Source organism: Zingiber officinale, chromosome 8A, assembly GCF_018446385.1.
Source record: "Zingiber officinale cultivar Zhangliang chromosome 8A, Zo_v1.1, whole genome shotgun sequence".
NCBI lineage: Eukaryota > Viridiplantae > Streptophyta > Magnoliopsida > Zingiberales > Zingiberaceae > Zingiber > Zingiber officinale.
This window is the reverse complement of record NC_056000.1, coordinates 62,495,088-62,567,176: the sequence shown is the minus strand read 5'-3', so window position 1 is coordinate 62,567,176 and position 72,089 is coordinate 62,495,088. Positions and strand designations below refer to the sequence as shown.

The following is a 72,089-nucleotide window of genomic DNA, read 5'->3' as shown; positions in this document are numbered from 1 at the left end:
CCCATTTTTGACACTTTTCTTTTTCCTCCCAAACAGTTGCTAAGGTTCGACCATGATGATGAATTCTGAATATCCTTGAATGCATCGTATATATACTTTGTCCCAATTAAGCTGAAACTTAACTTTCTCTGGCTGTTTAAGCAATTGCAACATGATTTTGTCTTAGAAGAAAAATGTAGAACAACTAACTAAAAAATATAAGGAAAATTTAATTAACACCATGATATAATTTCACAGTATCAAATCGATCGAATTCAACATTTTGAGTGTTATAACAACATATAGATTCCTACTATCTCTAGTCCAAACAAATTTTACAAAAAAAAAAACAGTAGCAAAAAAAAATAAAAATTGTAAACATTAAGTAAGAAAGGATCTCATGAAAAATACGATAACAAAGTATTTTCTTCGTAATCACAACTAGATCTGTAGGGGAAAAAAATCTAATTTTGTAAAGTGGGATAGAAGCACAAGTATGTAGAATTAGACAGAGATGATAGTGTCGAAGATGAAACGGACATGGACTTCCTCAATAGCATATCGAAGCTCCGTGAATCCTTACGGACTTCAAATGGTTGGCGACGCTCGAAATCGCTTGCAACCGATCCACAATTTTTTCTAACGGTTCCATCAGTTTGGACCACGTCGACTTCATCGTTCTCTCCAACTCCACCAGATCCGCATCCTGTAACATTCAGATCGTATGATCATGCTGAAAATCTTATATTAACAAATTTATAAGGATATTCATAGTCCATTTTTATTATAACATCCACCATATTCATTATAATAATATATTTCTTTCATCCATATTTTTTTTAATATTAACACTTATTATATATAAGTCATAGTTAACTCAATTTTTTTAAAATTATATCATATTAAATAAATATATTTTAAAATATTAAAATTATTATTATTATTTTTAATACTAATTTTACTATTTTTAAAATATAATATTAAAATTTATAATCGTTTTATAAATAAATTTTTTAAAAAAATAGCTGTCCCACCCCACGTTTGGAACGTATTCAGGTGAACACTCCATAATGGTATAAAAAGGTGTAATAATACCCCATTAATACATCCAGGATGCTCTAAACAGATGCCAAGCAAATAATAAAAAGGAAGCAAATGCAGGTGATACAGTCCAACGATCATTCAGGTGCGACAGATAAATTGGAGAAAGGGAAAGCGAATCTTCGAGGAGGGGATTAGAATCTAGGTTCTATGGGGGCGGCGGAGCAGCGGACGGGGATGGTAGATTTGCGGCAGCGGTTGAGAAAGAAGCGTAAGAGAGGACAAGGGAAGGATTTCGAAGCGAGGAGAGAGGAGGCGGCGCCGGTGTTAGGGAATGAAGGAAGGCGGAAGGTGGCGGAGGGGGAGGGAGCGAGTGATCGAAGCGAGGAGCATCACAGTGGATATGAAGAGGAAGCGGAACAGAGTCGCGTTCCGTAACGGCCGAGCCATGCCAAACCGGACCAGGATTCGATTTGCACGTCGATTGGGCATTTGGGCCAATACGCGTCCGTGTATGCCTCAGACTAATACCACATTTTCTTCGTCCTCCGCCGCCCTCCACCTTGGTCACCTGCTTTCGCTTACTCCTCCTCTCTTTTCTGATGCGTCATCGTTTCCTCGTAGATCGCAACCAGTTCGACTTCTTCCACCTCCGATCTATCTCAGGCAAGCAGCATTTCGATCGCTCCCTCCTTTTCATTGTTTTTCATGGATCACTTTATCTTTAGAGTGGTAAATATGGAATCGTCGCATTCTCACTGCTCGATCACATTCTTACAGTAGTTAATCTCTTATTTCAGTTTGTACATCGAGATTTCACTTTGATTTCGTAAGAATGTTAGAATATGGTTCATAATCAGAGGGGCTACTGAATTTTGTTTCCGTCTATTAAATATTGAATCTAGTAATCTAGCCCTTGGTAGTTTAGGAATAGACCCATTTTTAGTATGTGTGAAGTCATAGAGCTATTAAATTCAGTGGAAGCGGACTTGAGCTAGGTTATTAATTGCATTACACAATTAGGGAAATTCTGTTCTCACCTTAATTCATTTTTGGCATGTTGTTATAGGTCATTTGAAATCTTTTAAAATGATTTTGAGCGAGGTTCTTATTTTATCAGGTTTAATAGGTAAACACAACATAAATTAGATTGAGTCTGTTAATCTTATTGAGTCAAAATAGTCAAGGAAGTTATTATAACAATCTTTAGAATTCGTTTGTGGATTCGGTGATGCTTCGGGTTGCAAATGTAGTTGTAGTTAGAATTTGGTGGATTTTGTATTAATAATTTGATACTGATTCTTTCTTGTATTCATTTCTGATTGCTCAATCAGAGACTTAGTTGTTTGGAAATAATCAAATATCACATGAACATTATTTCATTATTATTTTAGTCCCAACTATTTGGAGTCAATTATCTGAATCTTAATCCCTCCTTTATACTCTATATAGCACTAACAATAAAACATTGGTGTGGATTCTTCCCCTCTGATTCCCTCAAAGGTAAGACAATCTTTGTATTGGAGCTTCACGCCATTGCCAAATGTCGGTTGAAATTCTATTTATCTATTGCTTTTAAGTCATGTGAAAATATTCAAAAAGTTTATCTCTCTAGTTGGACAACATGAATTTGATTAGAAATATTGATGTGCAAAAAGTTGAGGAAGATATAGCAATGTTTAATTTAAAAAAAAATGGAGTGCAAAGTGTTATTTATTTGACTAGTGATATTGATATAAGTAGAGTTCACATAAAAGATCAATGTTACCTTATCCAAATAATTGGGAAACTATTTTTTTATTGATTAGTTGTGCTTTTTATTGATTTGTTGGTCAGTTAAACATGGTAATTCTCAATCCTTTTCGAGGAAAAACTGTTATCAACTATTTAACGTAGATAGATGTTTTCTATGCTATAAGTTTGTTCAGAGCCAATTTTTTTTGTAAGAAAGATTTATAATTGAGTATCAGTAAGGAATTCTAAGGTTTGTTTGAAGAGAAAAAGTAAATCAAAAATTTCATTTCTTATTTGCAGCATCACGGGACTTCGATATATTTGATATTATATTGTAGTCCTCGTATTTATGATTTCAGAAAATTCTCAAACACAAACCTGACTGATTTATTAGGATTTTTTGTTATTCAATATTATATGAAAAATGAACTCTAATTCTCACTTGCTTTTCTATTAAACATTCTAGTATAATATTGAAAATAGAATTCTAATTCCAACTATCATGGTTTCAATTGGGACATTTGTTAGTTCATGTTTTATGTGTCAAATATTTTTTTTCGATTTTGTTAACATATATGCTTTGAGGATATGCATAACTACGTGGAAAGGTGTTGTAGTTTAGTTTATAAGGTTATCAGCCATGCAAAATGGTTATCATTTTGGGTCAAAAGGGGACCTTAGTGTTGGTAAACTTTATTAGGAACTAGAACGAAGGTAACATGTACAAACCTAAGTGGAATGATGAACCACTATAGGATAGAAAATACATAAGCAATGGACAAATAATTTAGTGTTCCTTGGCCTATATATATAGGCGTTGATGGTCGGCATGTAAGGAGTGGCACGACAATTGCGTGTATGGCGATGGCGAGCACCGAGAGGAACAAAGACGGGAGAGCATGCGATTGAGATGAACAATAGCGGAGGGGATATTAAATAAAAAATTTAGATTTAGAAAATTAAACTTACGGAAATTGATTCAATTAACTTCTAGCTTAAATTTGATAGCCGAAACAAACTTTTCTTAACCTAATTGAATTATCCTAGTAAAATATTTATAAATTCATTTTAAATTTTGAAAAATGCTATATAAATTTATTTATTTATTAATTATATGATTGTTATTTTTCTAAATAAATTCAATATTATCAAACTTTAATAATTTTAATCCTTATTATTCTCTCTCTCTATATATATACTTTATTTATTTATTTTGTATATTACATCCTCAGTCTTTGACGTTACCCAGATTCGGACCTACCCAACTCTTGTGCGAAAGGAAGTTTCGACGAGAGATTTATTACGATGACACAGACCCTTGATGAATTTGTCAGACTGGTTGTAAAATTAATTAAAGGTACTCACTATTTTTTTTTGTTGGAATATTAACGATTCCATGTTTGATTCGTCGTGAATTTCTATCTTTGGAATATTAGGTCCTTTCAATGTCATCTGGAAAGGAAAAACCCTAATGCAGTTTGATCCAATAAATGTAAAATAACTAGATGGACTTTTATCGAAGGTATGATGAATACTTTCAACGTAAAGCTATTCTAGGCTATTCTTTTGAACATATCTTAGTTTTTTTTTATATTCTTATTCTCTGAGTCTTTACTATTATGCAGGCGAACGAGTTGATTAATGTAGTTTCCAATCTAACTCCTATAGGTATGATATTAAAAAATTTAATAATAAAGAAAAGTGGAGAAATTTTTTTATATTCTGTTTGAGATAATTACACATATATATACAAACATAATAGTTAAAATATATTCTAAAATTAGAAAAGAAAATTTCTATCCGAATTGATTGTCTTAATCTCTAATATATTAGACAGTATTTTAAATAACGGTTGAGGTGAGCACCTATGTGGGAGGTGGTCATTAACCACACCGCCTTTGCATGAGGCAGTGCTTTAAGTGGTAACTCACTTTCTTTCGTCACCGTATCAGGATGGCGGAAGGAGGTGAGTTACTGCCTAAAGCGCTATCTCAAGCAAAGATAGTGCGGTTGATGTCCGCCTCTCACCTAGGCTGCCACTTTGACTGTCATTTAAAACACTGTCTAATATATTAGAGATGAAGAGAATAAATTAGGATAGAAATTTTCTTTTCTAATTTTAGAATATATTTTAACTATTATGTTTGTATATATATGTGTAATTATCTCAAATAGAATATAAAAAAATTTCTCCACTTTTCTTTATTATTAAATTTTTTAATATCATACCTATAGAAGTTAGATTGGAAACTACATTAATCAACTCGTTCGCCTGCATAATAGTAAAGACTTAGAGAATAAGAAAAAAAAAAAAGACTAAGATCTGTTCAAAAGAATAGCCTAAAATAACCTTACATTGAAAGTATTCATCATACCTTCGATAAAGTCCATCCAGTTGTTTTACATTTATTAGATCAAACTGCATTAGGGTTTCTCCTTTCCAGATTACATTGAAAGGACCTAATATTCCAAAGATAGAAATTCACGATGAATCAAACATGGAATCGTTAATATTCCAACAAAAAAAAAAATAGTGAGTACCTTTAATTAATTTTACAACCAGTCTGACAAATTCATCAAGGGTCTGTGTCATCGTAATAAATCTCTCATCAAAACTTCCTTTCGCACGAGAGTTGGGTAGGTCCGAATCTGGGTAACGTCAAAGGCTGAGGATGTAATATACAAAATAAATAAATAAAGTATATATATATATAGAGAGAGAGAATAATAAGGATTAAAATTATTAAAGTTTGATAATATTGAATTTATTTAGAAAAATAACAATCATATAATTAATAAATAAATAAATTTATATAGCATTTTTCAAAATTTAAAATGAATTTATAAATATTTTATTGGGATAATTCAATTAGGTTAAGAAAAGTTTGTTTCAGCTATCAAATTTAAGCTAGAAGTTAATTGAATCAATTTCCGTAAGTTTAATTTTCTAAATCTAAATTTTTTATTTAATATCCCCTTCGCTATTGTTCATCTCAATTGCGTGCTCTCCCGTCTTTGTTTCTCCCGGTGCTCGCCATCGCCACACGCGCAATTGTCGTGCCACTCCTTGCATGCCGACCATCGACGCCTATATATATATAGAGGCCAAGGAACACTAACTTATTTGTCCATTGCTTATGCACTTTCTATCCTATAGTGATTCATCATTCCACTTAGGTTTGTACATGTTACCTTCGTTCTAGTTTCTAATAAAGTTTACCAACACTAAGGTCCCCTTTTGACCCAAAATGATAACCGGCCATTCTGCATGGCTGATAAACTTATAAACTAAACTACAACACCTTTCTACATAGTTATGCATATCCTCAAAGCATATATGTTAACAAAACCGAAAATAAATATTTGACACATAAAACATGAACCAACAAATGTCCCAATTGAAACTATAATAGTTGGAATTAGAATTCTATTTTCAATATTATACTAGAATGTTTAATAGAAAAGCAAGTGAGAATTAGAGTTCATTTTTCATATAACATTGAATAACAAAAAATCCTAGCAATTCAGTCAGGTTTGTGTTTGAGAATTTTCTGAAATCACAAATACGAGGCCTACAATATAATATCAAATATATCCAAGTCTCGTGATGCTGCAAATAAGAAATGAAATTTTGATTTATTTTTTCTCTTCAAACAAATCCTTAGAATTCCTTACCGATACTCAATTATAAACCTTTCTTACAGAAAAAATTGGCTCTAAACAAACTTATAGCATAGAAAACATCTATCTACGTTAAGAAGTTGATAATAGTTTTTCCTCGAAAAGGATTGAGAATTACCATGTATAACTGACCGGCAAATCAATAAAAATCATAATAAATAAATAAAAAAAATAGTTTCCCAATTATTTGGATAAGGTAACATTGATCTTTTATGTGAACTCGACTTGTATTAATATCACTATTTAAATAAATAGCACTTTGTACTCCAATTTTTTTTTTAAATTAAGCATTACTATATCTTCCTCAACTTTTTTCACATCAATATTTCTAATCAAATTCATGTTGTCCAACTAGAGAGATAAACTTTTTGAACATTTTCACATGACTTAAACAACAATAGATAAATAGAATTTCAACTGACATTTGGCAATGGCGTGATGCTCCAATACAAAGATTGTCTTACTTTTGAGGGAATCAGAGGGAAATAATCCACACCAATGTTTTATTGTTAGTGCTGTATAGAGTATAAAGGAGGGATTAAGATTCAGATAATTGACTCCAAATAGTTAGGACTAAAATAATGATGAAGATAATGTTCATGTGATATTTGATTATTTCCAACTAAGACTCTGATTGAGCAATCAGAAATGAATACAAGAAAGAATCAGTATCAAATTATTAATACAAAATCCACCAAATTCTAACTACAAATACATTTGCAATCCGAAAGCATCATCGAATCCACAAACAAATTTTGAAGATTGTTATAATAATTTCTTAGGCTATTTTGACTCAATAAGATCAACAGACTCAATCTAATTTTTGTTGTGTTTATTTTTAAACCTGATAAAACAAGAACCTCTCTCAAAATCATTTTGAAAGATCTCAAATGATCTATAACAACATGTAAAAAATGAATCAAATTGAGAACAAACTTCCCCTAATTGTGTAATGTAATTAATAACCTAGCTCTTCACTCCTACTGAATTTGATAGCTCTATGACTTTGTACACACTAAAAATGGGTATATTCTTAAACTACCAAAGGTTAGATTACTAGATTTAACATCCCAAAGACGGAAACGAAATTCAGTAGCCTCTCTGACTGCGAACCATGTTCTAGTATTCTTAGACATCAAAGTGGAACCTCGATGTACAAATTGAAATAATCGATCGACTGCAGTAAGAGAACAGCGTCATCGAGCAGTGAGAATGAGACGATTCCATCACCTCCGCCTTCCGGATTCCTCCCCCTCTTCCGGCTTCCTTCATTCCCTATCACCGACGCCGCCTCCAAACCTCATCGTCCATTGAAATCCTTCCCTTGTCCTCTCTGGTAAGCTTCTTTCTCCTTCTGCCTCGACTGCCGCGGCAAATCTAACATCCCCATCCGTTGCTCCGCCACCGCCTTCGACGAGAACCTCGATTCTAATCCTCTCCTCAAAGATTTTGCGTTCCCTCTCTTCGACACCATCGAGCCAAAGCATGTCCGCCTTGGAATCCTTGAGCTCCTGAGGTGACTCGTACGATTTTTCTCCTATTTATCTGTTACACTTGGATCGATCGTAAGATTGTATCATCTGCATTTGCTTCCTTTTTGTTGTTTGTTTGGAGTCTGCTTATGGGTTTGTTAATCTAGGGTTTTCAGCATGATCAATGCTATCTGAATATGTAGATCTAGTTGTGATTACGAAGAAAATACTTTGTTATTGTGTTTTTCATGAGATCCTTTCTTACTTATTGTTTACAATTGTTTTTTTGCTACTGTTTTTTCTTCTTTTATCTCAGAGTCCTACTTGTAAAATTTGTTTGGAGAACTAGAGATAGTAGGAATCTATATGTTGTTATCACACTCAAAATGTTGAATTCGATCGCATTGATACTGTGAAAGATATCATGGTGTTAATTAAATTTTCCTTATACTTTCTAGTTGGTTGTTCTACATTTTTCTTCTAAGACAAAACCATGTTGCAATTGCCTAAACAGCCAGAGAAAGTTAAGTTTACTGTTGCTTCAATCATGTCTATCTTGTAGATCAATGGATTTTCTTGCTTGTCATAGAAATCTTCAGTTAGATACACCACTTTACTGTTGTTTTCTGTAAAATGTTCTCTTTGTTTATTTAGTCAATTTTTCTGAACTGTTGCATTATACACGAATTTCCAAGTTAGATAATGTTAGCTTCCAGATGATTCCTTCTTCCCTTTAGCATGTTCATTTCTTTTGCAGCTCAAATCAAGGAACCTGTTCTGAATGGTGTTGCTCTTGAAGATGAACTCAAAAAGAAATTTAATGAAATTGAACAAGTAACCCTTGGCCTCTGTGTGTTTCAGATTTTTTATCTACATTAAACATGGCGGTAAAATGTGACAAACATGGTGGTAAAATGTGACAAATATGGTGGTAAAAGGTGACTACGCTCGCCCCCAGCGCCCCCGTCAACCTGTTCCAGGGCCAACACGGAGGAGGTAAATCACGGGCGGCTACTAGGCTTTGGAATAATGACTAGCACACGAGGGAGGTATTTACCTCGGATATGCCGAGATTCGAACCCCAGACTTTATGGTGGCAACACCTCATGCGCTAGCTACTAGACCTTCTCGAGGAGACTTGTAAGATGCATAAACATGATGCTAGCTGACGTTTGTTTTTAAATTTTTTTATAAAGGTAGTTACATTTTAGGTTCTCAGCATTGAGATTTACCTTGGGTCGAGTAAGGCGTCTGCAAATGAATTTGTAAATGATGGTGGTGGAGTGAGTGTCTACTGTCTTAGTTGCGTCTCAACCGCCTAGGCAATATAATATATATATTAAATATTTAAAATATATATATATATATATAGTGTTTTGAATTTTTTTTATTTTTTGTTTATTTTTTTAATATGTGATTATGTCATTCAGGGGTTCGATAGCAATCTAGGTCGATTGTCAAGAGTTGATGTAGTGAAATGTCCTCAAGGTGAAGTGGACGGACGGGACCTCTAATAGTCTCAGCAGTGCTAAGTCACTTCATTGCGTCGCCTAGTCGACTCACGTCCTCGCCAGATTCTTCTCCGAGGTTTTGATCGAATAAGCCTCTCTTTTCCTTCGTCCCCTTGGTGTCTTGCTGCTTAAATTTGCATAACTCTATGTCGCTCACCTCCCCCTCTTCTTCTATTAGTCCCCTCGGAACGGACAGTTGGCTAGCACATGGTGGTGTTGTCACCATGAGGTCTGGGGGTTAAATCTCGGCTAGTAGTCGGGTGTCTGCCCTCCCTATATGCTATTTAACTGCCACAGGCTAGTAGCCACCCGTGATTTATCTTTTCCTTGTTGACTTAGGGACGGATTGACGGAGACACTAGAGCGAACGAATCACCTTTTACCATCATAATGTATTAAAATTTTGAAGATGTTTACTACACTTCAAGATGCTCTTGATCAAATGGCGTACCCGAGGAGATGGGAAGGTAGTCATTGGTGTTATTCTTGGCATACAATGATTGGTATTGGTAACTAGGTGCAAACAGGATGAGGTGGGTATCAAAGGGATGGGTCCCTCCTCTGTCTTCAAGTTCTTGAACATCATGATGTTACCCTTACATGTGATAAAAGATGATTAGTTCATCTCAGCGTCTTCGTCAGTCCGTCCTTAAGTCAACACGGAAGAAATAAATCACGAATGACTACTAGCATTGGGCAGTTGAATAGTACACACCTGACTACTATCCGTCCCTAGGGGACTATAATGTCACCCTTACAAATACGTACGGAAGGGGTAAGTGGTTGGAAATTTGTCAAGTCCATGTCCTCAACTGGCATGTCATTCTCACAAGTGTCTACTAGGGTTGGGTGAGCAAACTGCGAAGGAGCCCAAGCAAGTTGACAAATGTGGAGGCTTCGATTGATGATCAATGGACACTCGCAGACTGGGCCAAGCAAGTCGACGCGCGGGGAGCCTCCTACAGACCACTGACGAGGAGTTTAACACTTAGGAAGAGGAGACCAAGAGCTCACAGAGTCGATGCAATGATCTTCGTGATTGGGAGAAGGCAGCCGTAACAGACGGGCTCGACGAGATCTAGGGCTTATTAAAGGTAAAGTGTGGAAAATATAAATATGAGGTTTTTGTTAAATTTATGAATGCTTAAATAATAATAAAAATATAGATCCACTACATTAACGACCCCCTAGTACCGGTCTCATGGATATGGGAGGAGGTAAATGCAAGTACACAAGCGTTAGGCGCATGATGAGGTAAATCACAGGTCGTCAGTTCCTGAGAATCAACCCCTGACTATTATACCAAAGACATGCGGCCACCATTTGCGCTACTCCCTGGGGGCATGCTTAAATAATAAAGTTGGGTGGTAGAAGAGTGGACGAGTGAGTCAGGAGCCTCTATAATGCCACCACGAAGGCGAAAGCTCGTCGCCAGCCGATTGTCGCGTCCGCACCGGCAGTTGAAACAGGAGTGGATGCGGCTGTCGGTGAACTCCGCCTGGACGTCCACGAAATGTTTTCCCACTACAACACTCTCTACTTCAATGATTCCCTCAGCTGTTGTGCCGTGTCTTGATCCTCCTAGTATTCGACAAGCTCCTCTTCCTCATTGTTTGTGACGTTGACTTTAGTTATTCTAATTTCTTTACGCTTGCATCCAGTAAAAGAAAACTTTTTGTAGTCTTTTAACACTAGGGTTTATGATTGTCACTGCCAACTAGAATCACTTGCCTCTCTCCTTGATTGATAGTGCTCCTGACATAGCTTGTTCCACTTAGCTTCGTTGCTTAATTGATTTGGCCTCTTGTTTTCTTCAAAGTCTTATTTGTTTGGGACTTGAGCTGTATAATTAATTATGCTGTCTCATTTTTGTTACGTTGTTGACTTTTTTCTCTCTCTTTTTCGTGCATTTTTATTTAATTATTTTGAATCAATTTTCTTCTTTGATTCTCTACTTGTTGAGTGTTGTTCTAATATGAAGCAAAAAATGAGTGATGAAATTCATTAAGCAGATGTGAGGACACTTGGATTACGACTCCAGAATGAATTGGTGACATTGTGACCTAGTCAAATTTGTGATGGAGACATTAACTGCCATATGCAAGAAGCACAAATTACAAACATAAACAATGTCAAGACACGTATCCTTAAAATTACTAAAACTAAATATTATAAAAAGAAAAAATATTCACATGGTAGAGATCAAGGAGTGAAATGTCATTCCGTGTCGAGCGACATGGATGGTTTTTATCGTTCCCCCACATGAGCAAAACCAACACAGGATGCTCCTCAATTTCGACGTCGCGTGTGTGTGTTGCGGGTCAAGCTTTAGGTCGGGGGCGTCACCGGATGCCTCTGGTGCCGTTGGAAGCATCTCACGACGCTTCCAACGGCGTCAAAAGCGTCGTCGTGTTTGCGGGCACGAGAGTGGCATGGGCATTGTGCAAAACTGAAAGTTTGATTTATTTCATTCAAATAATTCTTAACTAAGTGTTATATTTCGAAGAGGCTTTCATAAACCCTACTTAAATTATCTCAATAAAATATGTAAAAAATATATTTAATTTTTTTAAAAATATTAATTTTATTAATTGATATTCTGAAATTATTTTTAGTTAAATTTTATTTAAAAATTCTAAAGAATTCTAAATAAATCTAAAAAATTCTAATAAATTAAATTTATATTCTAATATTTTTTTTTAATTTTTTTTAAATTTTTTTACTATTTTAATGTTTAATTGATATTCTATTTTCTTACTATTTTAAATATAGATATTATTTAAATTAATAATTAATTAAATGAATAAATAGTTTGTTTATATAATTATTATATATAAAATAACATCTTTGTATTAATTTATATAATTATGAATATTTAATCTCGACGTTGAAGAATTATAGAGTTGACCTAAGTAGAATGTTATAAGAATTAATGTCTCCTTTTGTGATTATTAAGGTAACATATTATGATGTATCAATTTTAATTGGAGTTATTGATAGCTTAATTTTCTTTTAAAAATTATATTTGATTATTTTTTTTTGAACAATATTAAGTTGTTCAATAATGGAAAACTTATATAAAATCAATATGCAACTTATTTTTAAAATATACACAATAAACATATTTATCTAATAATTGCTATATATAAATAAAAAAAATACCAAAAACCGTATCGATATGTAAGGGTGAGTATTCAGTTAAAATTGAATCAAACTAAATTAACCTAACCGAACCAATTATTTTTCGAATAAATTGAACTGACAATTTTTTTTAAAAAAAACCGAATCGATAAAATATCGGTTAATTCGGTTTTTGACCGAATTAACCGAATTTATTTAAAAATTCAGTTTATTTTAATAAAATTTGTTTTTTTAATAAAATTTAGTTTCAGTCTTAAAAACAAGGTCTAAAAATTCAGTTTGGTCTAAAAAATTGGTTAATTTAGTCTATTCAGTTTAACGGAATAAGAAATTTGAAAACTGAACCGAATTAACCAATTTTTTAGAAAAAAAAACTGAATTTCCGAATAAACCAAACCGAATTTTAAAATTTGTTTGGTTTAACCAAATTTTTCCTCACCCTCCTATCGACATGACACGATTCAATACCAAAACTGTATCGTTCCGGTTTGAGACCGAACTCTCGGCATGGATCGAGATTTTGAACCTTGGTAGAGATAAGAAGATATAAACGCAAAAAGTCATAAAGGGTGGAAAACCTGAAGAATATTTGTAAAAAATTTCTAGCTCAAAAATCTTTACAATATATGTGGTATGGAGTTTCCATGGCTTTGGAATAAGAGATTTCTGTATATGAGCAAAATAGGCAACTAGCATCCTAGAAATAACATAGAAATATTTGGTGTAGCTAACTCAACTGAAAAGCATTGTTTGAGAAATAAAAGGAAAATCCTCAGATGTTTCATTTCATTTTCCATCTTTCTCATTATTCATATTATCATCAAGGAAAGTCAAGGGGTAAAATTTTCCTTCTCACATCTTTCAGAAACTTTATCTACAAGGGAAGAGCATCATAAATTCATAATGCTTCATGGTTACATGCCAAGTATCTACCTCAGGGCATTGAATGCTGTGGGTATACTAGGCGTCACACTTGGCAAGCTCCTTGATTACACTTCCACAAATAGTTGGACATTAATTGTCAGTTTGCTATTTTTGTTGTCGCTTCAAATTCTCTAGTTTAGTGTTCTTTTCGTACTAGACATCAATTTTTTATGATTGTTCCTTCAGGCATTCCATGATTATATTTATTTTGATACCAGTTTTGATTGATAAATGCAGCTAGATCGGCTACTGTGAGTACTATAGTGGGGGCTGTGAGATATGCTTGTCTGAACCATTTTTGAGAACCCAATCTGTGTGTGATCTTAAGAATGCTCTACTACATGAGATGATACACGCATTCCTGTGGATCAAATACAATAATGGAGATCACAGGCAACATACTAGACTATCCCATGTTTAAATGCTACTTCTAAATATAGTAACTCACATCATGTGCCTAATTTGCATATATCTATAGAGCATCACGGTTCAAGTTTCCAAGCTATTATGAACTCCATAAATTCCAGTTCAGTTATGGATCCTCAGGTTTGTTAGCTCTATTATTTTAGATATTGGTGTGGCTTTGTTAAAATCATTTTTCATCCCTCTATCTACTTCAGAGACCAGCAGCAGGCTATAGCATCATGTTTGATCATGAATTACAAGAGCATCAGGATCTTAAAGATCATCAAATGAATGTAAACTAATCTTCTTTACTTTTCATGGAATCAAACTTCTTTTTGAAATTTGAAATTTGAACTCTAGATTCAGTGAACTTCATAGTTAGATAGATGTTGTCATTTTCTCTTGCAGTATGAACTTGGCAGAAATGTAATCACATCAAACAGGAACAGAACTTTAGTCAGTGACTCCTCTAAGAACTTGTTTCCAAATCAATCTCTTGACAGCTCATTCATATCTTGGTATAGGAACGGGTAGTAGAATTACAGTTGAGTTTGCATGCATTTTGAGTCCATTAATTGAGTAATGATGCTTATTTTAGGACATCTTTAACTGCATTTCCAATGATGACTAATACCTCAATAGATGCAGAACCAGAAATTTGAAGATTAGTGATTGATTTATTGAAAATATTCATGTTGATGAGATAGATAGACTGGTTCTCACTTATTTATGATCTATTAGTTAAATGCTGATTTTTTATATTTGATTACTAGCCCGTAACTTTATGTGAAATACTTGGAAGTATATTCAAGAGCCACTCTCCATTCACAAATTTACTGCTGGTAGAGTTCTATGACAAGGCACGGTTGAAGTTGAACCACTTTTGATTGTTTTGACGAAAACAAGTGACCATGGTTTGAAATCTCATACCGTGCAGTGTGAGATTGTTGAAACGTATCGTTCCAGTAAATCATTGAAACTTGATGCCACTTGACACTAAGGTTCAAAATCTCGAGTCGTGTTGTAGTTTCAGTCTTTGATCGAAAAGATATTGTTCCAGTATTGTGCTAATGCTTGGATGGTGTTGACGACATATTGGAGGTTGAAAGAGGAAGGAGATGAAACAAAAGGAGAAGAAATTGTATGTGTTGAGTGGTATCGAGTTTCAATAATTTATCAAAATGATATGTTTCTACTGTTTTGCCTAACATGGTACAAGATTTAAACTTGCTCGGCACATACACCTTTCTATGTTTCATATTCTTCTTCAACGTCAATCCATTATCGATACCATGCATTGAAACATCAATACGATACTGAAATAGTATCGTTCCCATCAAAGATCGAAACTTCAACACAACTCAAGATTTTGAACCTTGCAAGTGACAAAACGTAATTCTATAATATATCAATAACCATGGTATATCCATTTGTGCAATGTCAATGCTTGAAATTGCAGATTATGAAAAAGATCAAAAAGTGATTTAATTTAATAGATGTAATCAAGTTCCAAACAAGAACTTAGATACTAAAAATTTTAATTTGCTTTTCTCGCAATATACTTCATGAAGAAACTAGTATCGCAAGAATTTTTTTTTGATAGGTATTAGGTTCTAAACTTCAAATAGAATCCTAGAACAAATAAGTTCCAACTTCAGTAGAAATTGTTTGTACTCTTGAGAAGCTATGTGGTAATTATGCTTTCTCTTCAACACTTCCAAATATGTTTTAATTAAAGTAAAGCAATCAATTTTTCTGTATCATAATTAAAGCAATTTGAAAACTCTAGATGACAGACAAACTTAAGAGCGCAATTTAGGAACTTAGGTTCTGTTTCATGCTTTTCAATTTTTATTTTTTAATTATCAATTGTATATTGCTGATCTTGTGCTATTTTGAAGATATGACACTAACAAACAAATCAAAGATAATTGATGTCATATGGGAACATTGCAAGAAGTCCAAGTCTATGGAATTTAATATTGGTCTGTGTTATCTAAATGAAACATTATCATGCCGGAACGAGAAATAAGGTTGCAACTTGTCAAATTTCAGATATCAGAAGTTAGTTTTTGAAGATTCTCCATCGTGTGAAAAAAGATTATGATGTTGTGAGGGAATGATTTAATGAACAAGAAAGTTAAGTGCTAGTGGTAAGCAAGAAGTCAAAGAAATTGATGCTTTTGTGCTAAAGGGAATTGAATCAACTGGAAAGTCATCAAATAACAATGAAAAATTACAAAGAAAAGAGTCTTTAAATCAAATATTTGCAGGGGCATCTATGGTTATGCTTTACCATTCAATTTGATGAAGTGCATGTTGTTTATGGAAATGTTGAAATTAGTGGGAGAATACAGTCATGGTTTAAAGCTTCCTTTTCATGAAGCGCAAGTTACTTTTTAAAGAAATAGAAAGATCTTGTCGCTGAAAATCTAAAATATACAGAAGAATACATAAAGGCATGATATGCTATAAGTTTGACAGATGAATCAGTAATAGAGGTTGTTCTTTTGCATTTTTTTATTGCAAATAGTTCAACTGGTAATTTTTTTGTGATCTATAGATTCATCAGATGCAATCAAAGATGTAAAGTGGATTGTGCAATTACTTCATGATTGGCTGATAAGATAGGTGAAAAGATATTGTTCACATTGTGTCAAAAGGTGCATCTTATTTTGTAGCTGTTTGAAAGACTTGGGAGAAAAAAGAACAAAAAATATTGTGGTTAGTGTATACTCTTACAGATATTTAGTAATCTTCTTTTCTTTTATGATATCATTTTGAAGGCCAAGTGAATTTCTGTGTTTATTTATCGTTATACATTGGTACTCAATTTAATTAAGAGATTTACTTAGGGTGGTAAGCTAGCAAAATCTGTTATGACTACATTTACCGGATCATTCCATACATGAAGGACAGATTTGAAAGGGGAAAAAAAGACTCTTAGGTCAAGGTTTGCATATCAAACATTGGTTAAAACTTCTCTTGCAGCCCACTCGAAGAAAAGAATGCAAGATATTGTATTGAGTGATTTGATTTTGAAATCTATGAAGTTCTAATATATGTGACCCCACCCACTTATAAAATCCTTCAACTTGTGCACGATGATACTCAATTAACTATGGTATTTATCTATGAAGCAATAGATAGAGATAAAAGGTAAATTATATTAAACTTTAAAGGCGTCAAGGTATGATATTGATGTATTTGGGAGATCAATAATACACATGGGGATTTATAGCTTCATATGCCTCTAAATGCAGTAATATATTAGTTTGGGCTTAGGTATGATTTTATTTTTTTAATTTTACTTTCTCATTTATTATATAATTGTAATTCATGATTCTTGTAGCATTATGTGATTCAAACGGGTCTAAGGAAAAAATTCATCTTTAATTTTTTTTTTTTATAAATTGCTTGATCATTTCACATTAATTTTCTTATCTATGTTTTATATCATACCATGTCACTAATTATAAACTAGCTGTGTTTTCTTGCAATTTAGATTTATGATTAAATTATTAAATTTGTACATTATAATTTTATTGGTTTCAATGTGAAATATGAAATGCTTCATTGCTTCTATAACTTATTTGTATAATTATAACATTTTGTATGGTCGTAAACTTATTTGTTTGATTAAGGATGCACTTATTATGAATACATACATATATATATTAATATTAGTCATGTTTAATTTAATTTATTGCTCCTTTCTATTTTGATATTATTTTAATGTCGATCGTTTAGGCTCCTGCCTAGGTGCCTGTCTACTGGTTAGGCACTAGGCAATGGGCCTACTTCCTATTGCCTACTTTGTGTTCTTATATTTCAAGATGTGAATCTAACTATATAAGCATATGCTAGCTTTTTACTCGGATTGCCCCAAAATAATGTGTGAATATTTTCTATTTTCATCACATCTGGGGTTGTTTGATGAGCCACTTTAGTCTTGCCTTCTAGCTCACCCTTTACATTTGAGGTAGCATGTTGGTAATGTGCTCTTGTATTTACTGATGTTCATAGGTCTAAATATTCTGATCACACTAATATATCTTAAAGGAATCACCATTTTGATTAAACTGCCTACTGTTTACAACTTATCATGTTTCAAGGTCCAAAATCCTGAGCCTCTGCACTTTTGATTAAACAGAAAGGTAACTAGCTATATCTATCCTGCTTTTCTCAAAAAGTTCCCTTGCTACTTTTATTCCATGTTAAATTTATTAATTTTTTATAAAAAATTTCAATTCCTTTTGTTATTAGTGAACTTTGATTGTTTGTCTTTTAAATTTGAACTTAATCAATAGAATTCCTTTTTCTATGATGAAAGGAGAAGAGAGAAAGAGAAACAAATTATTAACAGCATTAATCATTTCCTTAGAGTTTCTTCTAATTATGCATCGATCTAGTTTAGTCAAGAAGGTTAAGATAATGGTGGTATTCAAGAACCATGAGTAGTATAAATTTGTAAATTTTTCGGCAATTATGTTAGTCACTTCAAATTTTTGTACCGTCTGCAGCCAACCCAACTAGGTATTGCAATTATGTTAAATTCTATGTTTGCAATGTGTGCATCTTATCAGATATTTTTGGAAAGGGCTAGTTTTGCAAAATTGCTTATAGCCAGTTGCTGAGATATTCTTTCAATTAGTAACATTTCCTCCTATAATTAGTTAAAAAGCTTTGTTCTCTTGATTTTGCAGCAATAAGGAATTGCCTTTTGGGATCTCCATCTCACCAGAACCACTTGAATCTAATTACAAAAAAATCAACTCAAATGGTGGAACATCCTAGTACCCCTTTTTCATTTCTTTCACCAAACATGTAGTACCCACATTTAAACGATTCGAATTAAACAACCCAACTTCAAAGATTATGCACTAAGAACTAGTACAACATGCCAAAAATAAATTTATGTTTGAGCATGATAATAGTAAATATTCTTCAAGAAAGCAGAAAGTGCAACCAACTAGTGAAAGGAACTTAAACCGACTATCAATCACATAACTTGACACCAACATTAGGACTCAACATCCTAACACATGTAGAAACTTAGACAAATAAAAGAGGCCCTTGAGTGTGCTCTGCTAGGTATAAGAAAGCTCATCCGTCAAGTCCTTCTGTCTCCTCATTTACCTGCACCATATGGATCTAGTGAGTTTAAAGACACAACAAGTTCAACCATTTATAGAAATAACATCTGTTCGCATATAAGAGAAATGTTCTTTTCTTTATTTTATAATGTACCATGTAAGAAACGGAAAACAATGACATTAGTTTCATAAATTTCCTCATAAATTACAAGAATTCAGTTCATCAGATGTAGTTATTTTATACTTCAACCCTTGATCGGTTGGTCAAATTTTTATCCTAGTATTAGGTTGGTAAGGTTCAATGGATCCTTGTTAAACCGGATTCCCAAACCCCTCTTCTTCAATAAGGTTCACCAAACCCTTCTTAAGCCGGATTCCCAAACCTCTTTTGTTTTGGTAAGATTCACCGAACCCTTCTTAAGTCAGATTCCCAAACCTCTTTTGTTTTAGTAAGATTCACCGGACCCTTCTTAAACCGGATTCCTCGATCCGTCACATTGTCACATACATATCACATTATTACTTTTCATGCATAGGAAGACATTGCTAAATAAATAAAATGATTTGGTTGCATGCTAAAATAGTCAACTTGCGTGCATCATCCTACTAACAATTATGATAATATGCTAAAAGAAACAGTCAACTTGCGTGCATCAACATTCTACTAGTAATTATGATAATAGAGTTCGAGGTGCTAATAGATGGGAGGTAAATAAAAATAGAAATGCCGAGAAAAGGATCCTAACCCTGCCCTCCCATCCACCCTTCTCCAGTCATTATATCTCACCTCGCAACCCCCCTCTCCGACCCCCTTCTTTCTTTACCCGAACAACCCAGAAAGAAAAACCCAAATCCCCGCCGTCTGTCCTTCTTCCCTCACCCGAACAATCCCTACCAGACAGCAGCAACTTCGAGCCCCTCTAGCATCTAGATTTTTCAACCAAAATCGGTAAAACTTCGTCAAATCTTCACAATCAATTCCAAAATTAAATGCAACACGCATCAAAATATCATACTATCATCTATATGGTACAGTAAATGCAAAAACAACGAAAGGGAACCTTGCCTTGGTGTTTTGCTTATGGAAGATAACTAGTGAGACGTAGGGAAAGCATGGCCTTAAGTGTTTATGAGGTTCTTCCTCTATCTCCTCCAAAGTTGCTAGGGTTCAGATGACGGTGTGGGGAGGCCAGCGTCTTCAAGGGTTAGGGGAGAGGGAAAAAAATATAAGGCATGTATTTAAAAGGGTGAGCCAGGTCAGGTTGCTAGCAAATCGGGTCAGATTTGTTAACCTATTAACATATTAATTACTTAAACCCATAACTCTTGATTTATTCAAGTGAACTTTGTTTTTAACACTACAAATGGTGAGTCATCTGTTGTATACTTTTCTAGTGGTTTTGCGTTTTCTTGGCTTTGGGTTATAAAACTTGTATATTATTGCTCATAATTTTATTACGACTTTGAATTCTGCCTTTGGTACTTCTAGAGGGATATTTAATGGTAATCTGGATGCTACTATGCTAATATTGAACTAATTTCACAATACATGCTAACATTTCCTTTAATTTTTCCTTGCGTCTAATAAAATTTTGTAAAACATAATTCACAAAACAATGTTCCTATGAACATTCTACTTAATATTTCAGCTGAAGAGAAGTATGACAAGGCGGAGGACATGAAAAAATGATTGCCCTCTCGGGTTGGAGCTCGCAGACAGAAATTGCCTGACAAAGGCAGAAAGCCACATATACTGAAGAAAAAAATAGTTTAAAAAAGTATTTCAAATCTTCAAGTGAAGTAGCTCAAGCTTCTCTAGATAGATCTTTCAATAGGGATGAATGTCAGGTGCAAAACAGATTTGGAGCACTGGAAACGTTGAAGCTCTAACGGGGGCCAAAAAAGTCCTGAAACGTCGAAGAACATCAAATTACAGGAAGCATGTTTCTACTCCCTCGAAAAGAAGAAAACTGGGAACCTCTGAAAATGGATGCACAATTATGATTCCAACATTAGGCTATTATGAAACTGAGGAAGATGATGGCTCAGAACCTCTGTTAAATAAAGGTCAGAAAGGAGGAAAAAGGAGAAATTACTGGATAGTCTTTTGCATCGAAGTGCACAAACTGCAGCAACTGATGGGAAGACTCTAGCTCTGATAGGTGCCAGTGGAAATGGTGGAGATCAAGATGTTGATAGTTCTGTAATTTACACGGAGGGTTGCCATAGCATGCCACCCTCTGAACTTGTGAAGGATGCGCATGAAGCACACCCTTGGCTCTTTCAAATAAAGAATATTGAAATACACGCTGAAGGTCCTTACGATGAGAAACCTCTATCTATGAAGGATGCTTTGTTGCTTTGTTACGATGTGGAGTTAGGAGCTTTTGAAGATGAATCTAGCAATGTGAGGGTGCAGAATGGTTTACGCAAGAGTAAGACTCCACCAAATTCACCAGATTTTGTGTATATCTCAGATGACTAAAGGTCATGCTCCTTTCGCCAAGCTTTGTTTTGTTTTTTATTTCCTCCGAGGCATACTAACCACAGTAGGCAATCTTAGTTGAAGCAACTTTTGGGCTTTGTTATGTTATTAGCTTTTTGTTCACCCCAAAGCGGATATAGGGAATCAAACTTCAATCCTGAAGTATATAGTTAAATGGTTACTAACTTATCTTTCATGTGCGCAATGATAGAATTACAACTCACTGTTGCATTTCTTGAATTTTCAAGCTTTTTCGTAGTATAAATTGTCATGCAACAAATATTTAGTTTTCTCACCCGGCCTTTTTATCGTCTTCAAAATGGTAACTATATGCTTCAAGTGAAATATCAACAGTGGCAACTCTGCACATATGGTTCAGGGATCCTGATTTTAAAGTAATTTTAATCAAATTAAAGAGATTTTAATTAAATTTAAATGCTCGATCCCTGTGTCCGACTTTCGTGTCCGATGAGTGTGTGGCATGTCTAGAGTGATCCGGTCGCTTGGAATTTTGAGTGTGTCATGCACAAGCAGCATATCAAGGCTTTATATATATAAAAAGTTTTGATATTATGCACATCCACGGTGCACACCATTGTGGGCAACTGAGAGGAATAGGGGGCCCAGAAGTGAGTCAGGGCGTTTGAAAATGATCCGGGCGCCCCGACTCCTCTCAGTGGCCCATGGTGTGGAAGTGATATCTTGCACACCTTTATATGAGTGATTGTGGACAACATCCTATGTGGGCACCTAACATGACTTTGAGCAAAATTTTTTAATCCCTAATTCGTTAACATGATATTTAAATCATGTAAATATGATTTGTTATCAATATTTAAATCCTATATATTGATAGGATTATCAAACAACTAGATATTTAAATCCTATATAGTGTTATCAATATTAAATATGATTCGTTAACATGATATAACTGATTTGAAGCATGATCAATAGGGACAAGCAAAAATGATATGATATGATTCAAATATGTAAATGAGTGACATATTTTGCCGAGTGAAACTAATTCTAGTATCCAATATCTTTTTATCGTCTGAAAATTGTTCGGAGGTTTAATTAATTTTAAATCATGTAAAATTATTTTAAAATACATAATCAATTGTATATTATTTTATATAGTTGTATATTGACACAAATGACATGATCACTTATGATACAATTACCGTGATTTGATCTGGATTTCCACTTCTAGTTCTATGTATTTAACATTTTCTTACTAAATAGGTTTTGACAATGCAGAACATGTTTAAGGATTAATCAAAATAATATTCCCCAAGCAATATATCTTGTGGTCAACTATTGTTTTTTTAATTTAAAATGATCAATGATTAAGCTGAGTTCAAAAGTCCCAAATTTGTTTTTGAACTAAAAAAACTGAACCTGTTTTTTAGTGTGTGAGGGAGTAAGTGCGTGATTTTGATATTGGGAAGTAGGGGCATGATTTGTTTTTAAAGAAAATTGCAGAGGTGTGATTTTGAGATCCCATGTGCGTGATCCAGAAATCTACCTATAATAAATTATTGTTATTATTATTATTATTATTATTATTATTATATATTATTATTTTGTGTGTGTCTGACTTGAATGCTTGCTTAGATTTTGATAATTACTTAACTTAAATGCCTTATTTTAATGCATGCATATCAGGAGATCTTTCTAGTTTCTCATTGGCTATGCATGTTGTCTGACTTGAAGCTACCCTCCTATTCAAGACTTTTGATTTATAGGCTATGCTTAGCTCTGTAACCCTTGAATCCTCAAGCTGGATTTGGATGATGACTGTCTTGTACCATGTTAATCATAATCTAATAGGAGTTAGCTTTTTAATCACTAAGTTGTCTGTACTGTATTCTGTGATGTCTGACGTGATAATATTCTGTAGGCTGTGCAGAAATTGATTGATGAAGAATTCCAAGGAAAAATTCATTTAAGAACTTCTAGTTTTCAAAAGAAAGTTGCATCTGCTCGACATGACTTTATAAAGCTTTCTGGTGCAGAAAATAAGCTTGAAGCTCTTCTACAGGTCACTCTCATTCCCTTCCCCAACTTTTAGATTGTGGTAATAGCTAGTTCTTTCTAATTTTCATGTGTTATTAGTTGAATCAATGAAGTGAACTATCTCTTGTTCCTTTCTTTTAAGTTTCTAATTTCCCTTGTCATATATTGGGACAACTGAAAAAAATGTAATTTATGGTTCGTTATTAAAGTCTTCCTTGAGAATTTTTTGTTAGTTGTTATGGATTATGGCCTTCAACGAGAGGCATTTGAGCTGCGGTTTTCCCCATTTATGAGTCTACAACTAGAGGGAAAGTATTTTCTATCATGCATCCCTCAAAATACAAGTTTTTTGCGACCTTCCAAATTGAGGAGAATAAGGAGGGAATTCCTTACAAGATTTCTTTTCACCCTTTTTTCTATAGGTACTTTCAAACAAGGGAATTTTTTTATTCACTCTCTTTCCTTCCTTTGTTAACCACCAAAAATTGCCCTAGATGGCAACAATTATCATTGGAGGGAATTTAGACACTTGGGTTTATTGTATGATAGGAAAGGACTAACTTCTATGGTGGACCTGCTAATAGACTGATTTTCTTGTATGCTGAAAAAGTCTAGGCTGAGTTAGATTTTTGTGCCTTGACTAAGATGTCAGCCAATAAAAGACAGTATGCCATCTTAGGTTTGTTGGACATGGGAAGGAAATGGTGTGCTATTTATTAAAAACTTTGTGAGTCTGCTATCATTTATTTATAATAACTATATTTTGTCATGTGTCTCAAGTCTTCGGGTCAATACTATGGTTTTTTGTCTTCCATTAAATGTGCATAATACAATTTGATACTTTTTAATGAGGTATATTTTCTATTAAAAACCTGATAAGTGAGTCCACTAGAAATTAAAATATTCTTCAATATCACATTTCCTTTTGAGAAATATAAACTTAGCTTAATAATTCCTCGATTAATAGCCACCCGGTTGCTTCACCGAAGAGGAAGATTAGTTTTGTATACTACTCCTGTAGCAATGTTTAGACTTTTTATTGCTGGTATGGTACGAGTTATAACTCCATCCTGCATACCAGAGATCCTGTGTGTTCCTTTTGTAATGCTATTTATAGAAGAATAGTAGATCTTTTTGACCCCTGAAAAACTGTTTTGGTGGTTTTTCCTACATTAGAAAGATGAAATGGTTGGTTATGCTCTATTCTGGAACAGTCATTCTTAACATGACTTCTTTCTACTTTGTTAGACTACAAATTTCTGAACCTTTATGATTTAAGAACCACTTAGGACATAATTCTTCATACTAATAATTTGAAGTTTGAGTTGTCTTGCCATCTTAATGCAAGAACAACAATGAACCATGAGTAGGCCCGGGGCCAATGGTGTAACGGCAGGGTGCCTTCTCAGTCTCCTAGTCATCTAAGAATTGATTCACATTTTCGGCGAATTAACGGATGAATTTCCTTTAATTGGCAATTGACCAAAGAACACTAGGTTGATGGGCCGCTTGCTTTGATAGCCAGTGGAAAAACTTCCGTCGGCTGGATCAGTCACCCCATGATTAGACGGTGTAAGCTACCTGGTGCCAACCAAAAAAAAAAAAAAAAAATGAACCATGAGTAAATTATATTGGTTTGGCTACTTAGATCTATGAAATCTAGTCAAACTTAATTGTCTTTTAGAATAAGAAAGATTATTATTTACATCCTAAGGTGAAAGTCGTACTTTAACAAAGTTGGGGTGTAAGGTCTGCCTATATGGTAAGTAGAAGGAAGGTGTATGAATGATTTATTTCTTTAACATCTCATTGCTAAGGTTCAATTTCAGCTAGCTGTTCTATGCACATGTTAAAATTAGATAACTGACATGCTATGAAAGCTAATTGAGCAATCCAAAATATGTAGTCTCTTATAAACAATATGCAGTGTTTTACGGCAGGTTCTTCAGCCAAGCTTGGTAAAGGGTAACAGGGTAATGGTATTCTGCAATACTTTGAACTCATGCTGTGCTGTTGATCATTTCCTTGGTGAGAATCAAATATTCACCTTAAATTACCATGGAGAGGTGTCAGCAGAAGAAAGGTAAATCAGTTGGTTCCATGTTTTGACTTTCTGTTACCACTGTAACATTTCAACAAATACCGTTTATATCCTGTTCGCATATTATAATATTCTTATAATTCTTGCTTCTAGTGAACTTCATCAAGCTTTCAGGTTATTCCTTCTTTCTTTTTCATTATTTGATGAATTCCTCAACTTATCTAAGCATATTCCTGTATTTCTCTACTTGTTGGAATTTTCGTGGTTTTAACATTTTGTTTTGTTTTTATCTGTATGAGCATTATATTTGGTGCTTTGAGCACTCTATTATTTTCTTACCTAAGACTTGCTAGCATATCTTCCTTGAATTTTCTTGCATTTTCTGTATTTAATTTTATGATTTGCCACAAACCCATCTTCTACCATCAGCTATGATATTGTACTAGTATTCTGTTTGCACAAATTGGCCGAATATGAGAACTGAGGATTTGAAGCCTTCCATGAACCAGTGTAATATTACTTATAGTTTTCCCTTTGGCCTGTTTTTAGATCTTTTGACCCTTTCCCCATCCTTCTCATCTTGCCCTTTTTGACTCAAATGATCACTTGTGAGAATAAAGGACCTTGTTCAGCCAGCATAAGTTCCACTTATGGGCGTTGCATTGATTTCAGCTCCTGCAGCATTTATCGAAGAGGTGAACATCGCTGAATAAGTTTCACTCAGATTCACAAAGTTAGCTTTACTTCTTTGTTGTTGGTTCTGACCATAAGAATTTCTACTAATGGTGCATGGATTGGTATCAGTGAAGCACCAATAAGGCCATCGACTCATATCCGGCATGGATGGTTCTCAAAACGTTGGGAACAGATTTTAGCAAATTGATTTACTCTTTTCACATTTCTTTGGAAACATCCGGGGAAGGAAACACCCCTATGGAATGGATGGAACTCACCTCAGAGTAATGAAAGAGGCAGGCAAGACTTTCCCCAATTTTCTCCAAACTAGCTTCTGTCCAATCAGGCAGCAAGCTCCTACTGGGGGCAAAATGCCAGAAATTTTAACAAACATATATATTTTTTATTTAATCGATTTTTGTTTATTTAAAAAACAATTTTACAAAAAAAAGTTCTTCCCCATTTTCTCTCTAAAGAAACAGGGAAGATTTCTCTCCTGGTTTACTTCCCTCAAAGGAAACAAAAATGAGATATCACTTTTCTTTCTCTCTCCACAAACTTTTTCTGTATCTCTCTTCTCTCCTACACTTCCCCCCTCAAGGAAACATTGCTAACTTTCTCACTTCTTGTAGCACAAAGACCTCTACGGTACAAATATCAAGATGAAGAATACCAATGGGCTTTATTCTTTGCATTTTGTACTCATGAAAAGCTATTGGTATTTTATATATTACAATATTTTTGAGATTCATGTTATTGTAGCAATTATTCTTTGTTTCCATATGATTGTTATTTTTAATTGATTGGTTGTTGTTTTGCTTCGTTATGTCAGAGTCGAAAATCTGAAAAAGTTTAAGAGTGACGATGGAGATTGTCCTACTTTGGTGTGTACAGATTTGGCTGCTTGAGGACTTGACCTTGCTGCGGATCATGTTATCATGTTTGGTTTTCCCAAAAACTTAGTGGGTGTTATAAGTCACAAGCTATGGTGATATAACTGTTTTGTGTTTACTTTTTTAATCATATCTACCTAGTGAGATATCGGTTAATACAACAACAACAACAACAACAACAATAACAACCAATCATTTTCCCACTAGGTGGGGTCGGCTGTATGAATCCTTTTACGCCATTGAGCTCTATCTCCTATTATATCATCATCTATATTTAAATAAATTTTATATTGTTTTATTGTTGCTAACCAAGTCTTTTTTGGTCTTCCTCTTCCTCGTTTGATATGCATGTTTATCATAGTTTCACATCGCCTAACTGGAGTATTTATTGGTCGTGTACATGTCCGTACCATCTTAAACGTGTCTCTCGGAGTTTGTCCTCAATAGATGCAACTCCGACTTTCTCTCTAATGCTCTCATTCCTTTCTCGGAGATATCGGTTAATAAGTAAAGAAAATCTCTGTATGAGTTTCTGAACTTTTATATTTCATCATTGTTATTTACAAGAAAATTCTACTTGCGATAGATAAAAATCTTGACCTGCTACTTCATGCAGGCAAAATGACTAGCCTAGTTGCAAAGAAAGATCTACCTTTAGCCATAAGAATTGAGGAAGCATTAAAGAAAAATCAGAGTTTGGAATCACTCAGTATTAACAGTGTGAAAAGAGATGCCGCTATATCAAGACAGATTAATAAGACATACAAAATGAAAGTTTTGTCCAAAGCCTTCATCCAAAGTCGTCAAAAAGGATTCTGCTTCCCCAAACTCAGTAGCTAGTAAGAAAGGAGTTGTTGCATCTCTGAGTAAAACAAAGAAGGGTATCACTCTCTCAAGGGCGAATAAATTCAGTGCTTTGAAAAGGGAATCATCTAAAGGCAACAAGCTTCGCCAGACTAAAACATCTGGTGCTAAAAAAGCTCCTACATCTAAACTTAGAGTGGTAGGCTTCAGGGGTTGTAGTTCTGCCGGCAAAAATGCTGCTAGGAGATCAACCTGAAGTCTAAAGCCATTTTGGCCCCTTTTGAGGTGAGTTGCCTTCACAATTTCATTTCACATTATTCTGTCTCTGCTCGAAGGAGAGTCTTGGCGCAATGATAAAGTTGTTATTTTGTGATCAAACGGTCACGGGTTCGAATCATGGAAACTGCCTCTTGCAAAAGCAGGGTAAGGCTACGTACAATGGATCCTTTCCCGGGACCTCGTATGACGGGAGCTTCGTGCACCAGACTGCCCTTTTTTTTTTATTATTATGTCTCTGCTTGGTCATTTGACACTAACAGAATCATAAGATTATCAATGTTGTTTCCATTCATATGTATATATATAATCTTGGTGTCTTCATTTCTGTTCAAAAATTGACTTTTGAGGAACATCAATTTGACCCAATATATTAAGAGCAGTGATTTTTTGAACACGAATGTATTTGAAAAATTTAATTCATGTTCAAAAAATCATTGCTCTTAAATATATTGAGTCAATTGACTTTTGAGGGCATGAATATAATCAGGAGAAGTAGATAAACACATAGAAGCTAGTTTCATATCAATCCGAGGTCATTTGGTTTATCAGCTGATTTTGTCCAAAATTGGATGATGGACCAAACGATCTCAGATTGACATGAAACTAACTTCTATGTGTCTGATTAGTTTTAATTATATCCATGTCCTCAAATTTCAATTTGACATATATATTGAGAGCAGTGATTTTTTGAACGACTCGTATGTGACCTCAGATTGACATGAAACTAGCTCATATGTGTTCGTCTAGTTCTTCTGATTATATCCATGCTCTCAAACATCAATTTAACCCAATATATTGAGAGCAGTAATTTTTTAAACACGAATGTATATTGAAAGCAATGATTTATCGAAAACTTTAGTTCGTGTTAAAAAAATCACTGCTCGTAATATATTGAGTCAAATTTATGTTTGAAAGCATAAATATAATCATGAGAATTAGAAGAATACATTGGAGCTAGTTTCGTATCAATTCGAGGGCATTTGGTCCAACAACCAATTTTGCCCAAAATCGGCTGATGGACTAAACAACATCGGATTGTTATAAAACTAGCTACTATGTGTTTGTCTAATTCTCCTAATTATATCCATGCTCTCAAACATCAATTTGACTCAATATATTTAGAGTAGTTTTTTTTAACACAAATTAGATTTTTCGAACACACGAGCCTTTCAAAAAATCACTGCTCCCAATATATTGGGTTAAATTGATATTTGAGGGTATGTATATTGTTGGTGCAATATCCCTTAGGTCAAGGTTGACTGGTTTGACCAAGCTTGAGTCTTGGTCATAGTTTCGATGTTTGACAATACATGTAGACACATGGACAATGCAGGTGCAGTTGTTCATATGGGAAGATTCCGATCAGGGACTGATCAGTGTGAATGAAGAAGAGTCAAGTAGGTATACCTGACTAGATGAAAATCCTGGTGAGTGAAGCCAGGTGAAAGTCCTAGTGAGTGAAGCTAGGCAGTATGAAAATCCTGGTGAGTGAAGCCAGGTGAAAGTCCTAGTGAGTGAAGCTAGGCAGATGGAAATCCTGGTGAGTGAAGCCAGGTGAAAGTCCTAGTGAGTGAAGCTAGGCAGTATGAAAATCCTGGTGAGTGAAGCTAGGCAGATTGAAAACCCTAGTGAGTGAAGCTAGGTGAAAGTCCAAGTAGGTCAAGAGAGTGACCAGATACTTGGCATGAAAGAAAAGTCCAAGTGGGTCAAAGGGATTGACCGGACACTTGGTGAGGGAGTCCTAGCAGGTCAAGGGAGTGACTAGATGTTAGGCATGACGTATCAACAGGTTAAGTTTGACCGGATGTTGGTTTGGGAGGTTTGGGACTTGGTTTTGGGCAAAAACCAAGCTATGGATCGATCAGTGGATCGATCCAGACCTTTCCTAGCGAACAGAAAGCCTCTGGATCGATCAGTGGATCCATCCAGAGGTCCCAATCGATCAGTGGATCGATTGGGACGCTGCTGCTTCGCGCGATAAGCGCTGGATCGATCCGTGGATCGATCCAGACGTTTTTCCAGAGCATAGAGGCGCTCTGGATCGATCCGTGGATCGATCCAAAGCCTCCCCGATCGATTGGGAATAATCGAATCGATTGGGATCCGACCGTTGCATCGTATTTGAGCCGCAGGCGAGCGTTGTCTTCCACAATAACTTCACAGATTCATTTCAGATCTTCACCAGCTCCTCCACAACTCTTCCCAAGCTCGAGATCGCCAGTTCTTGAAGGTTTTTGGAGACTCTTCCAAGTCAAGAGGTGGATCAAAGCAAGAAGAAGAAACTAGGGTTAGGGTTTGTGCACTCATTGTAAGCTTGTAAGCTTGTATTTCTTTACTACCCTTTCTTCTTCTTGTATTGAGTCTTGTAGGGCTTCTCCGCCTTTGGTAGTTACCATAAAGGAGAGTTTCATTAGTGGAGGGTGCGTGCGTTGTATGGATCCTTGGATTAGTCACCTCCCTTGGAGGTGGATACCAAGTAAAATCCAAGTGTTAGCGTGTTTGTATTTGTTTCTTTGTATTTCCGCTGCGCATCCTTGAAGAAACAAGCAACGCCGAGCAACGAGCACGCGAAGAGCTATTCACCCCCCCCCCCCCCCCCCCTCTAGCTACTTTTGGTCCTAACATATATAATTAGGAGAACTAGCCGAACATATAAGAGTTAGTTTCATGTCAATCCGAGATCGTTTGGTCTATCAATCGATTTTGTCTAAAATCGACTGATGGACTAAACGACATCGGATTGACATGAAACTAACTTCTATGTGTTCGTCTACTTCTCTTGATTATATTCATGCTCTCGAACGTCAATTTGACTCAATATATTAAGATCAGTGATTTTTTTAAATACGAATTAAATTTTTTGAATACATTCATGTTTAAAAAATCACTGTTCTTAATATATTAGGTTAAATTGTATTTGAGAGTATGGATATAATCAAGAGAACTAGTCGAACACATAGGAACTAGTTTCATGTCAATCCAAAGTCGTTTGATCCATCAATCGATTTTGCCCAAAATTAATTTTGATACAAAAGCAAATCAGTTGGTTGATTTGCTCGAAAATTTGAAATTTTGACACAGAGAGAAATCAATTCGACAAGTAAAAAAAATTAGTCAACTGATAGAAATCAATTCGATTGATTTTTAACACTAGTCGACTGATTAAGGGTAAAATGGGAAGTGGGTACATGATTTAGTTATTTTGAAATACCCTATGTGATTTGGTAATTTAGACCGATTATTCATCTTGCTGACCCAATCAATATAAAGGACAAAAAGTAGAATAGGGAAAAAAAAATCTCCCCGAGCAACTACTAGTAGACACTTAATTAAATGAATCGCTGGCGTGGTGAATTGAGCCAAAGTTATCTGTTTGAAAGCTTTTTTGAAATTTCATGGAATCTCTTTACTTTCAAGTTTCAATTTGCCTTGTTTTTGAAGCTTTGTTATAACAGGAAGTTTTTTGTATTTAGCTGACACAAAAAAGTCAAAATCCTACCTTGAAAGACTTCCTCAATCAACCTTGATTTTTTTACTTGCTACTGTCTCCTGAACCAAATGCCAAAGCTTTTTGATCATTCAATCTATAATTTTTAATTATGTTTCCCATGTCATTACCTAGAGGATCTATATAAATAGGTGTACGTTCATCTCCTTCAATATGCACATCACCATCTTTCAATATGTCCCTTATTTAAATTTCTTTAAATTTGTAATCTATGTCTTGTTACAGTATTTATGCAACAGAATACAGTAAGTCAGCCAGCTGTTAAGAACTGCCTCAAATCTCAATTGTTGAATTAATTCTTTTCCACAAACGCACATCGCTTCCGAATTGGCTTTACTATGATTCCTCAGATCAGTTCATGTTCACACATGTCTTCTACCTAATGATCGGGTGTGCTACTGGATAATTTTCCCACCTTATTTCTTTACAGATTGAGCTTACATGATACCATCAATAGGTTTTAATTTGAGCTATATTGGGGCATAACATACCTCCAGACATGACACACATGTAAATCTACCATATCATAGAGAAACAATTTTCAAATATTTAGCAGTTTTCTGCTAATCTGAATATCTTCAGTTTTTGATGCAACACTTGAAATCATTCTACAGATTTAAATAGCATTATGATCTTTTGTTGCAATTTTTCTTCCTTTATCTTGAAGGGGAGCAACAATCTACACAAGAGAGAACCATGTCAATATCTACCAGCCCATCATCAGTTTTGACTCCAAAATTGCACTATGATAATGATGGGGATGCTGCTTTACTCACTGCTGTTAATGATGAGCACGGGGGTGTCATTGTTGAAATGAAGGATCCCATGAATTCTACAGATTTCAGTATTTCATTAAAAGCATCCTTAACAAATTGGAAGAAGCAGGTATTATGTCTATCACTAAATTGTTAGGTTAAATCATTCATTTCCCATCTGCTTGGAAAACAGTTCTAGTATGTAAACTGGCTAGCGCATACTCTGTGATAACAAGTGTTTCATATGCCAAGTTTATTAATAGTTTAACATAGCTGTTAAATGTGGACAGATATATGGTTACTCATAATTATCAACACATAAAGTTCAAACCTTTCTCCTTGTTTTAGAAAATATGGTATAATCCAGTTCATAAGTTTATAGATAAGGATTAGGCAGTTCCATAGCACAATTCTGATGTGATTCCATGTAAACTGCTATGCAACTGACCTTGCGAGGGATTTACACTAATTGTAAAATGTATAGTAACTTTAATCAAGGATTCAAACTTTGTCTTACATTTTTTGAACTGGCAAATGTGAAAAATGATATCAAAAGATAATAGTTGAGCCTACATAGTATGACACTAGAACAAAAGCTACAGTTGAAAACTTGAATGCCTCACTATTTTCTCCAGGAAACTGAGAAGTGCTAAATAGGAAGATAAAGTCGAGTATATATGGTAGACAGCTTAAATTTGAGTTAAAGTCACTTTAATTTAGGCACCTCCTTGGTGGCATAGACATCTTCCTTATATGGCTGTATCACCAATATCACCTCTATGTTTGTAGATTGTTTTTGGAACTTCAACTATGCATTTATCTCAATTTTTGCACCTTCACTTGGAAATTTTTTACACGGATTAGGTTTTTGGAGTAAAACAAAAACTATTTTTCTAAAACTTGAATTTCACATGACAATAAATATATCTCTACCTTGAAGGAAATGGAATCATTTTACCTATTATTTATTTATTTTTGTACATTGAGGCTTGAGCAACCTTGCTTTCTTTTCTTTTCTTATGTTTAGAAGGCCAGTATACACAAAATTTATACAAGCTTCTGTTTTGAAGTATAACAAGGATTAGGGAATATCCAATGAGTACTTGGCTTCTTGTTTCTTGGGTTTTGTTAACTACACTTTTATTGGGAAACATTTCTTGGAGGTTAATGGTTGGCATTACTTTTTCAATTCCTTTTTCAGGGTATAAAAGGTGGTTGGATTAAGCTTCCAATAAAACCTGCAAATCTTATTGAAGTTGTCGTTCACGTAATTAATCTCTCACGACAATTACTAATACAAACTTATTATTTGATTCTTAATAAATGTATTGTCGTATCCATTCAAATATTAAACAAGAATGGCTCCCTAAATACCCCCCAGAACAATGGTGCAGCGGCGCAGCGCCTTCTCAGTTTCTCAAGCATTTAAGGATCGAGTCCAACGTCGATGATTAATGATCCTGTCCGAACGCTGAATCAATGGACGCTGGGCACGTGGCGCTCTCCTCGTTGCTGATGTAGATCCCCGACTGATCACACGGAGCTCCGGCGAACCTGCAAGGAAGTCGGGCCGGGAAGGGGTTCCCGGCGACGACCCTCCGACGTTCAAGTCAGGTAAGTGGACAACAAAGAAGTGGCTCCGAATATCATAGAATGCATACCTCCAGTGAAGTGCGAAGCTCCTTATATAGAACTGGGAAGGAGCTCATGCACCCATACCGAGGCAAATACGTGTCCTCAGCCCATACCTCAGTAAGGGCTTGTCAGAAAGCTTACCTGACACCATACTGCTACAGTCCAAGCACGTCTTTGATGGGACAGCGGAACCCTCTGTCGTAAGGTTTGGAGTATGGCCTGGTCATAGAACATGCCCGCTGTCAGAAGATGTTCCTTGTCCTTTTCTCCTTACTTCATGCCGGGCTTCCGGCCGGTCGGCACTCACCTCACGTCCGACCGGTCATATGTACTGATCCACTTAGGAGATTCCCAGTAATGTGCTCTGTGGAGACTGTTTGCAGTATGCTACTTTATGCCTTCGGCCTAACGGGCTATTCGCTCGGCCATACGACTCGGTTCAACCTGAGCGTCGGAATCCCCAGTTCCGTCGGGTCGTCTTTGGTTCAGCTGGGATCCCGTTCGGCCGACCGGTCTCCCCTTCTCCGGTCGGACGTCGGGCACATTGACCTCCACGTGGCGTTGACTTCCCTTAGAGGGGGGGTCCCTGTTCTTACCGCCGGATCACTTGCCTCCCCTTCAAGTCTAGTCGAAGGAGGCGATTAGTCCGACTGACTGGACCATTAGTTGGGCCGAGCGGCGTGCTGAAACTACTATCCGCTCGAAAACAAGGGGCAGCCAAAACGTCAGTCAACGCCAATATTACTCAGCCTCTCTTCGACTTTTCCGCCAATCTCCATCATTAAGGTTTATCACGCGCTCATTAAATGCGCTCCAGTGGTTGAATGTCGTGTGGCAGTGCTGCCGTCATCGTACGGCGGTGGCGTGGTGTTCTGACGAGATCGAGGCGGTTCGAAATGAACGGCGCGATTCGTGCTCCGATTCTCGCGACCTGGATCCAACGGCGGAGGCCGCTCGGGCTCCACCCTATAAAATCTTCGCTTTCTCCCCTTCACCGCATCTGCGTCTACGCGAGTTCACTGCTTCCTCTGGCGTTCCAAACTCCCGACGATCTCATGCTTCTGTTTCCGGCGATCTCCGGTGCTCTTCCCTCGATCTTCTTCTTCATTGTAAGGTTCTTCTCCCCTCTCTCTTTGGTTCTAGCATTTTCTTTGCACTTCTTTCCCAAGTTTTCTTCCTCGGGGCACTGTTTCGTTGCCATCTTCTTCCTTTTATCCTTTCATTTTCTTTCAATTTCGTCCGTTCAGACAATGGCTCAATCCTCTCAACCCGAAGACCAACCCCTCGGCCCATGGTACTATACCATGGAGTCGCGCTTCGATCGACGCGACACCGATGCCCTGATTAATAGTTTTGACATTCCTTCCAACCTTGAAATCATCCTACCCACAGACTCCGCTCGACCACACAAACCGCCGCGCGGAGTTTTTTTGTGTTTTCCGCGACCAGTTCACGGTCGGTCTGCGATTTCCGATACATCCGTTTATCATTGACGTCTGTAACTTTTTCGGCATTCCGCTCGGAAGCCTAGTTCCCAACACCTTCCGCCTTCTATGCGGTGTTGTCGTCCTCTTTAAAATCCATAACATTCCCCTCCGCTCGGAGGTCTTCTATTACTTCTATTACCCTAAACAATCCGAGCCGGGCACTTACATGTTCCAGGCTCGGCCCGGCTTGGTCTTCTTCAATAAACTACCTTCTTCCAATAAGCATTGGAAGGAGTTCTATTTCTACATTCGCCTTCCCGAGCGGGCTCCCTTCCGCACCCAATGGCAGGTCGGCCTTCCTTTCTCCCCAGAGCTCAAAAGATTCAAGACCCGGCCGGATTATCTCCACGCCGCCAACATGCTCGCCGGCCTGCGATTTGACATCAACAAGTTCCTTTCGGAAGGGGTTATGTACATATTCGGCCTGAGTCCGACCAGAACCCCCCTCCCGAGCGGCTTCGGTAAGAATTTTACTTGGAACATTTGCCTTGATTGCTAACTGATTTTTTTCTTTTTTCCTTTGCAGCGAATATTGTCATGGAGTCGGTCATGGCTGGTATTCTGAAGAGAAAGGCGGCGGCGCTCGAAGCCGCGGCAGCCAAAGAAATGGAGACGCTCGGCATCCAACCGGTCGGCTCGCATGAGGGGGAGAGTGGGACTCATGAAGAGTCGGCCGCTTAGGCTTCTCATCAGAATGAGGCAAGAGGAGCCACCCCGAGCGGAGGACCAACTGTCCAAGAGGAAGGTTCCGCTCGGGAGGAGGAGCAACTTCGACAAAAGAGGCGCCGAGTAGAGACTCCCCTTCGATCGGCTACGTCCGCGGTCCAACCATCCGAGCGGGTTACTGCAACCGCTTGCGGCAAGGCTCCAGAGGTCGAGACTGTTTCCTCCGACCGGACCCCCTCTCAATTGGACGTGCCGGCGGACACCCTTGAGGCCGTTCCAGTCAGCGTCCTTCCGCCTGCTCCCCGTCAAGTCCAACGCTCAACCATTTTATCCCAATTTTCGGCGCCTGCCTCCGATCCTCTACCATCATCCGCTCGGACGACTCCCGGTCATGACCGCACTGTCCGGGTTACACTTCACCTTCCGACCGAAGAATTGCTACCCGAGGCCGATCGCCCAACCGCGCCCGAGCACACGATCACCTTGAAAGGGCCCCTAGCCGAGATGTGGGCCGACGCTCGGGCGCGCGTCGCGATGATCCCCCTCCGCAATTTGGCCAACAGCCACATGCAAGAGGTCACGGGGGTAAGTTCATTTTCTTCGTAGTTTTGTATGCATTCTTTTCGACCGGCTACTAACAACTTCTATTTTCTTTCTTTTTCGTCAAAGATGGGTGGAGGAGATAGTTGTCTCCAACCACCTGGCGATGGTGGACGAGGAATTGAGACAACTGAAGGCTGCAGGCGGTCCGTCCGGCTCACAAGGCCCCTCGTATGCTGAGTTGCAGAAAGAGCTGAAGAAGGCTCAAGATTTGTGGGCGGCCGAGCAGAAGAAGACGGCCGATCAGGCCCACACTTTGGCCGAGCTCGAGCGGCAAGTCAAGTCGCTCGACCAAGAAATAACCCTGGCCACCACTCGGAAAAACACGGTCATCTCCGATCTGGAGAAAAAGAATGTCGAGGCTCGGGGATTGGAGCAGAAAGTAAAGGAGTTGATGGAGCAGCTCGATGGAGAGAAGGCGGGCCGCTCGGCCGACGCCATCAAGCATAAGGACGAGCTGAAAACTCTACAGGAATCCCTTGCCGCCTCCCAAGCGGCCTTCAAAGAATATCAGGAGGCCGAGCCAAACCGGGTCACCGCCCTGAGACAGAAGTACATTCGCTCGCCTGAATTTTCGAAGAAGGTTTGCGAGCGGATGTATACTGCGTTCGACCTTGCTATGACCGCCACGATGACATATTTGAAGTCCAAGGGGCAACTTCCCGAGTCCGCCGTCATCCCAGCCGCAGATCAAGTGGCTCTTCTTGACAATATCCCGAAGGATCTGTATGATTATCTTGAATAAGAAATTTAGATGTAATTCGGCTGCTCGGGCGAAGACTACCCTTTTTGTAATTTGGTCGCTCGGCCTTAGTTTTTTTAATATAATCTCCTTTTGCTTGTTTTGTCCTTTTGCTAGTCAATATGTGTGCTGTTCGCTCGCCTCTTCTCATACCTCTCGTGTTCGAAAGGGATTTTTACGAAGTTTTTTAAGTAAGTATTCCGCTCGGCTGAATATGTCCTGCTTCGACAGAAGATGTTCGAGGATATTGAAGTACCTTCGGGTACTGGGCCGAGCGGAACGTAGAGGCGGTCGAACGGTTATCAATGGTGAATACCCTTGGATACTTGTTCACAAAGTCTTTTTTATTGCCTTCTTTCGCTCGGACGATTAATAGACGCCGGCTCGTCTCTCGATTTTTAACGTCGGAGCTCGACGGTCTTCCGCTCGGATGATTTATAGACGCCGGCTCGACCGGAGGGTTTATAGACGCCGGCTCGTCTCTCGATTTTTAACGTCGGAGCTCGACGGTCTTCCGCTCGGATGATTTATAGACACCGGCTCGTCTCTCGATTTTTAACGTCGGAGCTCGACGGTCTTCCGCTCGGATGATTTATAGACGCCGGCTCGTCTCTCGATTTTTAACGTCGGAGCTCGACGGCCTTCCGCTCGGATGATTTATAGACGCCCTCTCGATTTTAACGCCGGAGCTCGACGGCCTTCCGCTCGGAAGATTTATAGACGCCGGCTCGTCTCTCGATTTTTAACGTCGGAGCTCGACGGTCTTTCGCTCGGAAGATTTATAGATGCCGGCTCGTCTCTCGATTTTTAACGTCGGAGCTCGACGGTCTTCCACTCGAATGATTTATAGACGCCGGCTTAACGTCGGAGCTCGACGGTCTTCCGCTCAGTTGATTTATAGACGCCGGCTCGTCTCTCGATTTTTAACGTCGGAGCTCGACGGTCTTCCGCTCGGAAGATTTATAGACGCCGGCTCGTCTCTCGATTTTTAACGTCGGAGCTCGACGGTCTTCCGCTTGGAAGATTTATAGACGCCGACTCGTCTCTCGATTTTTAACGTCGGAGCTCGACGGTCTTCCGCTCGGATGATTTATAGTCGCCGGCTCGAGTCTCGATTTTTAATGTCGAAGCTCGACGGTCTTCTGGCCGGAGGGTTTATAGACGCCGGTTCGTCTCTCGATTTTTAACGTCGGAGCTCGACGGTCTTCCGCTCGGATGATTTATAGACGCCGGCTCGTCTCTCGATTTTTAACGTCGGAGCTCGACGGTCTTACCTTTCGGATGATTTATGATGGCTCCGAGTCTCGATTTTAACGTCGGAGCTCGGCGGTCTTGCGCGGAGGGTTTATAGACGCCGATTCGTCTCTCGATTTTAACGTCGGCTTCTGCTCGGATGATTTATAGACGCCGGCTCGTCTCTCGATTTTTAACGTCGGAGCTCGACGGTCTTCCACTCGGATGATTTATAGTCGCCGGCTCGATTCTCGATTTTTAACGTCGGAGCTCGACGGTCTTCCACTCGGATGATTTATAGTCGCCGGCTCGACTCTCGATTTTTAACGTCGGAGCTCGACGGTCTTCCGGCCGGAGGGTTTATAGACGCTGGTTCGTCTCTCGATTTTTAATTTCGGAGCTCGACGGTCTTCCACTCGGATGATTTATAGTCGCTGGCTCGACTCTCGATTTTTAACGTCGAAGCTCGACGGTCTTCCGGCCGGAGGGTTTATAGACGCCGGTTCGTCTCTCGATTTTTAACGTCGGAGCTCGACGGTCTTCCGCTCGGATGATTTATAGTCGCCGACTCGACTCTCGATTTTTAACGTCGGAGTTCGACGACCTTTAAGGCTAATTTTAACACTGATGGCATACGCCCTACCGAGCGGCGAGGGGCCTTCGTCTTCGATGACTTGGCTCGGATAATTTTTACGCCCGGCCGATCGGCCCGGGATCTTCGACATTGAGTCGGTGCCTCGGATCTTATACATCATGGAGATAGGCCGCTCGGCAGATAATGCCAATTGCGTTTATCATTTTGCTTCCTGCATTTCAAATATACAGCCAAACGGAAAATATACAGCACACATTATATTGGTGCACCTTTCACCCTGCCCCGGAAAAGCTGGAGATAATTTGCGCTTCATGGTTGATCCAAGTCCCAATCCATCTTCATCCGCTCGGCGGTGCTCCCCCTTGAATGCCGGTTGGATCCTTGTCTCGGGGGAGGCGTCCGCTCGGGGATCATTACCTCCGCTCGGCCACCTGATGTTGACGTTGTTTGTTGCTTCAACCGCTCGGCTTGTGCATTCTCTCTCTGTTGCTCCACGAGCTTAGCTGCTCTTGCCTTGATTAGAGCGTCGAGCTCCTTCGTGGAGAGCATCACCGTGTGCGGTCGTCCAGCCTCGTCCATTGCTTCCGGTTGGATGCAGGAGCGTTCCCACAGACGGCGCCAAATTGATCCTGTCCGAACGCTGAATCAACGGACGCTGGGCACGTGGCGCTCTTCTCGTTGCTGATGTAAATCCCCGACTGATCACACGGAGCTCCGGAGAACCTGCAAGGAAGTCGGGCCGGGAAGGGGTTCCCGGCGACGACCCTCCGACGTTCAAGTCAGGTAAGTGGATAACAAAGAAGTGGCTCCGAATATCGTAGAATGCGTACCTCCAGTGAAGTGCGAGGCTCCTTATATAGAGCTGGGAAGGAGCTCATGCACCCATACCGAGGCAAATACGTGTCCTCAGCCCATACCTCAGTAAGGGCTTGTCAGAAAGCTTACCTGACACCATACTGCTACAGTCCAAGCACGTCTTTGATGGGACAGCGGAACCCTCTGTCGTAAAGTTTGGAGTATGGCCTGGTCATAGAGCATGCCCGCTGTCAGAAGATGTTCCTTGTCCTTTTCTCCTTACTCCATGCCGGGCTTCCGGTCGGTCGGCACTCACCTCACGTCCGACCGGTCATATGTACTGATCCACTTAGGAGATTCCCGGTAATGTGCTCTGTGGAGACTGTTTGCAGTATGCTACTTTATGCCTTCGGCTTAACGGGCTATCCGCTCGGCCATACGACTCGGTTCAACCTGAGCGTCGGAATCCCCAGTTCCGTCGGGTCGTCTTTGGTTCAACTGGGACCCCGTTCGGCCGACCGGTCTCCCCTTCTCCGGTCGGACGTCGGGCACATTGACCTCCACATGGCGTTGACTTCCCTCAGAGGGGGGGTCCCTGTTCTTACCGCCGGATCAATTAATAAATGAATTTCCTTTAATGGGCGGTTAACCTAAGAGCGTTGGACTAATGGGCCGCCTATTGAGCGCTTCCCGATTTACCCCGGTGGCATGTGAGGAATTTCCATGGAGCCGGGCCAGTCACTCAGGATTAATTTGCGTAAACTAGATATCTGGTGCTAACTAAAACAACTCCCTAAATAATTTTTAAATGCTATGCAAATCTCACATGTCCTAGCATAATCATGGGGGTATGTCAGTCAACAAAATTTCTTAACCATTTGTATTTAGACTATTCATAGATGCAGATGTCCTATTTTAATGCTTAAATTTTATGATATCATGTTCTTCACACACCAAAAAACATTCCCTTCTTTGTGGATAAACACATGCTGCATGATTTATCCTATATCTCTTCACATAATTCTTACTAGCATTACTTTAACACTGTAATTTGTGTTGATACAGGATGGATTTTTATACCACCTTGCAGAACTAACTTACTCAATGCTGGTTCGTTGGCTTCCTAATACTCAACACACGATACCTGCCAATTCCTCACATAAATTTGGAATTGGGGCTTTCGTGATGAACGATAACAGAGAGGTATCTTAAATGAAAAAAATATATGCTTTGCTTTTCAATTTTATACATGACAGCTAAAACCTGGCATGGTCCTTGTCTATCTATCTGATGGACCACTATGGTCTTTTCCTTTGTATATCTATATATATTTTACGATGTTTCTTTTATATTTTTCCTGGCTTACCATTGTTTTTAGATTCTTTAATGCATTTGTTAGATTTTGGTGGTCCAAGAAAATAATGGCATACTTAGAGGATCAGGGTTTTGGAAATTTCCTACAGGAGTTGTTGAACAAGTTAATATTCCAACCTCAAATATAAGGCAAAATACTAATACTTCTGGACATGAATTTCTGTCTAATAAAAGAACCTCGTTTTTCATTGTAGGCTGAAGATATACGTGTGGGAGCAATAAGGGAAGTAAAAGAAGAGACTATATTGATCCTGTCCGGAAGCTGAGTCGGACGGAGACTGGTCGTGGTGGCCTGGTTGTTGACAGAAAGTCGTGGGCGATTCGGCTCCCACGGGCGGCTGACGATGCTGCAGGACCCTGCACCCACTCAGACGATCTCCCCCCCCCCCCCTCACGTTAGAGACCAGAACCCAGGAAAAAAATCCCCGGATCAGGCCCTCCGACGCTCAAGTCAGGTCCTTTTTCCCCAGAAAAAGCAGAGAGACTGAAAATGAAAAGTTGTGGAAAAAATGACGAGAGAGTGCGTACCCGCGTACGAGGAATCTCTTCCTTTTTATGCACCCGCCCTGCTTCCAGAACCTGCAACCCTGTCAGAAAACGTTAGACGCTGGGCTTTGTCGTATACCCCCGACACCTGTCGTGCTGCTATTGGTCGTGAAGGCATCTTCTTGTTTAGGAACCTCCGCCTTTACACAGGGGTTTTGTCTCGTAGTGAAGGACATCTGTCAGGCTGCTATTGGTTATGAGAGCATCTTTTCGCTTAGGAACCTCCGCCCTCGCACATCTCCCTGGTATGCAATGATTACCCTTGATGGACAGTTGTACTCCCCCGACTCCTGCACAGCTTAGCTCATCCTATTTATCGCGGTCTGTATCTACCTCACACCCTCGACCAGATCCCGCCTCTAAGCGTTACCTGCCAGTCGGGCTGACTCCGACCAACTCTGCTGCTTCCGACCTGTGAGTCGTGACTTGCACTTCCGGGCCTTCGAATCGCAGGCCTGTAAATCGGGTTGCCTCTACCCAGCTCTGCCGCTCCTGACCCATGAGTACTTGCTGGCCCTCGACCGTAAGCCCGTAGATCGGGCTGTCTTTGCACAGCTCTGACGCTTCCGATCTATGATTTGTGACTTGCACTTCCGGGCCTTCGAATCGCAGGCCTATAAATCCGCTGCCTCTACCTAGCTCTGCCGCTCCTGACCCATGAGTACTTGCTGGCCCTCGACCGTAAGCCCGTAGATCGGGCTGTCTTTGCACAGCTCTGACGCTTCCGATCTATGATTTGTGACTTGCACTTCCGAGCCTTCGAATCGCAGGCCTGTAAATCGGGATGCCTCTACCCGGCTCTGCCTCTCCTGACCTATACCCGGTGTTCCGCCTGTTGTCTACCCTTGTCTTTCAACTACTTTGCCTCCTTGATCAACAAGTCTGCCTGGCCTCTGACTACCCCACATGCTTGCCTCTGACTGCCTAGTCAGCTTGACTATTGACTGCTGAATCACCCTAACTATTGACCGCCACGTCCTCTTAACTTTTGACCGCTATAGGGCCTTGACCTTTCTCACCCTTTCCTCTTGGGCCCCTCCATTGCCAACCGTATCACAAGCCTCCCTCACAAGTCTAGTCGAAGGAGGACGAAAGTCTGACTGACTAGACCTCAGCACATCTCTAAGATCTCAGCATATCTCTGTGACCTCAGCCTATCTCTGTGTCTCTACCTCACCATATCTATGCGCGCTCTGCTTCCTGCCTCACGCATCAACCTTTGTGTCGCGTCGCTTGGGATACCATGCCTCCTTCATTGCTTCGACAGTCGCTTGGGGTACCGTGCCCCCTTAATTGCTTCGCCAGTCGCTTGGGGTACCGTGCCCACGTAGTTGCTTTGACTTGGCCACCCATCCTCTTTATAAAGAGCCTTACGGTCACTTCTTTATTCTAACCTTCTTCTGTCACGCCTTCCCACTTTCTTTTTCTAACCCGTGTTCCACCAGCTTCTTTCCCACGCGATGCATTCTCCTTTTTATGAGGAGGTTGATCAACCACCTTCCCAAACGCGGATAGATCAGCTCACCTTACAACTTGCCGAGAAAGAACGTGAACTGGCGCGCGTATCCAAGGATCGAGCTCGTCAGCTAGCTGCCCTGCGCTCCATGGAAACCCAGTATCGTGTCGCGAAGTCTTGTGTGCATGCTGAGAAGGCGAGGAAAGAGGAATGCCAGGCTAGCTTGCAGCACCAACTTAGCCTTCAGGAACGCTTGAAACAAGAGCATAAAACGGAGCTATCTCTCCTCCGTGCGTATCTCGACGACAAGCAAGACACGATCGCCCGGCAACAAACAGTCATCAACTCCTTACACGCGCAGCTGGCTCAAGCCTTGAACGCCCCAGAGGCTCCTGAGTCCCCAGACATTTCTTCACACGGCAATGCTCATTCTCCATGACCAATCCTTTCCCCGAGTTAAAACTAGTTCGGGCCATAGTTGTCTCAGTGGCTCCTTCGCCGCAAAACGTTCCCTCCTGTAGCCTTAGCTGTATCGCCTGCTTATTGAACTGTGTTGCTGTACTTGTATATCTATCCTTTTCCGACGTAGTCTTTTCTGCTCAAATTTCATCTAGCAAGCATTTTTAGAAACTGGCCCGTATGTAAGAGCCAAGAGTCGCATCATGATTCCTTTTCATGTATGAATTTTGGACAATAAAACCAACATATTGCTTGAGAATTAAAACAGCAATGAACGTGCAAAACCTGATTTCGCAGTTTAATATTGATGCTTTAGGGGTAGGGTAGATGGCCTCCCGCATTTCGTGCCTTGCATATTTGCTGCATATTTGCAATTTGCATAAAGGAGCTGAAATAAAGTCAGATGTGGCTAGCCTGATTATTTGAAAACGCTCCGCTCAGTGTGAGGCATATCCCGCTGAAAGGTAGTTAGGCGTGGGCGCCGAGTTCACTTATGCTTTTCGCAGGGGAGTTGATTTTTGATTCCCGCATGGGGCTGACCTGAAAGGTCGTTGGGCGTGAGAACAGAGCTCACTTTTGATTCTCGCATGGGAGTCGACCTGAAAGGTCGTTGGGCGTCAGAACAGAGCTCACTTATAACTCGCACTGGGGCGAGAGTCTGGAACTACCGACCTAAAAGGTCGTTGGGCGTGAGCACAGGGCTCACTTATAATTCTCGCATGGGAGCCGACCTGAAAGGTCGTTGGGCGTGAGAACAGAGCTTACTTATAACTGGCACTGGGGCGAAAGTCTGGGACTACCGACCTAAAAGGTCGTTGGGCGTGAGCACAGGGCTCACTTTTGATTCTCGCATGGGAGCCGACCTGAAAGGTCGTTGGGCGTGAGAACAGAGCTCACTTATAACTCGCACTGGGGCGAGAGTCTGGGACTACCGACCTAAAAGGTCGTTGGGCGTGAGCACAGGGCTCACTTCATGGGAGCCGACCTGAAAGGTCGTTGGGCGTGAGAACAGAGCTCACTTATAACTCGCACTGGGGCGAGAGTCTGGGACTACCGACCTAAAAGGTCGTTGGGCGTGAGCACAGGGCTCACTTTTGATTCTCGCATGGGAGCCGACCTAAAAGGTCGTTGGGCGTGAGAACAGAGCTCACTTATAACTCGCACTGGGGCGAGAGTCTGGGACTACCGACCTAAAAGGTCGTTGGGCGTGAGCACAGGGCTCACTTATAATTCTCGCATGGGAGCCGACCTGAAAGGTCGTTGGGCGTGAGAACAGAGCTCACTTATAACTCGCACTGGGGCGAGAGTCTGGGGTACTCCGGTCCGAGACCGGTGGCGATGGCGCTGGTCTGAGACCAGTAATGATACTCCGATCTGAGACCGGTGGCGATGGCGCTGGTCTGAGACCAGTAATGATACTTCAAACGGCGGAGGCATAGACGCATTGCTCTTCTCTGCCTTTATCCGTCTCACCTATACCGACCTCATTGCTGTGGTTGATCTGGTCGTTATTGCTAGCTTTGGGCTTACTCATTCGCGTCGCGTTTCTCCCTGCAATTGCATTATGCATGACATAGAATTAAGAATAGAGAAGGGAGCGTAAAAACCTTAATTAACCCTTGGGCCATAGTGCCCTCGCAGCTTATGATGACCCCGCGGTTCTCGCGATGCGCTTGGTTAGCTGACCGGATCAGGGGCTGTCTACGCAGAGCTACTTGCCCGGATGGTCCTAGCAAGCAACACTCCCACAGGCCCGCTTGATAGATCTGACATTCGCTTCAGCTGACCTGCCTTGCCTCATTCGCGACCCTTTTGAATTGCCTGGCTTCTGTAGCTTTATGAAACTTCCCGCCTAGCCTCGGGCCTTTCGAGGAGAAATGCATCTTTCGTAGGCCACGCCCCTTCATGATTACCTTGCCATGTCAATCCTTAATGCGCTTCCTCTCGGGGTGACACATGTCCGATGCCTTTACTGCTCACACCTCCTGACGCCAGCTTCTGACCCCTTTTTGCACCCTTCGGCGCTTACTTCCTATTAGACGGCGCTGGGGTGTGTTACCCAAAAAGATACTTGGCTCGACTCTCGATGTGTCCTAGGAATGAATGGGCTTTATAAACCCTAAGAGCAGTCCGCCATCTTCACTTTGACGCTTCCCTATCCTCTTCCTCTCGTTCGTGACCGTCTCTGGTAGTGCAGCTTTTCGTCCTCCTGCTTGCGCCCGAAGCTTCTCGCCTTCCTGTTTGCGCCTGGCCTGTGACCCCTCTTGTCTTCAACCTCCTCACTTGCTTACTCCTCGTAGTCATGGATGGTAAGGAACTCTTCTGGTATTCACGCTATATCTCTGATTTAGACCATCACGACCTGTCTTCACTGCAATCCAACTTGGGACTAGGCGCCGTGTCACGCCCCAGAGGAGTCTCTGTCTGAAGAAATTTCGGCAGCATCTCCCCTGTACGGCGGACAATCTGAAACTTTTCTACAAGCACTATATACCTCAGCCACATGCGGCTGGAATAATAACAATAAAAGAAAACAAACACCACGCAGTTAATATTAAATTCAGCCTCTGGCTGACACAACCACTCGGCTGTACCAAAACCAAAACACAAAACTGCTAGCCGGCTAGACTTACACAACCAATAACATAAATACAAAATACCACATAACAATGTCAACACTCCAAAAATAAAACCAGAGTACAGAGCTAAACAAACTGATACATAAAACAAACAAAACATACGTGAAACCGATAAGTCATCTGATGTGACGTGGGGACCAGCAGACAGGATGCTCCAAGCGACACCATAAATAACCTGGTACCTGAAAAAGATAGTATCAACGGGGGTGAGTTCAACAACTCAGCGAATACCACTGGACATGAGTAGTAAGATATATCTAACAGCAACAAACATGGAATACAGCTTCCTAATCATATATAGGGAATACGCAAAGAAGCTGTACTCACCAGGAACTCCTATCCAGACAAAAGGGTCGTCAAACCGAAAGTGTCAATAATCCTGTATGCAGGTCAAAAGTATGTATCCAACCAAAATGCAGCAACCAAATGCAGCAAACACAATCATAAAAATATAAATGCATCAATGCATATGATGCTAATGATGCGTCCTGGTCACCCCTGACGCCAGTCAGTCATCTCACACACAAATGGTGAGACCGAGTGGGTAGGGCTGTGACAACCGTGCACTCTGTCGTCACTGCTCCTGATGAGTGACCGAGTGGACGGGATGCTGTCGGAGTACTCCTGTCCTGTGACCCCAAATCATAAATGGGGGAGCTTAATGCTCTCCCGATATACGATGACGGGGAGTTATCTCTGCCGGCTACCACGCCGAGTCACGACCAACGGAGCCAAGCGAGTCCACCGTCTGCGGCTACTCTGTTGCTACACTAAATGCCGGTGAGCCAAACAGGCTGTCTGCCGGCTACCACCTGAGTCCTCGGACCAGCGGAGCCTAACAGCCAAACACCTGATATACCACTAATCCATGAGTGGTGGTGTGTGCGGAGTATCTGGCGATGGGCTCAACCATAGTGGGGCCGAACAGCATGCAATCATGATGCATGTCACTATGCATAACAAAAACTGATCGACATAACCATATCCATATATACAAAATGGGTACTGTAAAAGTGATGGTCACATACCAAAATCTAGAATACATAGGTCAGATAGAATATCAAAAAAACTATGTCCTGAACATAATAAGTATGGAATATCCTGATCAGCATAGAAAAATCCATATATACATAATATGGGTACCACAGTATCAGTAGGTCAATCCACGGATCTAGGGCATACAGGTCCTCTATGGTATAGCAACCTAGATCCTAAACATATCTCCCTCCATAACATACGTACCAACAATATACACATATCAAGAATCAAGGTCTGGGTACACGAATCATATATGATATTCAAATAGAGGTACACAAGCCAGTCATGGCATAAAACCTAAGTATCAGACAATCTCGATACACATGACTGAAACCAAAAATCCAGAACCTAGTCCTAACCTCAGTAAAACATGGTATGTCACTTATTCTAGAAACTAAGATACTTATGGTAATACAGTACTCATGGCAATAAATCACATGATATAAGCACGGATACGTCACAGGCGATAAACCTAACATGATATGGATATCAAACAGTGACATACCAAAGACAAACATGTTCATTGCTTGTAGTTATAAAATACTATGCATATCCAAAGACAATATCATAAAAGATAAGTCAAGAGGTACCCGCCTCCAATAGGAAGGTCCAATCCAGTCCAAATCCGACGTCGAGATGCTCGTATCGTATCAAACTCCTGTAGTATATGATATCTAGATTTAGCTAATTACATATAAATAAATTAGCTAAATCTAATCCTCGAAAAACTAATATAAATCCAGATCCAATTATAAACCCTAATTGGATCATTTAAACTCCTCAATCGACTTTAACTAATCCATATGAATTAGAACTTGCAACAAGCATAATCCATCACAATAATCAATCCAACCATGATCTACATCTAAGATCAAAACCTACATTTAACTATTCAATCACACTAAGCATGTATCAACTAGTGATATACTAACCATCTAGTAATCCATATCATCTTCAATTCCACATACCTAATTCATCAACAATACAAAACCAATTTCCAGAACAACCAGAGCACCTTACCTCTTTCTCCCCACTAGTCGGAGGTGATGAGCGATCGGGCGAAGGAAAACTCCAGCGAACAGTATCGTGGTGGCTGGAATCTTACTCATCTTCTACCTTGGGACACATAACTCCCAAATCAACACCACTCCAACAAGATCAAGTCCAAAATCCACAGCTACGTATGGTACTTACCTCCAAAATCGCTGCTAGGGTGAATTTGTGCTCCTCGCCGTCAGCCAGAGAAGAGATCAAAGAATCGCAAACAGTGCTAGGATAGTAGGATCAGTAGAGAGCTCAATACTCCCTCTTCCGGCCAAACTCACTGGCACAAAGGGGCAGCGATCCGAGAGGGCGGCTGAAGGTGATCGGAAGAAGAGGAGCCGATAGGGGTTTGGAACTAGGGCACAGGTAATGGAGCGACATCCCTGACCTGACCCCGTGACCTCTAGCGATGACGATGACATGGAGGTAACGGCGCTAGGGCACCGCTGGAGGGAAAGCCGCAGTGGATAGGCGCTGCTCCGTTCGCCTCATGTGGTGGCGGCGCCTAGATGCGGCTCGAGAAAGAGCAGATGAAGAGGCCGGTGCTAGGTATGAGGAGGGAAATCGACTCGGGAGGAAGAATGGGAAGGGAAAGGGAGATCCTCGGCTGGATCGGGAGAGAATAGGTGAAGGATCGAGAAGAAGGAAGAGAGATCGGCGAGGGAGAAGTAGGGAACCGCACGGTAGGAGAAATGGGGAAAAAGAAATAAAGAAAAATAAAAGGAAAATAAAAAGGAAAATCAACATTTCCTCACATAAATGGGGTAGCCTAAACAGGCTTTCCTAGACTCCATTTTAATCCCCGTAAACTTAGTCCTACGAGCTCCGAAAAATTCCCGAAAAATTTCCAAAAATTCCGGAAAAATCCCTTATCATTATTCGCTAATTTTTCAGTATTTTACACGCCGCATATGAGTTCCGACTTCCCTCGCCCGCCGAACATCCCTCTTCTCCTCCCGAAGGGTTTATCACTGTCTTTAGGGATCAAATCTTAGGCGGTCTTCGCTTTCCTTTACATCCTTTTTTCTCCGAGTTGAGTCAGTATTGTGGTATTGGTATCTCTCAGTTCGCTCCTAATGTATTCCGAGCCGTCTGTGGAACCATCATCTTGTGCCGCATTTATCACATTCCCTTGACCGCTCAATTATTCCATCATTTCTATTCCTTCCGGCGAGCCGAGGCGGGGGTATTCAACGTTCAGGCCAAGCCGGGCCATAAGTTTTTTGATGACCTACCTTCTTCCAATAAAGGCTAGAGATCTCGCTTTTTCTTCCTCAAGCCCCCCGTCCCCTTAGCCGGGCCTTCCCAATGGCGTCCCACCCTTGCTTCAGACTTCCCTTCGCACGCTCATGAGCCTGCCTGCTCTGCAGCTGTGGCCAAGCTGAGCGGTGTTGTTGTTCACTTGTCTGTATTGATGCTAGAAGGCATTCTGTATGCTTTTGGTCTTAGTCCTGTCTCCACAGAAATCGGAACTCCTTTTGGTAAGTTGTTACTTTTTATATGCCGCTCTTCGCTAACTGAGGTGCTTTTTCCTCTTATTCTTGTAGTGGCTGCCATCCTCCGCTCTTTTGCCAGTCAGGAGACACCTTCGGTGGCCGTTCTGCAAGCTCTGAATGAGGAGCTAACACAAGGCCTATCTTCCGACCCCGCTGCTTCCGCCGGTCCACAGCCTTCGGGACCCCAAACCTCAAAGATGGTAGCCGCCTCGGTTCTTATTGAGCCACCTGCCCCCAGCCCTGCAGACTCAGCCCTACCCTGCATCTCTGATCAACCTGCATCTGAGCCCTCGCTAGCAGGACAAGTGCCCTCGCTCCCTCCTAGTATGAAGCTGCGCCTTAGGCGCAAGGGCAAGAGAGCGGCCCCGGTCACCGCAACTTCTCCTCCACCTCCTCGCCGTCAACGGGTATTGAGTATCTCCTCCCCCTCTAGGTCCTCGGATACGAGCTTGACCCAGGAGACAAGCTTGGCCCGGGAGAAGGCCTCTGATCTGGAAATGGCAGACCCGTCATTGGACCTGACAGCTCCGGTACCAATCCAGAGTGTATTACCTGCCCCGCCTTCATCCTCTGGCGATCAACCCCTGGACTCGCTGATTCCCCCAGCCTCTCCTCTTCTTGCGCCTATGAGCTCAGCCATGCCGACTCTGAACTTGCCTTCTGCAGACTTAGCTTTCGAGGCTTCCTGGAGACTTCCTTCAGAGATCGACCCGGCTTACCCGCCCGCTGCCGACCTATCTTCTATCTTCGGTAGGGTCGATTTCTATGGGGACTTGGCCACCACCTGACAATCAGCCAACCGCCAATTCTGGGAGAGCAGTTCCCCTTTGGGGGTGTTTGATCAAATTGCTCGTTCCTTGGTAGCGGTAAGCTCTTCTTCTTCCTCTTCTGGGAATTCATATGCTTCTGTAACCCTCTTTCCCTTCCTATGGCCACTTGCAGACCTGTTCCGCGAGTCTGAGTGCCGTTCAGCGAGCGGCCGAGCTTCAGCGAGAGAACGCGGTGCTCAAGGCACATGTTCAGGAACTAGAGCCCCCTGTAGCTTCCTCAGCTCCTCCTGAGCCTTCTCTTGGAAGCTTGGATGCTTATCTGCGTGCCGTCGGGGAATCTGCGGCCTCTGCTCGAGCCATTTCCCATGCCGCCTTCGATAAACTTCAGAAGTTGGAGGCGGCTTTAAAGACAAGTGAGTCTTCCTTGGCTTCTGAAGCGGATCGTCATCAAGCGGCAGTTTCTGAGCTGAAAGTCAAAGAGGCAGAGCTGCTCTCCCGATCGGCTAATGTGAGTTTGCTACGGCAAAGTCGGGAGCTCCTGCAAATGGGGTTGGCCGATGCCCAGGCCCTGGCTAGTGCTGCCGCTAGCCGGGAGGCAACCATGCGGACTCAGTGGGAAGCTTGCCAAGCCACTCTCCAATCCTTGCAAGCGGAGTTATCGAAGGCCCAGGAAGCAGTGTCTCAGGGCCAGAGCGATTTATCCGTGGCCCGCGCCGAGGTTGCCGAGAACAAGAACAGCGTACCGAGCTGGCGAATCAGAGCGGCTGAAGGCGTACAGACTGGCCTATGTCCGCTCTTCCTTCTTCCTCCAAAAACTGGGACGCTGGATGGTCTTGTTGCTGTGTCATGGGGCCGCTGGTGGGGTCAGACAGGCCTTCGAGTAAGGTTTTCTACGCTTGGCACCTCCTGCCACCTTTTTGGACATAGCTCGCCTATCCAGGGAATTGTCGCGGGAAACTTTCCCCTCCTTCGAAGCGGATGATGGGCTTTTTCTCTTGGAGGCTCCTCCCCCTGCGGCCGATCCGACTCCCGTGGATATTTCTGCCCAGGCCCCTCCTGCTGCTCCTCCTGAAACGTCCACTGATCCTGCGTCTTCCGCCATAGTGCTGGCTGATCCCCTGCTCCTTCCGTTGGCCTCTATTGATCCTGCGCCCTCTTCCTCAGATGTTGTGTAGTCGAAACCATGTTGTAATGTTTACCTTTTATGTGTTGATGCTGAACCCTCCCTGATTGTACTTATTCGTATGGTCGTATTGCACTTTGAATACCTGTACTTATCTTCCCTTATATCCGGCTAATTGTATCGCTTCCCCTTCACGCATCCTTAGCTCGTTTCTTTTCTTAGTAGGTCGTCCGTGGGCCTTGGCTGATCTCTGCTAATCAGCCTGCCCTCGTTTACTTTGCTTTGCTACATAGCTCTTCCTTCTATGATTGCTTTTGGACCGAGCCCGGCGAGAGATAGATTTTCCCTTGCATGTTCATGAAGCCCGCTGTTTTGATCTATCCACCTTTCTAATGGCCCCTCCATACATTTTTGTCTTGCTTGAAGCAATCACCTTAGGAGGCGCTTCGTATCTCGAGCCCTTGCCTTTCCTATAATGCCCTCTGGTTATATTCTCGAGGGTCATCACAAAGCGCTCCCTGTCTATCTTCGCCCCTGTATCAATCATCCGTTGTTAACTTACGAAAATATCCTTCCTCCGCCATACCTATAAGTATCTTCTTCCTCTCTCCCTTCTGTTAAGATTCGCCATCACCACGGAGCACTCAAACGCTGCCGCCGTCGACTGACTTTTTCCGATACTGCGCCACGCTCCTTCCTTTTTTTTCAAGTCGCCACTTTTCGTTTGTTCTTTCTACCTCCTGAGATAATCTCTCTCGCAATGGCCTCTCCTTCTTGGATCTCCTTGTTGGCGGAGCATTTCCCAGGCGCTTCGACTTTTGCCGAGTTGGATTGAGATGACCTACGGTATACTTACGAAATCCCTACTAGCTTTCGCCCCATCATCCCTACTGGTGTGAACTTGTACTTCGATCCTCCACCTGGTTCTTGTACTTTCTTCACTGAGCAATTTGTATCTGGCCTTCGTCTACCCCCGCATCCTTTTCTGTCTGGAGTGTGCCGCTACTTTAAGATCCCCTTAGGTCAGCTAACTCCCAACTCCATAAAGATTTTATGCGGCTTTGTAATACTCTGCGAAGTTTGCGAAGTTTCTTGGTCCGCTCCCCTCTTTCACTGCTTCTTTGCTCTTGCTCGGCACGTCGATGGTCTCTTTTACTTCCAAGCTCGCAGTCATACTGCTTTCTTCTTTCCTCTTCCTCCTCCTAGTGCTAACTGGAGGAAAAAATTCTTTTTTCTTCGGTTTCCCGAGGGAACAGGCTGGCCTATGCACTGGCAGTCTGAGTTCCCTCTAACTCCGGCGCTGGACGAATTCCACATGGACTTCTCCTATGCTATGGCTGCAATTCAGATGGAGGATTGGCGCTTGAATCTGACAAGACTAATATTTGAAGACCTACTTTCCTTTTTTCGGTTGAGCCCCGCTTCCTCTGAAACACCGCGCTCCTTAGGTAAGTTCAGGCTGAGCCCCCCTCCCCCTCTTTCGACCATTTTCTTTGTGAGAATGACCTTTCGTATTGGTGCCTATAGCGGAGGTTCTGCATCGCGCCTCAGAGGTTCTGCCTTTGCCCCTCGATGATCTGGAAATAATGCGACGTGGTCGGGTGATCTTGGATAGGAGGCTACTCCCTCATCTTGGATCCACCTCATTTGAGGCAACGACCCAGCCCATTTCCGGCTCCGCTCTACACAATACTTCTCCTTTACCTGCTGCCCCGAGCCGAGGTCGGGGTCTCGATCAAGCCGGCCATCCGGCCAGACGCGTGTTCCGAGGAGCCTCCCGGGCCTCTAGACGTGGTCGCGCAGCACTCCATCGCGCAGGTCAAAGCTCATCCGGTCGGGGTGCCACAGACGGGGGTGCTGCAGCCTCTTCACAGGGTCAGCCTTGCTCTGACAATTCTGATTTTGATAACCAGCCCCTGCTTCGCAGACGGCATCGGAGACCATGTCTGACTTTACAAACGCTTGATCCTGTTCCTTTTACTACCCAATTCCCCCCCGCTGCCGCCCTGGCTGGCTCTGACACCATTCCCCTCGTCATTCTTGCTTTGTCCATCTGGCAGCCTCCCCCAACCCTTACAGGGGAAGTCCAGCTGCATTCCGCTCTGCCCCCACTCCTGCTGAGGAAGACAGCCCAGGCGATCGCCACGACCCCGTGCCAACTGAGCCCGTTCCCGAGCCACCTCCTGCTCCTCCTGGTGCTGACACCGGCCCTTCTCAACCTTCCTCCTTCGCCCGCCATCATTACAGGACCACTATCCCCTCTAAAGCTGCTCTAGCTCGGCGACATGACGTCCCCACGAGCCTTCTGATAATGAAAGGCTGTCTTGGCAGCTTGTGGGCAGAGAGCATGAGTCAGATGGATAGCGCGCCGCCATTAGCCCAGATGGATAGGTTCTCGAAGTCTTGGGCTAAAGTAAGTTCTTTTCACCCTACACTTGGTATTAGTTTGTCTTAACTGAGGGTCATATCTTCCATCCAGACTCATGCAGAATCTTTGGTGCTGAACCAATCCTTCCACGCCCTCCATCACGAAAGCAAAGAACTCCGAGAGAGAGTCTCTGAATTAGAGCTGCAGCTAAATGACCCCGCCCAAGCTAGTTATGCATTGCGGGCAGAAATCCAAGCCCTGACCAATCAGACCAACCGGTAGAAAAGTTCCCTGGTGCAGGTCAAAGATGAACTCCGGGCTATGAGGGAGGAAAGAGCCGTCTCTGAGGCGGGGTATCAGCAACACCTGGCCCATCAAGCTCAGGAAATACAGTCCAAGGATACCCTTCTACAGGAGAGGACAAGAAATTAGAGGTTCAAGCAGCTCAACTGGAAACTCAAGCAGCTGAACTGAGGGCTCTGAAAGCGGAACTATCCCAGTCCCGAGCGGCTTTGACGGGAGTTTCCACCGCCCTGGCGATCTATCGGGAAGGAGAGAGTGATCGTTGCCTTCAAAGTCGAATGTTGTATCTGAGCTCTTCTGAGTTTTTATCCCAGGCCGGGGCACGCTTCTCTGCGACCATACCATACACGGCGGCCGGGGTTATCCGACAGCTCCACGCACAAAGCTTCTTGAACTCCATTCCTCCCGCAGACTTTTTGGATCCAGAGAAAATCATCCAAGGCTTCCCGGATGAGATTTTTGCTTCTTTTAAATGATCTGTACCAACTGCTAAAACTGATGAAATTTTTACATGTACATACGTATCTTTGAGTTTTGGCTTGACTACCATACTATATCCAGCCCCTCCGGCCGACCTGGCTTACATTAACAGGGTCGGCACCCCTCACACCCGATAGGGCTGTAGGTAGTTAGCACTCCAAGGTCGGTCTAGCTTCCTTCCTTGAGCATCTTGCAGATAATAGGCCCCCAATGTCAACTTCTTGACAATTTTGTAAGGTCCGTCCCATTGAGGCGCCAACTTTGTCACTTCCCCCAAGGGTTTCACATGCTTCCAGACCAGGTCTCCTTCTCCGAAGAAACGAGGGATCACCCTTCTATTATAGCTCTGTCTCATCCTCTGTCTATAGGCTTCCAACCTGGCTGTTGTTTGTTCACGAATTTCGTTGATGAAATCTAGCTCGGCCAGCCGTCACTCAGTGTTCCCTTCGTCATACATCATTCTTCTCACGGACGGTATCCCGACCTCCAGAGGTACAACTGCTTCATTGTCATATACCAAATGGAAAGGTGTTAGACCTGTACTTTCTCGGGGTGTCGTACGATAAGCCCACAAAATGCTTGGCAGCTCGTCCACCCAACTGCCTCCTGTGTGATCCAGCTTGATTTTGAGCCCTCGCACTATTTCTCGATTGACCACTTCTGTCTGACCATTACTCTGAGGATGAGCCACCGAAGTAAAGGCCTGAGTTATGCCGAACCCCTTGCACCAATTTTGTATCTTGCACCCCTGAAATTGTCTGCCATTGTCCGACACTAACTTATGAGGTAAACCAAATCTACAAAAGATATTCTTCCACAAGTACTAGATCACCGCATCTTCAGTAATTCTGGCCAGAGCTTCCGCCTCTACCCACTTGGAGAAGTAATCTACTGCTACCAGCAAGAAACGTCTTTGCCCCGTAGCCATCGGGAAAGGTCCTACGATATCCATACCCCATTGGTCAAATGGACAAGACACTATAGAAGTTCTCAGCAGCTCTGTGGGTCAGTGCGTCAGGTTCTGATACATCTGGCATGACAAACAAGTGTTCACTAGCTTCTGTGCGTCCTTCTGCAGGATAGGCCAGAAATACCCGGCCAATAGTACTTTCCGGGCCAGCGTTCTTCCACCTGCGAGATTGCCACAGCACCCTAAATGTATCTCCCTCAAGGCCTGATCTGCTTCTTCCGTATTCAAGCACTTGAGCAGAGGTCGGGAGAAAGACTTTTTGTACAATTGATCTTCAATCATAACATAAGAATGAGCCTGTCTCCTGAGCATACGCGCCTCTTCTAAGTTGGCGGGTACAATTCCTTGTTGGAAGAAGCTTATTATGGGCGCCCTCTAATCAATCACTTCTCCCAGGTTATTTTGTAGATCTATCTGAGCTATAAGGAAGGTCTGTGCTATAGATCTGTCAAGCGCCCAAGTGGTTAGGGAGCTGGCCATTTTAGCTAGTTCATCCGCTCTTTCATTTTCAGTCCTGGGAATCTTAGTGACTGTGACTTCTTTAAAATCTTTCCTCATCTTCTCATATGCTTCCTTGTAAACTTGCATATTTTCGTTGTTTACTTCAAAATGTCCGGTCACCTGCTGAGTTACTAGCTGTGAATCCGAATATATTATGACTCGGCTCGTCCCCACATGCCGAGCTGCTTGCAGACCTGCTAATAGGGCTTCATATTCTGCCTCATTGTTGGTAGCTCTGAAATTTAGCCGTACAGCCAACTACATAATGTCTCCCTGCGGAGATATTAGAAGTGCACCTACGCCACTTCCATGATGGGTAGCCGACCCGTCTACGTAAACTTTCCAAACCTCCTCCGAATCCGCTTGATAAACCTCTGTCAAGAAATCCGCCAGGGCCTGCGCCTTGATCACGGTTCAGGGCTGATACTGTATATCATATTCCCCGAGCTCGGTTGCCCATTTGATAAGCCGACCTGCTACCTCCACCTTGGTGAGAGCTCGACCCATTGTACTGTTTGTCAGGACGGTGATGGGATGCGCCAAAAAATACGGTCGGAGGCGTCGAGCCATGAGAACAAGTCCGTAAATCAACTTTTCCAAGGCCGTGTACCGAGACTCAGCCCCCTTCAATAGATGGCTGAAAAATACATTGGTCGTTGTACATTGTCCTGCTCCTTAACCAGCACGGCCCCCACGGCCTCGGGGGTGGCTGACAAGTAGACCCAAAGGGGCTCTCCCACAACAGGCTTAAACAGTGATGGCAAAGACTCCTGGTATTGCTTTAGCTCCTCAAAGGCCTGTGTGCATTCTTCCGTCCACTGAAACTTGGCCGCTTTCCTGAGCACTTTGAAGAAGGGCGCGGCTCGATCTGCAGATCTGGAGATGAATCGAGACAGCGCTGTTATCCTACCGACTAGCTTCTGCGTTTCCTTCAGATTCTGAGGGATCTGCATGTTCCGAAGTGCTTGAACCTTCTCAGGATTGGCTTCTATCCCTCGCTCGGTCACCAGATAGCCCAGAAACTTCCCTCCTTTGGCCCCGAACAGACATTTCAGGGGATTCAGCTTTACACCATATTGCCTCAGAGTCCCACAGGTTACTTCTACATCTTTTATTAGAATGGACGCCAAGGGGGACTTGATTAAGATGTCATCAACATAGACCTCCACGTTATGCCCGATCTGATTCCGAAAGATTTTATCCATCATCCTTTGGTAGGTAGCCCCAGCATTTCTGAGTCCAAATGGCATGACCGTATAGCAAAAAGTACCGTCGGCCGTTATGAAGCTAACCTTTTCCTGATCCTCCCTAGCCAAGGGTATCTGATGATATCCTTGATAAGCGTCCATCATGCATATCCTTTCACAGCCAGCAGTTGAATCCACCACCTGATTGATCCGCGGGAGAGGATAACAGTCTTTGGGGGTGGCTTTGTTGAGGTCGCGAAAGTCTATGCACACCCTCCACTTGTTGTTAGGCTTTTTTACCAGTACAACGTTAGAAAGCCAGGACGGGAGCTGCACCTCTCGAACATGTCCTGCCTTCCTGAGCTGATCCACTTCAGCTCGGATAATTTTATTCTGGTCAGCGGAGAAATTTCTCTTCTTCTGCTTGACTGGCTTGGCTTCAGGTATCAAATGCAGCCTGTGCTCGGCTATCTCTGGTCTGATCCCGGGCAATTCCTCCGGGGACCAAGCAAAAATGTCCCTGTTGCGGGTCAGACACTGTATCAGCTCTGACTTAAGCTCCGGTGGTAAGTCGCTGGCGATGCGAGTAATGCTTTCTGCTCTGTCAGGGTGCAACTGAATCTCTTCCCAAGGAATAGGCTCCTCGGCAATAGGCAGAGGCTCCTCTTGGATAGCGTGTACACCACCATCCTGCGTCCTCCGGCTTTTGCGCGCCTCCACCCGGACCATATCGATGTAGCAGCTGCGAGATACCTTTTGCTCTCCTTTGACTTCCCCGACCCGCTAGCCAACAGGGAACTTGATCTTCTGGTGAAAAGTGGAGACAGCAGCCCGGAACTCATGCAGAGCTGGCCTTCCCAGGATGACGTTGTAGGAGGAAGGCGAATCTACCACTATAAAGGTGCTCCTCCGGGTGCGCACCAGTGGCTCAGTGCCCATGGAGATGGCCAGCTTGATCTGACCCATGGGCTTGACTTCGTTGCCTGTGAACCCGTACAAAGAAGTGGTCACGGGTTGGAGCTCAGCGGCATCAATCTGCATCTCCTCGAACGCAGCTCTAAATAAAATGTTGACCGACCTCCCGGTGTCCACAAATACCCGGGCCACTCGGCTGTTAGCGATAACGGCCTTGATTATGAGAGCATCGTCGTGGGGTAGTTCCAGACCCTCCAAATCTTGTGGCCCAAAGCTAATGACAGGGCCAGACGCCTGCTCGTGGTTGCACCCCACAACTCCCACATACAACCGCCGAACGTGCGACTTACGGGCTCGGCCTGAGTCCCCGTCAGTGGGCCCTCCTGAAATCATGCCGATCTCTCGTACAGCGGCGTTACCCCGGTTTTCCAGCTCTCCGGCATCTCTTCGATCTTCCCCGGGACCGGCTTGATTAGAAGGACCGGCTTGATCGGGTCGGGCCTGACGAGCACGTCCAGCCGCGGCCCGTTCCTCCTCCATTCTCTGTATTTGGGGCGCTAACTCCGGGGGGGGGGGGGGCAGACCCTGCTCGGCAGCTCGCCTGGAATCACGAGCGAATTGGAAGCAGTTACTGAGATCATGCGTCCTGGACCGATGATATGTGCAATATGGTGCTCCCCTTGGTCCAGGCCTAGGCGCGTGTATGGCAGCAACTCGTGGGGCTGGTCTGATTCCCTGAGCGGGCTGAGGGGCAAGCTTGGGTTGAACGCGCTGGAAGGGTTGGGCTGGCTGTGGTGCTCTCCTTTCAGGTCGGTTGCCAGGAGCCACCATTTTTTCAGCCTTCCTCCTAGCGGCCTGAGCTTCCTCCACCTTGATGTAGCAAGAAGCTTTCTCCACCATATCATCAAAACTCCGGGCGGGGTTTTTGATGAGGTCCCTGAAGAACTCCCCTTCTCGCAATCCATGGGAAAAAGCGCTCATCAATATCTCTGAGGTGGCGGAGGGGACGTCATTGGCCACCTGACTGAACCGGTTGATGTAGCTTCGCAGAGGCTCGGTCGACTCCTGTTTAAGAGTGAAAAGGCAATGGTCGATTTTTTTATACTTACGACTACTGGCGAAACGACGTAGGAAGGTCGTTTTGAAATCCATGAAGCGATTGATGGACTCTGGGGGCAATCCATCGAACCACTTCTGCGCCGACCCGGACAGGGTGTGTAGGAATACTCGGCATTTGACAGCATCGCTGTATTGATACAGCATAGCCGCGTTCTTGAACTTCCGCAGGTGTTCTTCCGGGTCCTTGCTCCCATCATATTCTCCGATGTTTGGGGCTCGATAACCCCTTGGCAGGCTTTCCCTCAAGATCTGAGCCGAGAAGAGTACCTTATCATCCGGATTTTCAGGCAGATCTATTGCGGAGATTATAGCCTTCCCCTTTCCTGAATCCCGGGGTGGATGTAAAGAGCTTTCCGCCACCGACGCCGGCGGCTCTTCTTTCTTCGGACTATGCTCCCGAGGTCCAGCTCGATGATAGTTGCGGCGAGGCTCTCAGAATGAAGTACGAGGGAGTTTTTCCGGTTGCTTTCTCTTTGAACTCCTGTCGGAAACAGGAGTTGGTTCTTTGGACGCTTCAGGTGCTAGGCGAGGTCTTGAAACCGTGCCTTGTTTTTCAGAGGCGGCTCGCTTTCTGACCTCCTTGAAGAGCTCGTATTCCCCCGCGGTCATGGTAACGTTAATCTTCCTGCTGGAGCTTCGACCAGAGTCCTCCATCTTCACGCTTCGGATCAGGCTGTTGTGTTTCCCACAGACGGCGCCAAATTTGATCATGTCCGGAAGCTGAGTCGGACGGAGACTGGTCGTGGTGGCCTGGTTGTTGACGGAAAGTCGTGGGCGATTCGGCTCCCACGGGCGGCTGACGATGCTGCAGGACCCTGCACCCACTCAGACGATCTTCCCCCCCTCACGTTAGAGACCAGAACCCAGGGAAAAAGTCCCCGGATCAGGCCCTCCGACACTCAAGTCAGGTCCTTTTTCCCCAGAAAAAGCAGAAAGACTGAAAATGAAAAGTTGTGGAAAAAATGACGAGAGAGCGCGTACCCGCGTACGAGGAATCTCTTCCTTTTTATGCACCCGCCTTGCTTCCAGAACCTGCAACTCTGTCAGAAAACGTTAGCCGCTGGGCTTTGTCGTATACCCCCGACACCTGTCGTGCTGCTATTGGTCGTGAAGGCATCTTCTTGTTTAGGAACCTCCGCCTTTACACAGGGGTTTTGTCTCGTAGTGAAGGACATCTGTCAGGCTGCTATTGGTTATGAGAGCATCTTTTCGCTTAGGAACCTCCGCCCTCGCACATCTCCCTGGTATGCAATGATTACCCTTGATGGACAGTTGTACTCCCCCGACTCCTGCACAGCTTAGCTCATCCTATTTATCGCGGTCTGCATCTACCTCACACCCTCGACCAGATCCCGCCTCTAAGCGTTCCCTGCCAGTCGGGCTGACTCCGACCAGCTCTGCTGCTTCCGACCTGTGAGTCGTGACTTGCACTTCCGGGCCTGACCCATGAGTATTTGCTGGCCCTCGACTGTAAGCCTGTAGCTCGGGCTGTCTTTACACAGCTCTGACGCTTCCGATCTATGATTTGTGACTTGCACTTCCGGGCCTTCGAATCGCAGGCCTGTAAATCGGGCTGCCTCTACCCAGCTCTGCCGCTCCTGACCCATGAGTACTTGCTGGCCCTCGACTGTAAGCCCGTAGATCGGGCTGTCTTTGCACAGCTCTGACGCTTCCGATCTATGATTTGTGACTTGCACTTCCGGGCCTTCGAATCGCAGGCCTGTAAATCGGGCTGCCTCTACCCGGCTCTGCCGCTTCTGACCTATACCCGGTGTTCCGCCTGTCGTCTACCCTTGTCTTTCAACTACTTTGCCTCATTGATCAACAAGTCTGCCTGACCTCTGACTACCCCACATGCTTGCCTCTGACTGCCTAGTCAGCTTGACTATTGACTGCTGAATCACCCTGACTATTGGCCGCCACGTCCTCTTGACTTTTGACCGCTATAGGGCCTTGACCTTTCTCACCCTTTTCTCTTGGGCCCCTCCATTGCCAACCGTATCATATATGAACCTTTTTTTGATTTTCAATACACAAAAGAGAAAAAAAATTAAACAAACTTGGGGGATGTTTTGTAACATCGATCAGTCTGAATGAATTTTCTGTTTTATTTCAGATTGATACTGAATTTGTTGAAGTTCTTACATTCAGGTATTGTTATAAACTCATACTTTTGTAATGATTGTGTATAATCATTATTCCGACATTTATATACTGGTGAAATTCCATGGCATTTATACCAGGTTTTGTGATGTTGTTTTGTGTTGATTGTGGTACCAATTGATGCTTTTCATCTGTTTCTTATAACATGAACAGGCCCACAAGGCATTCTTTGAGAAGTCAGATTTCTTTTTAAGCTTGTTGCGCCCTCTTTCATTCGACATTCACATACAATAACTAGAAATTGAAGCTGCCAATGTAGAGATCTTTTTATTTCTTCTTTTCTTCACCTTAACTACATTTCTTTAGTTACTGATACATTCAGAAAGTAACAACACATTGTGTTCTCACATTTCTTTAGAGAAAGAAACATATGTTTCAGATCGGTCTAGTATCTTGCTTGCTTCAATGTTATAGAAAATTAATGCAGAAGCAAGATGTAATCATACGATCAATTTCATTATGCAGTGGATGCCAATTGAGGAGTATGCAGAACAACCTTTTGTCCGGTATCATGAGCTGCTGAAGTATATTCTTGATGTCTGCTTGGCAAAGATCAACGGAGGCTACTCTGGATTCTCACTTGTTCAAATAAGCTCGACTTTCTTTGGCCAAGAAAGAGAGGACTGCCTCTTCCTAAACAGCAGAGACTTCAATCATTAAAGACCTGTCGAATCCTGAATACAAATCCTGCAGAGCGACCCTCCCTAGGCCCCTTTTAATCCGGCTGAGGTTTGGTTCCGGTCACGCTGACTTCTTGAAGACCAGGATAACAATCTGGCCAGATTGGATCGCCAAAAAAAAAAAAAAAGAAAAAAAAAAAGAAAAAAAAAGAAATGGCATATGAGGGGCTCCTCTATAGGATTTGCGTTCTTGTAAATGTTTGTTTTGGATGTTTATTGTTCTCAGCTGCGACGTATGACTTCAAAATAATTTTGTCTATTTTACACGAATTGTATCGTGAAATCTTTATTATTAGAAATAGGGATGATTATTTGATTAAAATCGAACCAAATTGAATCGGTCTGATTATAAATATCGATTAATTTAGATTTCGATTGAATTAATTAAACTTATTTAAAAATTAGTTTTTTTAATAAAATTTGGTTTTGGTAAAAAAAAAGTTTAAAAATTTAGGTTGGTTTAAAAATTTAGTTAATTTGGTCTATTAGGTTTAATTGAATAAAAAATTTAGGTTTAATTGAATAAAAAATTTTAAAATCGAATTGAATTTTATAATTTGATAGGTTTATTCGATTTAATTGAATTTTTGCTCATCTCTAATTAGAGGGATAGTTTTGAAATGTAGACACTGAATTCTACTGAAATCAAGTGAGTAATTTTCTAGTTGATTTAATCGTACATTCATTTTAAGAATATTTTTCAACAAGAATATTCCGGTAACAAGTTATACTCTATTAGCATTCCTGATCGAGAATGTCCGCAAGATATTGCGCTCGAGTCATGGGACATCCCAAACCAAGAATATTCTGTGAAGTTAGCCCCCTTCAAACTGAATGCCCGACCATTCTTGACAGTTGCGGCTTTGACATAAAGTTGCTAGTAATCGTCATTGACAATATCGACAATGGCAGATGAAGTCTTGGCGGTCATTCAGATATATAACGTTGGAGAGCTGCCTTTCCCCCCTCCCGGTTCACACACACACACCCCCTCCCCCTCCCCTCTCTCTCTCTCTCTCCCTGCCAAAAGACGCATGTACCCTCCACTTTATTTTTTATTATTTTTTTTATTTCATTTAATTTTAATTTTTAATTAATTTTATTTAAAAATAATTCTCATATAATTATATTTTTAATTTTATTTTTTAATTAATTTAATTTATTATTTTTTATCAATACTTTATTTTTCAATTTTATATAAATTTTATTTAGTTTTTATTTTTTAATTAATTTAATTAATTATTTTTTTCATAATACTTATATTTTTTCAATTGATTTTTTAAAATTTTATTTTTTTATTAATTTTTTAAATTAATTTCTTTATCAATTTCTTATGAGTTTTATTTTTTTCAATAATTTTTTATATATTTATAATATTTTATTTATTTTTAGTTTATATTTAAAACTAAAAAAATACTACCAATTAATAATGAACACATTCATAACTTAAAAACAAATATATTTTTTCCAAATGAAAAGTATATGTAATAATACAAAAAAATATAAAAACATATAAAAATATAAATCTTAATCAATATTGCCTCCAAATTCTGCTCCCGATGCGTTTGGTGGTGGTGCACCTATTATTTCGTACCACAAATGAGCGCGTGTCCTGTAACGAGTAACCTATCCTTTAGCTTCATGCGATGAATGTTGCCACCACCAAGTTGGAATGGGTGGTACAGGATAATAAGGATATAAGAAAATTTGTACGAAGTGATTGTCAATATGAGCAATAGCTATTTCTCGACGGACGCTTGTGATTTGGAACTAGAGGAGTTCTTATAAACAAAATTAATTAAAAAATAAAACTAAATAAAATTAAATAAAATTTAAAATATATATAAGTATTAATGAAAAATAATAAATAAAATTGATTAAAAATTTAAACAAAATAAAAATTTTAAAATATATAAACTAAATAAAAATTTTAAAATATATAAATATGAATGAAAAAAATTAAAAATAAAATTAATTTTAAAAATAAAATTAAATAAAATTAAACTAAATAAAAATTTTAAAAAATATAAGTATGAATAAAAAAAATTAAAATTAAAATTAATTAAAAATAAAAAATTAAAATTAATTAAAAATAAAAAATTAAAAATATATAAGTATGATTATATAAGTATGAATTAAAAAAATTAAAATTAATTAAAAATAAAAAATTAAAATTAATTAAAAATTAAAAATTAAAAATATATAAGTATGATTATATAAGTATGAATTAAAAAAATTAAAAATAAAATTAAAAAATAAAAAAAAAACAAAAAAAGATAGAGGGTAGAATGGTCATTTGCAGTAGAGAGAGAGAGAAGAGGGGGTGCGCGTGTCAGGAGTGGGAAAGTAATTTGCATAACGTTGTCATAAAAAATCTGACACCCGACGCAACCCCGTATCCTGACAGTTCGTAGGGAACTGTAGGTGGACATGGTGACTCAAGTGGACAATTAAGTTCGACAGTATAAAACGATAAGTGAAGGTGAGCTTTTTTTGCAAGCACATGAGCTCTCTTTTGTGCTTTTCATTCTTCCTTCTTTTCATGCTACTGCTGGTTTGATCGTCGGAGGGATCATGCTAGCCACGTCGGCGTCCGTTGATACGTTTTAACATGAAAGCACAGAAGCCATCATTAATTATGTACACGTAAACCCTCTATCGGTTCCAACCGTGGGAGAGGATGACATCATTAATTATGTTTATGCTATATGAAATTTATGTCATACTCTCAGTAAATCTTTGTATTTTGTATAAAGAGGATATTTGACGTTTGGGGTGGATTTTTTTTTTTTTTTTTTTTTTTGAAATAAGAGGGCATAATCAGAAGAAATGTGAAAGTATTTTAACAAAAAGAGAGAAAAAAAAACAGAAGACATATATCTAAATTTCCTCCAAAAAGAAGTAAAAATGGGAAAATCAAGGGCCAATTTTAATAAATTTCTAACAAACTAATTCGGATTCCGCCCGCAGTTAAAGCTAAGCACGTCCCTTTGTGGAACCATTGTTCTGCTGCAACTTACGACAACAGCAAACTAAAAAATCTCAAATTAAAACCGTCAATCAAAATCAATGAGAATAATAAACGGTTGAGATCTTCAGTGGCTACGAATTGTATCCAATATACTAACAGCCAATAATTGGAAAGAGCGCTGATCAATTCTGTGCAATCGACACGCAAACTTTATCTACCTGTGGTCTTTTACCAAACCCGTAGATAAATTTATAAAATTTCCGAATTATATATCATAATTTTAAAATTATTAAATGATGTATCCTTCGTCCACGAATTAATTCGAACTGATTTATTTTTCCAATAGAACTGATTTCATTCTGTTTAAAAATTTATCAATCGATAAAAAATAATTAATGGACTTAAAAAATTCAGAAGGATATGAAATTAATTTTTATATATTTATCTAATTTTTTTTATTATAAAAAATATAAGTAAATATCAATTTTGACCTAATATATTAGGAATCGTAATTTTTCAAATATGAATTAGTTTTTCGGACATATTCATATTCAAAAAATCACTGCTCTCAATATATCCGGTCAAATTAATGTTTGATAATATTTTAATAATAATAAAAAATTAGAGAAACACATATAAACTAGTTTTATATTATTCCGAACTTTCTATGTCCATCAATTGATTTTTGGTCAAAATCGGCTGATAGATCTAGAGACATCGAAATGATATGACATTAGTTATATGCGTTTGTCTAGTTCTTTTGATTATAAAATTACTATTAAATATTAATTTGACGTGATAGCGATGATTTTCTTTTTTTGAAACTATAGCTAAATGAATCTAAATAAAATTAATGTATGTTTATTCTACCAAAATTGATTGATATACTTAAAGGGCTCAGAATAAAGTGAAACTAGATCTTATGAATTTTTCTAGTTCTTATGATTATATTCATACTTTCAAAAATTAATTTGACCTAATATATTCAGAGCAATGATTTTTTGAATACTAATTAATTTTTCGAATGAATGTTTAAAAAATTACTGCTCTAAAAAAATTCGATTAAATTGACGTTTGATAGTATTTTTACAATCAATAGAATTAGAATAACACATAGTGATTAATTTTATGTCATTTCGAGATCTCTAGGTCTATCAATTGATTTCAGACGATTTTTTAAATACGAATTAATTTTTCGAACATATTTATATTTTAAAAAAATATTGCTCTTAGTATATAGATTAAATTGGTGTTCGATAATATTTTCATAATTAAAAAATTAAAAAAGAACTATTTTCACGTCATTTTAATATCTGTAAATGTATCAGCAATTACTACAAGTGATTTGGATATTTTATAACTTGATCTAGTGATTCGGAAAAAAGTCACAAGTTAGAACAGTCAACAAAAATCAATGAGAATAATAAACGGTTGAGATCTTCAGCGGCTACGAATTGTATGATTTGTATCCAATATACTAACAGCCAATAATTAAGTAGGGGAAACAATGCCGGTCAATTCTGTGCAATCACCACGCAATCTTCCTGTAATTATCTTATCTTTCGTTGCATTTCCGAAGCTTAAAGTATATCACAAAATAACGGACGGAGATTACGTAGGCAGTGATTATAGAAAGATTAGTTTACGATAGTCCGGCGGTATAACAGAAACATTATCGTATTTAATGCTTCTTCTCCTCTCTGCGTTGAGCGCACCTAATCCTAGGGTTTCCTTCGCTGCTTCCGAAGCCGGAGATCGATCGCCCTTCCACGATATGGATCACGGAGGCGGCGGGGGCGGTGGGTTCCTCCGGAACGAGGCGATCTCCGCCATACAGGATGAGGAGCAGTTCTACGGTGAAGACGACGACTATGACGACCTCTATAGCGATGTGAACGTCGGCGAGGGGTTTCATCAGACGTTCGACGAAAGAAATGGTTCGGGGCCTTTCCAACCCGTGGAGGAGCGCCGGAGCGACCCGCCACCCCTTCCACCGCTGCCACGAGCTATGCCTCCGCCGGTGCAGCAGCCGGTGGCTGAGGCTTCGGAGAGAGTCCAGATTCCTGGTATCGCGGAGGAACCTAAGATCGAGCGACCGTTTGATAGATCTGGAGGTTTCCAAGACCAGGGTTTTAGAGGTGGCGTTGAGCCGGTGGTCCCGGCAAGACAGGCGGCGCCTCCTCTCCCTCCGCCGCCTCTACCAGCTGGTAGGCCTGACATGGGCCAGCCTTCTGGTGGATTTTCCCAGATCCAGAGCCAGAACGGAAATAATAGTTTCCAAAATGAGAGTTTTCAGAGGCAAGGAGGTGGATTTGGGAACGACAATTTCCAACGGCAAGGAGGTGGTGCAGGCAATGTCATAGCTGTTGGCAATGTTAACGGAGGTGATGCAGGCAGCGGTGGAGGAGTCGGTGGCACTACACTTTTTGTCGGGGATCTCCATTGGTGGACTACTGATGCAGATCTCGAGGCTGAGCTGTGCAAGTATGGGCAGGTCAAAGAAGTGAAATTTTTTGATGAGAGGGCGAGCGGAAAATCAAAAGGATACTGTCAGGTTGACTTCTATGATCCAATGGCAGCAACTGCCTGCAAGGAGGGTATGAATGGACATATTTTCAATGGCAGACCCTGCGTTGTTGCCCTAGCATCGCCTTTCACAGTCAGGAGAATGGGTGAGAATCAAGTGAACAAGAATCAACAGGTAACGTCTCAGACCCAACCGCCTGCACCTCCCCAGAAGGGTGGTAGAGGAGGTGGCGGACCTTCAGTTGGTAACAATTTTGGTCGTGGTGGAGGTGGTGGTTCTGGAGGAGGTGGAGGAAATTGGGCAAGAGGCGGTGGAATGGGGAACCGTGGGCCTATGGGTAACATGAGGAACAGAATGGGTCCAGTTGGTGGAAGAGGTATCATGGGTAATGGTGGTATGGTTGCTCCACCACCTCCAGTTCTACATCCTGGAGCTATGATCGGTCAAGGATTCGACCCTATGGGATATGGTGCAGCTATGGGGAGAATGGGTGGTGGTTTTGGAGGTTTCCCTGGAGGTGCAGCTGGAGCTCCTTTTCCTGGAATGATGCCTTCTTTCCCTCCAGTTGTGGCACCTCATGTCAATCCAGCTTTCTTTGGACGGGGATTGGCACCTGGTGGTGTTGGGATGTGGTCTGATCCCAACATGGGTGGTTGGGGTGGTGAGGAGCAATCAAGCTATGGGGAGGATGCTGCATCTGATCAGCAATATGGAGAAGGTAGCCATGGGAAGGATAGGGTGGCTGAGAGAGACAGATATGGTGCTCCAGCAAGGAGACATGACAAGGAGAAAGAAATGGGTTCTGGACAAGATTGGCCAGAGAGGAGACACCGTGATGAGGGGGAAAGAGATCCAGGGAGAGAAAAGGAATTGAGTCGGGAGAGGGATCGAGAGCGAGGGAGAGACAGAGATAGAGAGAGGGATAGAGATAGGGAAAGGGAGCGAGAAATTGATCGTGAGCGTGATAGACATCGAGATGACAGAGACAGACATGGGGATCGCTATAGGCACAGGGATCGTGAACCAGAGCGTGATGATGACTGGGCTAGAGGAAGATCATCTAGGCCTCGCAGTAAGTCACGGGAGGTTGAACATTCAAAAAGGCGTCGACAGACACCTGAATGATTCAGGTCCTTTGCAACTTTCTCAACTCAGAAGATGTGAATTTAGTAGCTGCTTTCGCTTCTAGCCCTAGATGCTTCTACTTGAGAATTCTTGTATGGCCTGGCTCAGTCACTAGACTGAAGAAGTAAGTATCCTCTCTTCTGTTTATTTATTTATGCTCATGATAGTAATCCGATTCTTTGGTAAGCACTCCATAAGCATAACAACAATTACAGAGTAAATGACTATGATATTATCTTTTTGTTGAGATTTAAAAAAAAAACATTAACATAATGGTATTAGGTTTAGGAATTCGTTTAAAATGAACAAATAAATGCTATTAGATGCATTCTGTATTTTATAGTTGCATCATAACTAGAAAACCGTTCCTATATGCTTAGAGTGTAGCATTGTGCATGCTGCAAACTGTCTCAAAAGTTGGGAATTCCCATCAAACATTTAATGCTTTGTAATGGACGTATTTATGAGCAATATAAGATATTTTATGATTTTTAACAAGAGAGGAATTGATGAACAATTAAAATGGATAGACATATAATCCCTATAAGCTAGCGCTTTAGATCTATTGGATTTATTATACAAGAAGGAGGGGATATAAGCAAGAATTTTAGATGTATTGGATTGTAAAATGAAGGGGTATTGATGAAGATGATATGGATTATGGACTGATTTTCTAATATGCAATATTCCTGTTACTTGGTTGCTGATATTGAATACTGACTGATTTCCTAATAGAGTGATGGTTAAATGCAATATTCCTGTTCTTGTTTGTTGATATGGATTATTTAAGACATTGATAGATTCTATAGTTGGAAGAGTTAGAATTTATGAGAGTCAAAGTTGTATGGGTTAGAGGAAGACCAACATTTATGTAACTAAAAAATGTACTAGTCAATTTGAATAGAATCGATGGTATAGCCTTGCATAGAGCTTTATAAAGGGTGTATAAATACAATGTTTCTGTTATTTGCTGGGTGATATGGATTACTGGCAAAATTTTAATATGTACGTCAGGTACCAAGTTGTCATGACTGCCCAATCTACATATACCTGTTAAACTTCAATATAGCCAATAACTGAGTTATATTTACATATGTCTTGCACAGACATCCGTGTGGATTCCAATTATGAGATTGACTATTTGAATGTTATGTCATGCAATGATGGACACTACTATTTTTGATATATAATCCGAAGCTAGAATGACTAAGCGAATTATGAGATGTACAGACAAATTTTTTTCTTCTGTTTGATCCTTGTGTGCATTTAATTAATGGTGATTTTAGATGATGCAAATCAAGTGATGAGGACCTCCACAAGTAGGTTGATGTAATGCTATGATGATTACTTAAAAACAAACTTGAAGGTATATATGGTTATAGGAAATTTTGGTACTATAACAAGTGCAGCATTCAGTATGCTGATTTCATATATTGATTCATCAGTATCTGTTTTCATCTCATGTTTGGTAGCCTGAGATGGATGGAACATTGAATACCTGATTCACTCTTCATACAATAATTTTTTCCCTCGATAATTGCTGCACATTCAAGTCTTCTTTAACCTGATAACATTGGTGGTGTTAAAATTGTTTTCATATGCATTGACTGTGTACTTTATGATTGCAGCTAGAAGACACTCTGGTCTCTTTATCTTCATTTTGGGTGACTCGCTGGTCGTCTCAGGAATCAACCAAGTCATACACATATCTGGTGCCTGCCGCTTAAGTTAAGATGAATTCCCTGATGGTGATCTTTTAAATGATATTTGGGACTTTTCTAGTGTGATTATTCTGCTGAGACAAACTTTTTGCTAAGATACTACATCAGTTATGCTATGCAATCAGTCATGGATACATTATGGTAGTTTTATGCAGCTTTTTAAGATAAATGATTCAAGATTATGAATCAGATAAATGGTGTGTGGTCCTTCAAGGGCATGATGGATTTTAACTCTGGCCATGACACCCTGTGATTGATATGTGAAATTTAATTGTTTTTATTATTGTTTGACTTTTTCTTGTTGTAACACTTAGATATGGTAGCCGGTTAGTTCTTTTGTTGTAGATGACCGACTCCTAGAATATGTTCCCTAGTACCTGTTTACTTGTGTTTATTTTTTCTCACATTCTTTTTGTAGCAGCTAATATAATAGGTATGCCTAAATGTGGCGATATTGGAGAATTTATTTTTGTGACATTCTCCTCAATGTAAATACTTGCCATAGCAATGAAGAGCTGATTTTTTCATCTGAAACCCCACTCATTCTTTCTTGATATTGGTTGACCACCTAATGTAGCTTGTCTTAAAATTGCTTTTCAGCTTTTCTAGATGATGCCTATCTGTCAAAGCATGCATTTCTGTTGTATTTTTACAGAGTATTCTTTGAGTAGGCTATATTGGCCATGCCAAAAGTTGTATGATATTGGTTGGCTTACTTTTGTAAGGAGGGTTTTAGGTAAAGATGTTAGTGTTTTCCATGCATCAGTTTATAGTTGGTCTCTGTTCCTGCACTAGTTGATTTGGCACAGATGTTGTTTGAGATATAGTGGTTGTAATTTTGTTGTCCATGTCAAAGGTTGTATGGTGTCGGCTGATGTATTTGTGCAAGTTGAGTTGTAGGATAAAATGCTGTTGCTTCCT

General features: G+C 41.0%; 2 protein-coding genes across 8 annotated transcripts; both read left to right on the top strand.

The window, feature by feature from the left end:
- The first annotated feature begins 13,959 nt into the window (after positions 1-13,959).
- LOC122009272 (nudix hydrolase 2-like) lies at positions 13,960-63,140 on the top strand. 7 transcript variants are annotated; one of them, XM_042565369.1, is made up of 9 exons: positions 13,960-14,029; positions 14,104-14,181; positions 16,452-16,612; positions 20,634-21,471; positions 23,370-23,510; positions 25,426-25,568; positions 32,353-32,570; positions 41,259-41,396; positions 62,610-63,140. In XM_042565369.1, the coding sequence occupies exons 6-9, from the start codon at positions 25,544-25,546 to the stop codon at positions 62,802-62,804; spliced, it is 576 nt and encodes a 191-aa protein (XP_042421303.1). In that variant the 5' UTR covers positions 13,960-14,029; positions 14,104-14,181; positions 16,452-16,612; positions 20,634-21,471; positions 23,370-23,510; positions 25,426-25,543; the 3' UTR covers positions 62,805-63,140. The 7 variants fall into 7 exon arrangements, with proteins under 7 accessions (XP_042421303.1, XP_042421305.1, XP_042421306.1 ...); XM_042565375.1 differs by having other exon boundaries at positions 13,968-14,029; positions 23,379-23,510; XM_042565371.1 differs by lacking the exon at positions 14,104-14,181 and having other exon boundaries at positions 13,966-14,029.
- A 4,344-nt stretch (positions 63,141-67,484) lies between these two features.
- Positions 67,485-71,363, top strand: LOC122009270 (cleavage and polyadenylation specificity factor subunit 6-like). Its single transcript, XM_042565368.1, has 2 exons — positions 67,485-69,571; positions 71,076-71,363. The coding sequence occupies exon 1, from the start codon at positions 67,570-67,572 to the stop codon at positions 69,445-69,447; it is 1,878 nt and encodes a 625-aa protein (XP_042421302.1). The 5' UTR covers positions 67,485-67,569; the 3' UTR covers positions 69,448-69,571; positions 71,076-71,363.
- Positions 71,364-72,089: the final 726 nt, after the last annotated feature.

Coding starts and splice junctions, on each gene's coding strand:
- LOC122009272 (XM_042565369.1), top strand. CDS start 25,544: ATGGAGAGGTGTCAGCAGAAGAAAG. Junction 32,571..41,258: donor TAACAAATTGGAAGAAGCAG/GTATTATGTCTA, acceptor GTGTTGATACAG/GATGGATTTTTATACCACCT. Junction 41,397..62,609: donor TGATGAACGATAACAGAGAG/GTATCTTAAATG, acceptor TTCATTATGCAG/TGGATGCCAATTGAGGAGTA.
- LOC122009270 (XM_042565368.1), top strand. CDS start 67,570: ATGGATCACGGAGGCGGCGGGGGCGGTGGGTTCCTCCGGAACGAGGCG.